General features: G+C 48.3%; 1 long non-coding RNA gene and 1 pseudogene across 1 annotated transcript; both read left to right on the top strand.

Moving 5' to 3' along the window:
• The first annotated feature begins 18,907 nt into the window (after positions 1-18,907).
• On the top strand, positions 18,908-20,539 carry LOC135570196 (uncharacterized). Its single transcript, XR_010463452.1, has 3 exons — positions 18,908-19,190; positions 20,262-20,320; positions 20,433-20,539. It is a non-coding gene; the product is annotated as an uncharacterized LOC135570196 (long non-coding RNA).
• Positions 20,540-38,213: 17,674 nt separating this feature from the next.
• On the top strand, positions 38,214-70,107 carry LOC135570192 (palmitoyltransferase ZDHHC7-like; annotated as a pseudogene).
• The last annotated feature ends 1,982 nt before the right edge of the window (positions 70,108-72,089 follow it).

The following is a 72,089-nucleotide window of genomic DNA, read 5'->3' as shown; positions in this document are numbered from 1 at the left end:
TACTCTGTTAGACTACTGGTCTGGACCATAGAGACAGAACACTACTCTGTTAGACTACTGGTCTGGACCATAGAGACAACACTACTCTGTTAGACTACTGGTCATAGGACAACACTACTCTGTTAGACTACTGGTCTGGACCATAGAGACAACACTACTCTGTTAGACTACTGGTCTGGACCATAGAGACAACACTACTCTGTTAGACTACTGGTCTGGACCATAGAGACAACACTACTCTGTTAGACTACTGGTCTGGACCATAGAGACAGAACACTACTCTGTTAGACTACTGGTCTGGACCATAGAGACAACACTACTCTGTTAGACTACTGGTCTGGACCATAGAGACAACACTACTCTGTTAGACTACTGGTCTGGACCATAGAACACTACTCTGTTAGAACACTAGAGACAACACTCTGTTAGACTACTGGTCTGGACCATAGAGACAGAACACTACTCTGTTAGACTACTGGTCTGGACCATAGAGACAGAACACTACTCTGTTAGACTACTGGTCTGGACCATAGAGACAGAACACTACTCTGTTAGACTACTGGTCTGGACCATAGAGACAACACTACTCTGTTAGACTACTGGTCTGGACCATAGAGACAACACTACTCTGTTAGACTACTGGTCTGGACCATAGAGACAACACTACTCTGTTAGACTACTGGTCTGGACCATAGAGACAGAACACTACTCTGTTAGACTACTGGTCTGGGACCATAGAGACAACACTACTCTGTTAGACTGGTCTGGACCATAGAGACAACACTACTCTGTTAGACTACTGGTCTGGACCATAGAGACAACACTACTCTGTTAGACTACTGGTCTGGACCATAGAGACAACACTACTCTGTTAGACTACTGGTCTGGACCATAGAGACAGAACACTACTCTGTTAGACTACTGGTCTGGACCATAGAGACAACACTACTCTGTTAGACTACTGGTCTGGACCATAGAGACAACACTACTCTGTTAGACTACTGGTCTGGACCATAGAGACAACACTACTCTGTTAGACTACTGGTCTGGACCATAGAGACAACACTACTCTGTTAGACTACTGGTCTGGACCATAGAGACAACACTACTCTGTTAGACTACTGGTCTGGACCATAGAGACAACACTACTCTGTTAGACTACTGGTCTCTGACAGACCATAGAGACAGAACACTACTCTGTTAGACTACTGGTCTGGACCATAGAGACAACACTACTCTGTTAGACTACTGGTCTAGAGACAACACACTCTGTTAGACTGGTCTGGACAACACTACTCTGTTAGACTACTGGTCTGGACCATAGAGACAACACTACTCTGTTAGACTACTGGTCTGGACCATAGAGACAGAACACTACTCTGTTAGACTACTGGTCTGGACCAAAGAGACAACACTACTCTGTTAGACTACTGGTCTGGACCATAGACTCTGACAACACTACTCTGTTAGACTACTGGTCTGGACCATAGAGACAACATACTCTGTTAGACTACTGGTCTGGACCATAGAGACACAACACTACTCTGTTAGACTACTGGTCTGGACCATAGAGACAGACAACACTACTCTGTTAGACTACTGGTCTGGACCATAGAGACAACACTACTCTGTTAGACTACTGGTCTGGACCATAGAGACAACACTACTCTGTTAGACTACTGGTCTGGACCATAGAGACAACACTACTCTGTTAGACTACTGGTCTGGACCATAGAGACAGAACACTACTCTGTTAGACTACTGGTCTGGACCATAGAGACAACACTACTCTGTTAGACTACTGGTCTGGACCATAGAGACAACACTACTCTGTTAGACTACTGGTCTGGACCATAGAGACAACACTACTCTGTTAGACTACTGGTCTGGACCATAGAGACAACACTACTCTGTTAGACTACTGGTCTGGACCATAGAGACAGAACACTACTCTGTTAGACTACTGGTCTGGACCATAGAGACAACACTACTCTGTTAGACTACTGGTCTGGACCATAGAGACAACACTACTCTGTTAGACTACTGGTCTACCATAGAGTCTCTGTTAGACTACTGGTCTGGACCATAGAGACAACACTACTCTGTTAGACTACTGGTCTGGACCATAGAGACAACACTACTCTGTTAGACTACTGGTCTGGACCATAGAGACAACACTACTCTGTTAGACTACTGGTCTGGACCATAGAGACAACACTACTCTGTTAGACTACTGGTCTGGACCATAGAGACAACACTACTCTGTTAGACTACTGGTCTGGACCATAGAGACAACACTACTCTGTTAGACTACTGGTCTTGACCATAGAGACAGAACACTACTCTGTTAGACTACTGGTCTGGACCATAGAGACAACACTACTCTGTTAGACTACTGGTCTGACCATAGAGACAACACTACTCTGTTAGACTACTGGTCTGGACCATAGAGACAACACTACTCTGTTAGACTACTGGTCTGGACCAAAGAGACCATAGAGACATAGAACACTACTCTGTTAGACTACTGGTCTGGACCATAGAGACAACACTACTCTGTTAGACTACTGGTCTGGACCATAGAGACAGAACACTACTCTGTTAGACTACTGGTCTGGACCATAGAGACAACACTACTCTGTTAGACTACTGGTCTGGACCATAGAGACAACACTACTCTGTTAGACTACTGGTCTGGACCATAGAGACAACACTACTCTGTTAGACTACTGGTCTGGACCATAGAGACAACACTACTCTGTTAGACTACTGGTCTGGACCATAGAGACAGAACACTACTCTGTTAGACTACTGGTCTGGACCATAGAGACAGAACACTACTCTGTTAGACTACTGGTCTGGACCATAGAGACAACACTACTCTGTTAGACTACTGGTCTGGACCATAGAGACAACACTACTCTGTTAGACTACTGGTCTGGACCATAGAGACAGAACACTACTCTGTTAGACTACTGGTCTGGACCAAAGAGACAACACTACTCTGTTAGACTACTGGTCTTGACCATAGAGACAGAACACTACTCTGTTAGACTACTGGTCTGGACCATAGAGACAACACTACTCTGTTAGACTACTGGTCTGGACCATAGAGACAACACTACTCTGTTAGACTACTGGTCTCTGAGACCACTAGAGACAACACTACTCTGTTAGACTAACCATAGAGACAACACTACTCTGTTAGACTACTGGTCTGGACCATAGAGACAACACTACTCTGTTAGACTACTGGTCTGGACCATAGAGACAACACTACTCTGTTAGACTACTGGTCTGGAACCACCTGTTAGACTAGACATAGAGACAGAACACTACTCTGTTAGACTACTGGTCTGGACCATAGAGACAACACTACTCTGTTAGACTACTGGTCTGGACCATAGAGACAACACTACTCTGTTAGACTACTGGTCTGGACCATAGAGACAACACTACTCTGTTAGACTACTGGTCTGGACCATAGAGACAGAACACTACTGTTAGACTAACACTACTCTGTTAGACTACTGGTCTTGACCATAGAGACAGAACACTACTCTGTTAGACTACTGGTCTGGACCATAGAGACAACACTACTCTGTTAGACTACTGGTCTGGACCATAGAGACACACACTACTCTGTCTGGACCATAGAGACAGAACTACTGGTCTGGACCATAGAGACAACACTACTCTGTTAGACTACTGGTCTGGACCATAGAGACAACACTACTCTGTTAGACTACTGGTCTGGACCATAGAGACAACACTACTCTGTTAGACTACTGGTCTGGACCATAGAGACAACACTACTCTGTTAGACTACTGGTCTGGACCATAGAGACAACACTACTCTGTTAGACTACTGGTCTGGACCATAGAGACATAGAGACAACACTACTCTGTTAGACTACTGGTCTGGACCATAGAGACAACACACTAGACTCTGTTAGACTACTGGTCTGGACCATAGAGACAACACTACTCTGTTAGACTACTGGTCTGGACCATAGAGACAACACTACTCTGTTAGACTACTGGTCTGGACCATAGAGACAACACTACTCTGTTAGACTACTGGTCTGGACCATAGAGACAGAACACTACTCTGTTAGACTACTGGTCTGGACCATAGAGACAACACTACTCTGTTAGACTACTGGTCTGGACCATAGAGACAACACTACTCTGTTAGACTACTGGTCTGGACCATAGAGACAGAACACTACTCTGTTAGACTACTGGTCTGGACCATAGAGACAACACTACTCTGTTAGACTACTGGTCTGGACCATAGAGACAGAACACTACTGTTAGACTACTGGTCTGGACCATAGAGACAACACTACTGTTAGACTACTGGTCTGACCATAGAGACAACACTACTCTGTTAGACTACTGGTCTGGACCATAGAGACAACACTACTCTGTTAGACTACTGGTCTGGACCATAGAGACAGAACACTACTCTGTTAGACTACTGGTCTCTGACACATAGAGACAGAACACTACTCTGTTAGACTACTGGTCTGGACCATAGAGACAGAACACTACTCTGTTAGACTACTGGTCTGGACCATAGAGACAACACTACTCTGTTAGACTACTGGTCTGGACCATAGAGACAACACTACTCTGTTAGACTACTGGTCTGGACCATAGAGACAGAACACTACTCTGTTAGACTACTGGTCTGGACCAAAGAGACAACACTACTCTGTTAGACTACTGGTCTGGACCATAGAGACAGACACTACTCTGTTAGACTACACTAGAGACAACACTACTCTGTTAGACTACTGGTCTGGACCATAGAGACAACACTACTCTGTTAGACTACTGGTCTGGACCATAGAGACAACACTACTCTGTTAGACTACTGGTCTCATAGAGACAACACTACTCTGTTAGACTACTGGTCTGGACCATAGAGACAACACTACTCTGTTAGACTACTGGTCTGGACCATAGAGACAGAACACTACTCTGTTAGACTACTGGTCTGGACCATAGAGACAGAACACTACTCTGTTAGACTACTGGTCTGGACCATAGAGACAGAACACTACTCTGTTAGACTACTGGTCTGGACCAAAGAGACAACACTACTCTGTTAGACTACTGGTCTGGACCATAGAGACAGAACACTACTCTGTTAGACTACTGGTCTGGACCATAGAGACAACACTACTCTGTTAGACTACTGGTCTGGACCAAAGAGACAACACTACTCTGTTAGACTACTGGTCTGGACCATAGAGACAACACTACTCTGTTAGACTACTGGTCTGGACCATAGAGACAACACTACTGGTCTGACCATAGAGACAACACTACTCTGTTAGACTACTGGTCTGGACCATAGAGACAGAACACTACTCTGTTAGACTACTGGTCTGGACCATAGAGACAACACTACTCTGTTAGACTACTGGTCTGGACCATAGAGACAACACTACTCTGTTAGACTACTGGTCTGGACCATAGAGACAACACTACTCTGTTAGACTACTGGTCTGGACCATAGAGACAACACTACTCTGTTAGACTACTGGTCTGGACCATAGAGACAGAACACTACTCTGTTAGACTACTGGTCTGGACCAAAGAGACAACACTACTCTGTTAGACTACTGGTCTTGACCATAGAGACAACACTACTCTGTTAGACTACTGGTCTGGACCATAGAGACAACACTACTCTGTTAGACTACTGGTCTGGACCATAGAGACAGAACACTACTCTGTTAGACTACTGGTCTGGACCATAGAGACAACACTACTCTGTTAGACTACTGGTCTGGACCATAGAGACAACACTACTCTGTTAGACTACTGGTCTGGACCATAGAGACAACACTACTCTGTTAGACTACTGGTCTGGACCATAGAGACAGAACACTACTCTGTTAGACTACTGGTCTGGACCATAGAGACAGAACACTACTCTGTTAGACTACTGGTCTGGACCATAGAGACAACACTACTCTGTTAGACTACTGGTCTGGACAACACTACTCTGTTAGACTACTGGTCTGGACAGAGACAGAACACTACTCTGTTAGACTACTGGTCTGGACCATAGAGACAGAAACACTACTCTGTTAGACTACTGGTCTGGGACCATAGAGACAGAACACTACTCTGTTAGACTACTGGTCTGGACCATAGAGACAGAACACTACTCTGTTAGACTACTGGTCTGGACCATAGAGACAACACTACTCTGTTAGACTACTGGTCTGGACCATAGAGACAACACTACTCTGTTAGACTACTGGTCTGGACCATAGAGACTCTGTTAGACTACTGGTCTGGACCATAGAGACAACACTACTCTGTTAGACTACTGGTCTGGACCATAGAGACAGAACACTACTCTGTTAGACTACTGGTCTGGACCATAGAGACAGAACACTACTCTGTTAGACTACTGGTCTGGACCATAGAGACAACACTACTCTGTTAGACTACTGGTCTGACCATAGAGACAACACTACTCTGTTAGACTACTGGTCTGGACCATAGAGACAGAACACTACTCTGTTAGACTACTGGTCTGGACCATAGAGACAGAACACTACTCTGTTAGACTACTGGTCTGGACCACTAGAGACAACACTACTCTGTTAGACTACTGGTCTTGACCATAGAGACAACACTACTCTGTTAGACTACTGGTCTGGACCATAGAGACAACACTACTCTGTTAGACTACTGGTCTGGACCATAGAGACAGAACACTACTCTGTTAGACTACTGGTCTCTAGAGACAACACCACTACTGGTCTGGAAAGACAACACTACTCTGTTAGACTACTGGTCTGGACCATAGAGACAACACTACTCTGTTAGACTACTGGTCTGGACCATAGAGACAACACTACTCTGTTAGACTACTGGTCTGGACCATAGAGACAGAACACTACTCTGTTAGACTACTGGTCTGGACCATAGAGACAGAACACTACTCTGTTAGACTACTGGTCTGGACCATAGAGACAACACTACTCTGTTAGACTACTGGTCTGGACCATAGAGACAGAACACTACTCTGTTAGACTACTGGTCTGGACCAAAGAGACAACACTACTCTGTTAGACTACTGGTCTTGACCATAGAGACAGAACACTACTCTGTTAGACTACTGGTCTGGACCATAGAGACAGAACACTACTCTGTTAGACTACTGGTCTGGACCATAGAGACAACTACTCTGTTAGACTACTGGTCTTAGAGACAGAACACTACTGTTAGACTACTGGTCTGGACCATAGAGACAGAACACTACTCTGTTAGACTACTGGTCTGGACCATAGAGACAGAACACTACTCTGTTAGACTACTGGTCTGGACCATAGAGACAGAACACTGGACCATAGACAGAACACTCTGTTAGACTACTGGTCTGGACCATAGAGACAGAACACTACTCTGTTAGACTACTGGTCTGACCATAGAGACAACACTACTCTGAGACTACTGGTCTGGACTAGAGACAGAACACTCTGTTAGACTACTGGTCTGGACCATAGAGACAGAACACTACTCTGTTAGACTACTGGTCTGGACCATAGAGACAACACTACTCTGTTAGACTACTGGTCTGGACCATAGAGACAACACTACTCTGTTAGACTACTGGTCTGGACCATAGAGACAACACTACTCTGTTAGACTGGTCTACTGGAGAACACTGGACCATAGAGACTCTGTTAGACTACTGGTCTGGACCATAGAGACAACACTACTCTGTTAGACTACTGGTCTGGACCATAGAGAGACAGAACACTACTCTGTTAGACTACTGGTCTGGACCATAGAGACAGACACACTCTGTTAGACTACTGTTAAACTACTGGCCTGGACCATAGAGACAACACTACTCTGTTAGACTACTGGTCTGGACCATAGAGACAACACTACTCTGTTAGACTACTGGTCTGGACCATAGAGACAACACTACTCTGTTAGACTACTGGTCTGGACCATAGAGACAGAACACTACTCTGTTAGACTACTGGTCTGGACCATAGAGACAGAACACTACTCTGTTAGACTACTGGTCTGGACCATAGAGACAGAACACTACTCTGTTAGACTACTGGTCTGGACCATAGAGACAGAACACTACTCTGTTAGACTACTGGTCTGGACCATAGAGACAGAACACTACTCTGTTAGACTACTGGTCTGGACCATAGAGACAGAACACTACTCTGTGATCTAGTTGTTGATGCTGTTCCTCTTTGGCCTGTCTACTATCTAGTTGTTGATGCTGTTCCTCTTGGGCCTGTCTACTATCTAGTTGTTGATGCTGTTCCTCTTGGGCCTGTCTACTATCTAGTTGTTGATGCTGTTCCTCTTGGGCCTGTCTACTATCTAGTTGTTGATGCTGTTCCTCTTTGGCCTGTCTACTATCTAGTTGTTGATGTTTGCGGGAGAGGAGAGGAGAGGAGAGGGGAGGAGAGGAGAGGAGAGGAGAGGAGAGGAGAGGAGAGGAGAGGAGAGGGGAGGAGAGGAGAGGAGAGGAGACGAGAGGAGATAGGAGGAGAGGGACTCTGCTCTCACACTCAACACCCTCAGAACCGGAACCCTCAGAACCAGAACCCTCAGAACCGGAACCCTCAGAACCGGAACCCTCAGAACCCGGAACCCTCACACTCCTATTGAAAATCTCCTATAGATTTCTTTCCGCACCTTGTGATTGACATCATGGCCTGTCTAGCAGGTCTCAACCAGGTAGGCCAATGTGGCAGATTGCCTGACAAGGTGTAAATAATGCCCAGGCTGACAGTGAGCACCAGTTCCCCCTTGTGATTTCTTTGAACATGATCACAATTTCTCCACCATGTAGTTAAACCAAAAATATAAACGTGACAATTTCAAAGATTTGTTTGAGTTACAGTTCATATAAGAAAATCAGTCATTTTAAATTAAATAAATAAGGCTCTAATCTATGGATTTCAGATGACTGGGCAGGGGCACAGCCATGAGTGGGCCTAGAAGGGCATAGGCCCACCCACTTGACAGCCAGGCCCACCCACTGGGGAGCCAGGCCCACCCACTGGGGAGCCAGGCCCACCCACTGGGGAGCTAGGCCCACCCACTGGGGAGCTAGGCCCACCCACTGGGGAGCTAGGCCCACCCACTTGACAGCCAGGCCCACCCACTGGGGAACCAGGCCCAGCCAATCAGAACACATTTTTCTTCTCCCTTCCTCGACAATCCCGCAGGTGAAGAAGCCGGATGTGGAGGTCCTGGGCTGCTAAATTCTCTAAACATTCAATTCTCTGGCAACAGCTCTGGTGGACATTCATGCAGTCAGCATGCCAATTGCACGCTCCTCAAAACTTGAGACATCTGTGGCATTGTGTGCACCACACCCCCCAGCACAAGGTGCTCCTGTGTAATGATCACTCTGTTTAATCAGCTTCTTTGTTATGCCACACCTGTAAAGTGGATTATATTGGGAAAGGAGAAATGCTCACTAACAGGGATGTGAACAAATTAGTGCCCTAAATTTGAGAGAAATAAGCATTTTTTTGCGTCTGGAACATTTCTGGGGAAAACAATGTTTGGCCATGAAACATGGAACAAAAATCTTTACATGTCACATTTCTATTTTTGTTCGGTGTTGAAGTATTTTTCACCTCGCTGTTTTTACCCACCGACAAAACAAAACACACCACAGTCAACACAACGAAGCCTAGCCATACAAAACACACCACAGTCAACACAACGAAGCCTAGCCATACAAAACACACCACAGTCAACACAACGAAGCCTAGCCATACAAAACACACCACAGTCAACACAACGAAGCCTAGCCATACAAAACACACCACAGTCAACACAACGAAGCCTAGCCATACAAAACACACCACAGTCAACACAACGAAGCCTAGCCATACAAAACACACCACAGTCAACACAACGAAGCCTAGACATACAAAAACAACTAAATATCCCCCCCCCTCCCTAAATAAAGCCATATTAAATAACTTGACCACTTTATTTTAGCTAGCTAACAATGACTAAGTTCATAATAAAAGTACATTTGAATGACACTAAGTGGCAGTGTTTTTTACAACTAATGTCGGTTTGCCTGAGGCTGATGCCGTGCAGGTGTTTGTACACATACACACACTCTCATTCAAATAAACACATACAAGAACACACACATACATGTAATAGTGCCAGACACACAAAACATATACAGTTGGCCTTGCTGTTATGGTTTCACTTGTCCTTGAGGTCCTTTGTTTTAAATCTATTATTTTGTTTTATTTTTTTCATTGTTGTTTGCTGTTTTCTTCTGTCATTTCCTTTCGTCTCTTTAGTTCAAATCTCCTGGTTGTTGGTGCGTTGGGGGGTTCTGGGGGGTTCATTCTCTTGGTTGTTGGTCGTTGGGGGTTCTGGGGTACATTCTCTTAGTTGTTGGTGCGTTGGGGGTTCTGGGGGTTCATTCTCTTGGTTGTTGGTGCGTTGGGGGTTCTGGGGTTCATTCTCTTGGTTGTTGGTGCGTTGGGGGTTCTGGGGGTTCATTCTCTTGGTTGTTGGTGCGTTGGGGGTTCTGGGGGGGTTCTGGGGGTTCATTCTCTTGGTTGTTGGTGCGTTGGGGGTTCTGGGGTTCATTCTCTTGGTTGTTGGTGCGTTGGGGGTTCTGGGGGTTCATTCTCTTGGTTGTTGGTGCGTTGGGGGTTCTGGGGGTTCTGGGGGTTCATTCTCTTGGTTGTTGGTGCGTTGGGGGTTCTGGGGGTTCTGGGGGTTCATTCTCTTGGTTGTTGGTGTGTTGGGGGTTCTGGGGGTTCATTCTCTTGGTTGTTGGTGCGTTGGGGGTTCTGGGGGTACATTCTCTTGGTTGTTGGTGCATTGGGGGTTCTGGGGGTTCATTCTCTTGGTTGTTGGTGCATTGGGGGTTTGGGGGTTCTGGGGGTTCATTCTCTTGGTTGTTGGTGCGTTGGGGGTTCTGGGGTTCATTCTCTTGGTTGTTGGTGCGTTGGGGGTTCTGGGGGTTCATTCTCTTGGTTGTTGGTGCGTTGGGGGTTCTGGGGTTCATTCTCTTGGTTGTTGGTGCGTTGGGGGTTCTGGGGGTTCATTCTCTTGGTTGTTGGTGCGTTGGGGGTTCTGGGGGGTTCTGGGGTTCATTCTCTTGGTTGTTGGTGCGTTGGGGGTTCTGGGGGTTCATTCTCTTGGTTGTTGGTGCGTTGGGGGTTCTGGGGGTTCATTCTCTTGGTTGTTGGTGCGTTGGGGGTTCTGGGGGGTTCTGGGGTTCATTCTCTTGGTTGTTGGTGCGTTGGGGGTTCTGGGGGTTCTGGGGGTTCATTCTCTTGGTTGTTGGTGTGTTGGGGGGTTCTGGGGGTTCATTCTCTTGGTTGTTGGTGCGTTGGGGGTTCTGGGGTACATTCTCTTGGTTGTTGGTGCATTGGGGGTTCTGGGGGTTCATTCTCTTGGTTGTTGGTGCATTGGGGGTTTGGGGGTTCTGGGGGTTCATTCTCTTGGTTGTTGGTGCGTTGGGGGTTCTGGGGGTTCATTCTCTTGGTTGTTGGTGCGTTGGGGGTTCTGGGGGTTCATTCTCTTGGTTGTTGGTGCGTTGGGGGTTCTGGGGTTCATTCTCTTGGTTGTTGGTGCGTTGGGGGTTCTGGGGGTTCATTCTCTTGGTTGTTGGTGCGTTGGGGGTTCTGGGGGTTCTGGGGGTTCATTCTCTTGGTTGTTGGTGCGTTGGGGGTTCTGGGGGTTCATTCTCTTGGTTGTTGGTGCGTTGGGGGGTTCTGGGGGTTCATTCTCTTGGTTGTTGGTGCGTTGGGGGTTCTGGGGGGTTCTGGGGTTCATTCTCTTGGTTGTTGGTGCGTTGGGGGTTCTGGGGGGTTCTGGGGGGTTCATTCTCTTGGTTGTTGGTGTGTTGGGGGTTCTGGGGTTCATTCTCTTGGTTGTTGGTGCGTTGGGGGTTCTGGGGGTTCATTCTCTTGGTTGTTGGTGCGTTGGGGGTTCTGGGGGGTTCTGGGGGGTTCATTCTCTTGGTTGTTGGTGCATTGGGGGTTCTGGGGGTTCTGGGGGTTCATTCTCTTGGTTGTTGGTGCGTTGGGGGTTCTGGGGGTTCATTCTCTTGGTTGTTGGTGCGTTGGGGGTTCTGGGGTTCATTCTCTTGGTTGTTGGTGCGTTGGGGGTTCTGGGGGTTCATTCTCTTGGTTGTTGGTGCGTTGGGGGTTCTGGGGGTTCATTCTCTTGGTTGTTGGTGCGTTGGGGGTTCTGGGGGTTCATTCTCTTGGTTGTTGGTGCGTTGGGGGTTCTGGGGGTTCTGGGGTTCATTCTCTTGGTTGTTGGTGCGTTGGGGGTTCTGGGGTTCATTCTCTTGGTTGTTGGTGCGTTGGGGGTTCTGGGGTTCAATCTCTTGGTTGTTGGTGCGTTGGGGGGTTCTGGGGTTCATTCTCTTGGTTGTTGCTGCATTGGGGGTTCTGGCGGGTTCATTCTCTTGGTTGTTGGTGCGTTGGGGGTTCTGGGGGTACATTCTCTTGGTTGTTGGTGCATTGGGGGTTCTTGGGGGTGGGGGTACATTCTCTTGGTTGTTGGTGCATTGGGGGTTGTGGGGGTGGGGTTCATTCTCTTGGTTGTTGGTGCATTGGGGGTTCTGGGGTTCATTCTCTTGGTTGTTGGTGCGTTGGGAGGTTCTGGGGGTGGGGGTTCATTCTCTTGGTTGTTGGTGCGTTGGGGGTTCTGGGGGTTCATTCTCTTGGTTGTTGGTGCGTTGGGGGTTCTGGGGGGTTCATTCTCTTGGTTGTTGGTGCGTTGGGGGTTCTGGGGGTTCTGGGGTTCATTCTCTTGGTTGTTGGTGCGTTGGGGGGTTCTGGGGGTTCATTCTCTTGGTTGTTGGTGCGTTGGGGGTTCTGGGGGTTCTGGGGGTTCATTCTCTTGGTTGTTGGTGCGTTGGGGGTTCTGGGGTTCATTCTCTTGGTTGTTGGTGCGTTGGGGGTTCTGGGGGTTCATTCTCTTGGTTGTTGGTGCGTTGGGGGTTCTGGGGGGTTCTGGGGGTTCATTCTCTTGGTTGTTGGTGCGTTGGGGGTTCTGGGGGTTCTGGGGGTTCATTCTCTTGGTTGTTGGTGTGTTGGGGGTTCTGGGGGTTCATTCTCTTGGTTGTTGGTGCGTTGGGGGTTCTGGGGTACATTCTCTTGGTTGTTGGTGCATTGGGGGTTCTGGGGGTTCATTCTCTTGGTTGTTGGTGCATTGGGGGTTTGGGGGTTCTGGGGGTTCATTCTCTTGGTTGTTGGTGCGTTGGGGGTTCTGGGGGTTCATTCTCTTGGTTGTTGGTGCGTTGGGGGTTCTGGGGGTTCATTCTCTTGGTTGTTGGTGCGTTGGGGGTTCTGGGGTTCATTCTCTTGGTTGTTGGTGCGTTGGGGGGTTCTGGGGGTTCATTCTCTTGGTTGTTGGTGCGTTGGGGTTCTGGGGGTTCTGGGGGTTCATTCTCTTGGTTGTTGGTGCGTTGGGGGTTCTGGGGTTCATTCTCTTGGTTGTTGGTGCGTTGGGGGTTCTGGGGGTTCATTCTCTTGGTTGTTGGTGCGTTGGGGGTTCTGGGGGTTCTGGGGTTCATTCTCTTGGTTGTTGGTGCGTTGGGGGTTCTGGGGGTTCTGGGGGTTCATTCTCTTGGTTGTTGGTGTGTTGGGGGGTTCTGGGGGTTCATTCTCTTGGTTGTTGGTGCGTTGGGGGTTCTGGGGGTACATTCTCTTGGTTGTTGGTGCATTGGGGGTTCTGGGGGTTCATTCTCTTGGTTGTTGGTGCATTGGGGGTTTGGGGGTTCTGGGGGTTCATTCTCTTGGTTGTTGGTGCGTTGGGGGTTCTGGGGGTTCATTCTCTTGGTTGTTGGTGCGTTGGGGGTTCTGGGGGTTCATTCTCTTGGTTGTTGGTGCGTTGGGGGTTCTGGGGTTCATTCTCTTGGTTGTTGGTGCGTTGGGGGTTCTGGGGGTTCATTCTCTTGGTTGTTGGTGCGTTGGGGGTTCTGGGGGTTCTGGGGGTTCATTCTCTTGGTTGTTGGTGCGTTGGGGGTTCTGGGGTTCATTCTCTTGGTTGTTGGTGCGTTGGGGGGTTCTGGGGGTTCATTCTCTTGGTTGTTGGTGCGTTGGGGGTTCTGGGGGGTTCTGGGGTTCATTCTCTTGGTTGTTGGTGCGTTGGGGGTTCTGGGGGTTCTGGGGGTTCATTCTCTTGGTTGTTGGTGTGTTGGGGGTTCTGGGGGTTCATTCTCTTGGTTGTTGGTGCGTTGGGGTTCTGGGGGTTCATTCTCTTGGTTGTTGGTGCGTTGGGGGTTCTGGGGGTTCTGGGGGTTCATTCTCTTGGTTGTTGGTGCATTGGGGGTTCTGGGGTTCTGGGGGTTCATTCTCTTGGTTGTTGGTGCGTTGGGGGTTCTGGGGGGTTCATTCTCTTGGTTGTTGGTGCGTTGGGGGTTCTGGGGTTCATTCTCTTGGTTGTTGGTGCGTTGGGGGTTCTGGGGGTTCATTCTCTTGGTTGTTGGTGCGTTGGGGGTTCTGGGGGTTCATTCTCTTGGTTGTTGGTGCGTTGGGGGTTCTGGGGGTTCATTCTCTTGGTTGTTGGTGCGTTGGGGGTTCTGGGGGTTCTGGGGTTCATTCTCTTGGTTGTTGGTGCGTTGGGGGTTCTGGGGTTCATTCTCTTGGTTGTTGGTGCGTTGGGGGTTCTGGGGGTTCAATCTCTTGGTTGTTGGTGCGTTGGGGGTTCTGGGGGTTCATTCTCTTGGTTGTTGCTGCATTGGGGGTTCTGGCGGGTTCATTCTCTTGGTTGTTGGTGCGTTGGGGGTTCTGGGGTACATTCTCTTGGTTGTTGGTGCATTGGGGGTTCTTGGGGGTGGGGTACATTCTCTTGGTTGTTGGTGCATTGGGGGTTGTGGGGGGGGGTTCATTCTCTTGGTTGTTGGTGCATTGGGGGTTCTGGGGTTCATTCTCTTGGTTGTTGGTGCGTTGGGAGGTTCTGGGGGTGGGGGTTCATTCTCTTGGTTGTTGGTGCGTTGGGGGTTCTGGGGTTCATTCTCTTGGTTGTTGGTGCGTTGGGGGTTCTGGGGGTTCATTCTCTTGGTTGTTGGTGCGTTGGGGGTTCTGGGGGTTCTGGGGTTCATTCTCTTGGTTGTTGGTGCGTTGGGGGTTCTGGGGGTTCATTCTCTTGGTTGTTGGTGCGTTGGGGGTTCTGGGGGTTCAATCTCTTGGTTGTTGGTGCGTTGGGGGTTCTGGGGGTTCATTCTCTTGGTTGTTGCTGCATTGGGGGTTCTGGCGGGTTCATTCTCTTGGTTGTTGGTGCGTTGGGGGTTCTGGGGTACATTCTCTTGGTTGTTGGTGCATTGGGGGTTCTTGGGGTGGGGGTACATTCTCTTGGTTGTTGGTGCATTGGGGGTTCTGGGGGTGGGGGTTCATTCTCTTGGTTGTTGGTGCATTGGGGGTTCTGGGGGTTCATTCTCTTGGTTGTTGGTGCGTTGGGAGGTTCTGGGGGTGGGGGTTCATTCTCTTGGTTGTTGGTGCGTTGGGGGTTCTGGGGTTCATTCTCTTGGTTGTTGGTGCGTTGGGGGGTTCTGGGGGGTTGGAATGAATTGTATTTTTTATTTAATTTTTCTTCCTGGGGGAGGGGGGGGACTGTGGTAGGGGCCTCGAATGGTTGAGGGACAGCTATTGGGGAACTGTGTGGGGGATCTTGCAGGGTTCACGTTTTTTGGCCTGGTGGTAGATCGGTCAACATGCCCTAGAGCAGGGCATTGACCCTTGGAAATAAAAAAAAATAAAACAATGACTAAGTTAAACCGAAACACACTTTGGTACCAAAAGAGTTGTCTCTCCTGCCTGGTACTGCATTCTAACCACAGTACCAAGAGTGCCAACTCGCGTGGAAATGACCACGTCTCAACTGCTATGGGACTTCTGTGACGTTACAGACCACCAGGTGCACGTTCAGTCTAGTCCACTGGATGGCGCTGTTTACCAACATACCGGTCACTTACAGTCCCAGACTTGAAACCATGAAACAGGGCCATCTAATAAGCGGAGAAAACAGAGATGATTGGAAAGGTGATACTCCAAGGACCCCAAGTATAGGTACTGGTTTTTATAGACCTCGCCTGCTTAAAACCCTTATATGAGTTACCTCTGGTTCGTTCAGACATTCCTATGGAGAAAATGAGTGGGGAAAGATTATGGTTTTGGGATAAACGCCCGAAAATAAGGTCTGAGGTAAACACAGGCTTAGGAGATCTTATAGGTTTTGTTCTATGAGATAATATCAGTCAATTAACATCACCATTATGAATTATGAAGTCAGTAATAGTGGTATATAGATGGTGGTGTGTAATAGTGGTATATAGATGGTGGTATGTAATAGTGGTATATAGATGGTGGTGTGTAATAGTGGTATATAGATGGTGGTGTGTAATAGTGGTATATAGATGGTGGTATGTAATAGTGGTATATAGATGGTGGTATGTAATAGTGGTATATAGATGGTGGTATGTAATAGTGGTATATAGATGGTGGTATGTAATAGTGGTATATAGATGGTGGTGTGTAATAGTGGTATATAGATGTTAGATGGTGGTATGTAATAGTGGTATATAGATGGTGGTGTGTAATAGTGGTATATAGATGGTGGTGTGTAATAGTGGTATATAGATGGTGGTGTGTAATAGTGGTATATAGATGGTGGTATGTAATAGTGGTATATAGATGGTGGTGTGTAATAGTGGTATATAGATGGTGGTATGTAATAGTGGTATATAGATGGGGGTATGTAATAGTGGTATATAGATGGTGGTATGTAATAGTGGTATATAGATGGTGGTGTGTAATAGTGGTATATAGATGGGGGTATGTAATAGTGGTATATAGATGGTGGTATGTAATAGTGGTATATACATGGTGGTGTGTAATAGTGGTATATAGATGTTAGATGGTGGTATGTAATAGTGGTATATAGATGGTGGTATGTAATAGTGGTATATAGATGGTGGTGTGTAATAGTGGTATATAGATGGTGGTATGTAATAGTGGTATATAGATGGGGGTATGTAATAGTGGTATATAGATGTTAGATGGTGGTATGTAATAGTGGTATATAGATGGTGGTGTGTAATAGTGGTATATAGATGGTGGTGTGTAATAGTGGTATATAGATGGTGGTATATAGATGGTGGTATGTAATAGTGGTATATAGATGGTGGTGTGTAATAGTGGTATATAGATGGTGGTATGTAATAGTGGTATATAGATGGTGGTATGTAATAGTGGTATATAGATGTTAGATGGTGGTGTGTAATAGTGGTATATAGATGGTGGTGTGTAATAGTGGTATATAGATGGTGGTGTGTAATAGTGGTATATAGATGTTAGATGGTGGTGTGTAATAGTGGTATATAGATGGTGGTGTGTAATAGTGGTATATAGATGGTGGTGTGTAATAGTGGTATATAGATGGTGGTGTGTAATAGTGGTATATAGATGGTGGTATGTAATAGTGGTATATAGATGGTGGTATGTAATAGTGGTATATAGATGTTAGATGGTGGTATGTAATAGTGGTATATAGATGTTAGATGGTGGTATATAGATGGTGGTGTGTAATAGTGGTATATAGATGGTGGTGTGTAATAGTGGTATATAGATGGTGGTGTGTAATAGTGGTATATAGATGGTGGTATGTAATAGTGGTATATAGATGGTGGTATGTAATAGTGGTATATAGATGGTGGTGTGTAATAGTGGTATATAGATGTTAGATGGTGGTGTGTAATAGTGGTATATAGATGTTAGATGGTGGACTAGATGGACACAGTACCACACAACACAGCACAGTAGGTGGACACAGTACCACACAGCACAGTAGGTGGCGGCATGCACAAACAACGTGTGAATGCCATGATACCGAAGAAGAAGAAGCAGCAGCTCTGGCAAAGATGTTTATGACTAACCCAAGATAGACCACAGCCTGTTGTTTCCAATGGGGAAAAATTAGTCACAGTGGGCAGGCCATGCAAGGAGGGGCAGAGCCAAGAACGACGCAACGAGATCCTATTTGCTCGTTCTAGGAAATATTTGCATATTTCCGTTAGGGAACGCCTACTCTGTGAAGTGCGTGTGTGCAAAATCTCAATTTGCCCATGCGCTCCTTCGAAACAACGCAAATGTTTTTTTAAATGTTGGCAAAGGATAAGGTCTACAAAACTTAGTCCACTCTGTTCGTAACAGATGTAAGGAATTGCTATTTCGTATGCAGGTGACTAACTTACTGCTAAACATGGCTACAACTCACAGGACAGGATAGCTCCCACATTACACACATAATCTCCTATGTAACCGAACACTGTGTGCCCGAAGAAGATCCTACGATGACGGACAGACAACTGAGCCAATGGCGGAAGACTACAGACTACAACCAGCTGAACCAATCCGGAGATCCGATCTTCCTAGGGTCAACCTACTTTCTGTGACGTATATAAGAGCTGTGCTGACTGTTTACGCTCTCTCTGCCTGCTGTTCCAACACGAACTAACGGAAGAGCCGTATTTACGTGTACCAGATATTCTCCCTCTGAAATAAACTGTCGCTTGTCGTACAATTTTAACACCTGGTCTGAATCGATCCTTAACCGGCTCACCCTTCTAATATCCTTTTATCAACACAGATTGACGTTTTGGGAACAGAAAACTGTATTGATAATCAATTGTTTCATCGATGAGAACATTTGCAGAATTTCGGCCAAAATCCAACTCTTTCCATCTTCTCCCACTACCGGCCACTGGGCTTCCTCTCACTACCCTATTTGGTAGTGAGAGGAAACCCCAAGCGGATGCTTCACATTTATACATCCGGTGAAATATCTGTCTCGTTCTATTTGTGGCTCTGCGAAAGGCAAGAACGACGAATACTCTGCATCTGCAGAGAGGCATCACCGTAAATACTGTACGGACAATGCAGAAACCAGTTTGACTATAAATCAGCTTTGCTAAAACGCCCAATCAGGAAAAAGCTAAACCCGGAAGTAATTTATCCAGCTGTTGGTGTGTGTGTGAGAGAGAAACATAGAGAGAGAAACAGAGAGAGAGGAGATGGTGGTTGTTTGTGGCTTTCTTTGGGATGAAAATAATACACCGTATGAAAATGTAACCGACGACATAAATCCACGTCTGGTCTCGAACAAGGAACATTGTGGTAAGAAGAGACAGATCACGTTAAGTTAGTTTGGCCAGTGAGCTTAGCTATGCTAACAGAATTGGCAGTGTTGTCACAGATACAAACATCGTATAAACATCTTTTGGTATTGTTATGCTAACCGGTTAGCTCGCTTTGATTTAGCTAGAAACAACTGTTGGTCAATTAGGGCAAAAATAACAACCGGTGTAACATGTTGTCAATGTTAACTAAACGTTAATCACGACTCGTGAAGAGTGATGACTTTCTTCTTTGTTTGAATGGTTTGCTGTAGTTCATATTTGTAGCTGGGCTTAGCTACTGTATTTGACCATTTTAATCCGTTTAGACACCCGCTGTTGTGTGTCTGTCGCTCAAACAGATATGGCGAATGTTGTGTGTTCGGGAATAATCACGTTTCACACCATGAGTTACTAGTAACGTTAGCTACTAAAGAAACAATAATAAATATTCCTCAGAAAGTAGTTGATCAAATGAATTGCTAGTAGATCAGATATGACCGGTGTTCTTCTCGTAACACAGTAAATCAAAGAGACGATGTGGACTGGATCAGAACAATGTGGTATGTGTGAGTAGTCAGTGACAGGTTATGACTATCAGAGCATGTAACAGCCTGCTAGTCTAGGCTATTTAAAGAGTGTATGGGTGTGACCGTAGCCAGGCTTTGTAGACAACATACCAGACCGGACTATTAGGAGATGAGTGAGTTTCCTCAACTGCAGAGGAAGGTGGAACTTGACTGAATGATACCCGATACTACAGCCACGGTTGTGCTGTTTCTCTACTCTTTGTTGTGTGGACAGCTGCACCTAGACATGACAGCATCCTAAAAGGCTCCCCATTCCCTTTTATAGTGTCATTTGGGATGCACACTATGTTATTCAGGGCAAGCTCATTGTGACTCTTGGCGTCTAAATGCTCAGCCTAGTTAACATTAAACCTGGCCTGGACCACATTATACACAAATGACACATTTGGCCTTTAGACTCAAGTAGTTTAATGTGTTTGTACATCCAGATAGGGGTGTGGGAGAAAGCTACATAGACACATGTGTGTTTGTGTCCCCATCAGGGAAATATGCTCTTGTGGAAGGCATAGACGCCAGTGTGCAGATCTGGGTTGCATCTGTGGTAATACACACACATACACACACACACACACACACACACTTGGCACTCCACCATCTCACATTGCTGACACACTTCTGTGGCTCGTGGTCTAACATGGTGTGTGTCTGCGCAGGTATTTGGGCCTGGATGAGGTCTTGTAGCCAACCATGTTCCCCTGCTCCACCACAACACAGTAGACCAGAGGAGAGTAGACAGACAGTAGAATTCAATGTCATTGTGAAGAGGACACTGTGAGGTGAGTTACATATGGTTAGTGTGTTGTGGAGATGGCTATTAGACCTAGTTTAAATACTACTAGTTCTACACACCATACAGACAGAGGCCAGGGCTTCCTGTAAGGCCAGGGCTTCCTGTAAGGCCAGGGCTTCCTGTAAGGCCAGGGCTTCCTGTAAGGCCAGGGCTTCCTGTAGGCCAGGGCTTCCTGTAGGCCAGGGCTTCCTGTAGGCTAGGGCTTCCTGTAGGCTAGGGCTTCCTGTAGCCCAGGTCTGGTGTCTGTCTACTACAGTTATGTTGAGGGTAACCTGTAGCCCAGGTCTGGTGTCTACTACAGTTATGTTGAGGGTAACCTGTAGCCCAGGTCTGGTGTCTACTACAGTTATGTAGGGGATAACCTGTAGCCCAGGTCTGGTGTCTACTACAGTTATGTAGGGGGTAACCTGTAGCCCAGGTCTGGTGTCTGTCTACTACAGTTATGTAGGGGGTAACCTGTAGCCCAGGTCTGGTGTCTGTCTACTACAGTTATGTAGGGGGTAACCTGCAGCCCAGGTCTGGTGTCTGTCTACTACAGTTATGTAGGGGGTAACCTGTAGCCCAGGTCTGGTGTCTGTCTACTACAGTTATGTAGGGGGTAACCTGTAGCCCAGGTCTGGTGTCTGTCTACTACAGTTATGTAGGGGGTAACCTGTAGCCCAGGTCTGGTGTCTGTCTACTACAGTTATGTAGGGGGTAACCTGTAGCCCAGGTCTGGTGTCTGTCTACTACAGTTATGTAGGGGGTAACCTGTAGCCCAGGTCTGGTGTCTGTCTACTACAGTTATGTAGGGGGTAACCTGTAGCCCAGGTCTGGTGTCTACTACAGTTATGTAGGGGGTAACCTGTAGCCCAGGTCTGGTGTCTGTCTACTACAGTTATGTAGGGGGTAACCTGTAGCCCAGATTATTTGGTGTTGGTATTTATCAGGATCCCCATTAGCCACTGCAAAAGCATCAGTTACTCTTCAAGGATCCACATGAAACATGACATGATGCATAGTACAGAACATTATTAGTCGAGGACTGAAATACATACATTTAAAACATCACACAGTCTACATGTTAGCACACACACACACAATATCTAGGTCCAATACATAACACAGTGTAAATATGTATGAAATGGGACTGTGAAGAGACACGGCCCTATGTGCAGTAAGGTGTTATTTTATCTGGTACCCTGAGTTACCTGGGTTACCTGGGTTACCAGAGAGTTCCATGTAGTCATGGCTCGATTTAATACGGTGTGTTTCCCCGGCCTCTGTTCTGGACCCGGGGACTGTGAAGAGACCTCTGGTTGAATGTCTTGTACCCGATGAGTGTCTGAACTGTGAAGAGACCTCTGGTTGAATGTCTTGTACCCGATGAGTGTCTGAACTGTGAAGAGACCTCTGGTTGAATGTCTTGTACCCGATGAGTGTCTGAACTGTGAAGAGACCTCTGGTTGAATGTCTTGTACCCGATGAGTGTCTGAACTGTGAAGAGACCTCTGGTTGAATGTCTTGTACCCGATGAGTGTCTGGACTGTGAAGAGACCTCTGGTTGAATGTCTTGTACCTGATGAGTGTCTGGACTGTGAAGAGACCTCTGGTTGAATGTCTTGTACCCGATGAGTGTCTGAACTGTGAAGAGACCTCTGGTTGAATGTCTTGTACCCGATGAGTGCTGTACTAGGGGTGATGCTCTGACGAGGTCAGATACCTAGGCTGTACTAGGGGCGACGCTCTGACGAGGTCAGATACCTAGACTGTACTAGGGGTGATGCTCTGACGAGGTCAGATACCTAGGCTGTACTAGGGCGATGCTCTGAGGTCAGATACCTAGGCTTTACTAGAGGTGATCTCTGACGAGGTCAGATACCTAGGCTGTACTAGGGGCGATGCTCTGACGAGGTCAGATACCTAGGCTGTACTAGGGGTGATGCTCTGACGAGGTCAGATACCTAGGCTGTACTAGGGGCGATGCTCTGACGAGGTCAGATACCTAGGCTGTACTAGGGATGATGCTCTGACGAGGTCAGATACCTAGGCTGTACTAGGGATGATCCTCTGACGAGGTCAGATACCTAGGCTTTACTAGGGGTGATGCTCTGACGAGGTCAGATACCTAGGCTGTACTAGGGGCGATGCTTTGACGAGGTCAGATACCTAGGCTGTACTAGGGATGATGCTCTGACGAGGTCAGATACCTAGGCTGTACTGGCGGCGATGCTCTGACGAGGTCAGATACCTAGGCTGTACTAGGGATGATGCTCTGACGAGGTCAGATACCTAGGCTGTACTAGGGATGATCCTCTGACGAGGTCAGATACCTAGGCTGTATTAGGGGTGATGCTCTGACGAGGTCAGATACCTAGGCTGTACTAGGGGCGATGCTCTGATGAGGTCAGATACCTAGGCTGTACTAGGGGCGATGCTCTGACGAGGTCAGATACCTAGGCTGTACTAGGGATGATGCTCTGACGAGGTCAGATACCTAGGCTGTACTAGGGGTGATGCTCTGACGAGGTCAGATACCTAGGCTGTACTAGGGGTGATGCTCTGACGAGGTCAGATACCTAGGCTGTACTAGGGGCGATGCTCTGACGAGGTCAGATACCTAGGCTGTACTGGCGGCGATGCTCTGACGAGGTCAGATACCTAGGCTGTACTAGGGGTGATGCTCTGACGAGGTCAGATACCTAGGCTGTACTAGGGGCGATGCTCTGACGAGGTCAGATACCTAGGCTGTACTGGCGGCGATGCTCTGACGAGGTCAGATACCTAGGCTGTACTAGAGGTGATGCTCTGATGAGGTCAGATACCTAGGCTGTACTAGGGGCGATGCTCTGATGAGGTCAGATACCTAGGCTGTACTAGGGATGATGCTCTGACGAGGTCAGATACCTAGGCTGTACTTAACCCACATGACCAGCACTGAAACTAGGCTAGTTGTTGCTGTGGTGACCTGCACGGACACTGGGCTAGTTGTTGCTGTGGTGACCTGCACGGACACTAGGCTAGTTGTTGCTGTGGTGACCTGCACTGACACTAGGCTAGTCGTTGCTGTGGTGACCTGCACGGACACTAGGCTAGTTGTTGCTGTGGTGACCTGCACTGACACTAGGCTAGTTGTTGCTGTGGTGACCTGCACTGACACTAGGCTAGTTGTTGCTGTGGTGACCTGCACTGACACTGGGCTAGTTGTTGTTGTGGTGACCTGCACTGACACTAGGCTAGTTGTTGCTGTGGTGACCTGCACTGACACTGGGCTAGTTGTTGTTGTGGTGACCTGCACTGACACTGGGCCTAGTTGTTGTTGTGGTGACCTGCACTGACACTAGGCTAGTTGTTGTTGTGGTGACCTGCACTGACACTAGGCTAGTTGTTGCTGTGGTGACCTGCACTGACACTAGGCTAGTTGTTGTTGTGGTGACCTGTACTGACACTGGGCTAGTTGTTGTTGTGGTGACCTGCACTGACACTAGGCTAGTTGTTGTTGTGGTGACCTGCACTGACACTAGGCTAGTTGTGGTGACCTGTACTGACACTAGGCTAGTTGTTGTTGTGGTGACCTGTACTGACACTAGGCTAGTTGTTGTTGTGGTGACCTGCACTGACACTAGGCTAGTTGTTGCTGTGGTGACCTGCACTGACACTGGGCTAGTTGTTGCTGTGGTGACCTGCACTGACACTAGGCTAGTTGTTGTTGTGGTGACCTGCACTGACACTAGGCTAGTTGTTGCTGTGGTGACCTGTACTGACACTAGGCTAGTTGTTGTTGTGGTGACCTGCACTGACACTAGGCTAGTTGTCGTTGTGGTGACCTGCACTGACACTAGGCTAGTTGTCGTTGTGGTGACCTGCACTGACACTAGGCTAGTTGTTGCTGTGGTGACCTGCACTGACACTAGGCTAGTTGTTGCTGTGGTGACCTGCACTGACACTAGGCTAGTTGTTGCTGTGGTGACCTGCACTGACACTGGGCTAGTTGTTGTTGTGGTGACCTGCACTGACACTAGGCTAGTTGTTGCTGTGGTGACCTGCACTGACACTGGGCTAGTTGTTGTTGTGGTGACCTGCACTGACACTGGGCCTAGTTGTTGTTGTGGTGACCTGCACTGACACTAGGCTAGTTGTTGTTGTGGTGACCTGCACTGACACTAGGCTAGTTGTTGTTGTGGTGACCTGTACTGACACTGGGCTAGTTGTTGTTGTGGTGACCTGCACTGACACTAGGCTAGTTGTTGTTGTGGTGACCTGCACTGACACTAGGCTAGTTGTGGTGACCTGTACTGACACTAGGCTAGTTGTTGTTGTGGTGACCTGTACTGACACTAGGCTAGTTGTTGTTGTGGTGACCTGCACTGACACTAGGCTAGTTGTTGCTGTGGTGACCTGCACTGACACTGGGCTAGTTGTTGCTGTGGTGACCTGCACTGACACTGGGCTAGTTGTTGCTGTGGTGACCTGCACTGACACTGGGCTAGTTGTTGCTGTGGTGACCTGCACTGACACTGGGCTAGTTGTTGCTGTGGTGACCTGCACGGACACTAGGCTAGTTGTTGTTGTGGTGACCTGCACTGACACTAGGCTAGTTGTTGTTGTGGTGACCTGCACTGACACTAGGCTAGTTGTTGCTGTGGTGACCTGTACTGACACTAGGCTAGTTGTTGTTGTGGTGACCTGCACTGACACTAGGCTAGTTGTTGCTGTGGTGACCTGCACTGACACTAGGCTAGTTGTTGCTGTGGTGACCTGCACTGACACTAGGCTAGTTGTTGCTGTGGTGACCTGCACTGACACTAGGCTAGTTGTTGCTTTGGTGACCTGCACTGACACTGGGCTAGTTGTTGCTGTGGTGACCTGCACTGACACTAGGCTAGTTGTTGCTGTGGTGACCTGCACTGACACTAGGCTAGTTGTTGCTGTGGTGACCTGCACTGACACTAGGCTAGTTGTTGCTGTGGTGACCTGCACTGACACTGGGCTAGTTGTTGCTGTGGTGACCTGCACTGACACTAGGCTAGGCCTATATATGCTGTCATTGTTCTGAAACATAACTTACCGTGTACAATTGTCCAGACAGCACTTTCACACCCCCATTAAAAATAGCTTTTCTGGGGTTTAAAATCATTATCTTGACATTCAAAACCCCTGTAATACACAATATGTGATGGAGCGACACACTAGGGGTCAGGTTGATTCCTGGTTCTATTCCTGTGTTGTAGTGATGGTACCAGGTACCAGGTTGATTCCTGGTCTTCTATTCCTGTGTTGTAGTGATGGTACCAGGTTGATTCTTGGTCTATTCCTGTGTTGTAGTGATGGTACCAGGTTGATTCCTGGTTCTATTCCTGTGTTGTAGTGATGGTACCAGGTACCAGGTTGATTCCTGGTTCTATTCCTGTGTGGTAGTGATGGTACCAGGTTGATTCCTGGTCTATTCCTGTGTTGTAGTGATGGTACCAGGCTAATGCTTGTTTCTATTCCTGTGTGGTAGTGATGGTACCAGGTGTCAGGTTGATTCTTGCTTCTATTCCTGTGTTGTAGTGATGGTATCAGGTTGATTCCTGGTTCTATTCCTGTGTGGTAGTGATGGTACCAGGTTGATTCCTGGTTCTATTCCTGTGTTGTAGTGATGGTACCAGGTACCAGGTTGATTCCTGGTTCTATTTCTGTGTTGTAGTGATGGTACCAGGTTGATTCCTGGTCTATTCCTGTGTTGTAGTGATGGTACCAGGTTTCAGGTTGATTCCTGGTTCTATTCCTGTGTTGTAGTGATGGTACCAGGTTGATTCCTGGTCTATTCCTGTGTTGTAGTGATGGTACCAGGTTTCAGGTTGATTCCTGGTTCTATTCCTGTGTGGTAGTGATGGTACCAGGTACCAGGTTGATTCCTGGTTCTATTCCTGTGTGGTAGTGATGGTACCAGGTGTCAGGTTGATGCTTGGTTCTATTCCTGTGTTGTAGTGATGGTACCAGGTTTATTCCTGGGTCTATTCCTGTGTTGTAGTGATTGTACCAGGTGTCAGGTTGATGCTTGGTTCTGTTCCTGTGTGGTAGTGATGGTACCAGGTGGCAGGTTGATTCTTGGTTCTATTCCTGTGTTGTAGTGATGGTACCAGGTACCAGGTTGATTCCTGGTTCTATTCCTGTGTGGTAGTGATGGTACCAGGTGTGATACGTGGTTCTATTCCTGTGTTGTAGTGATGGTACCAGGTGTGATACATGGTTCTATTCCTGTGTGGTAGTGATGGTACCAGGTTGATTCTTGGTTCTATTCATGTGTGGTAGTGATGGGTACCAGGTTGATTCTTGGTTCTATTCCTGTGTTGTAGTGATGGTACCAGGTTGATTCTTGGTTCTATTCATGTGTGGTAGTGATGGTACCAGGTTGATTCCTGGTCTATTCCTGTGTTGTAGTGATGGTACCAGGTACCAGGTTGATTCCTGGTTCTATTCCTGTGTGGTAGTGATGGTACCAGGTGTGATACGTGGTTCTATTCCTGTGTTGTAGTGATGGTACCAGGTGTGATACATGGTTCTATTCCTGTGTGGTAGTGATGGTACCAGGTGTGATACGTGGTTCTATTCCTGTGTGGTAGTGATGGTACCAGGTGTGATACGTGGTTCTATTCCTGTGTTGTAGTGATGGTACCAGGTGTGATACGTGGTTCTATTCCTGTGTGGTAGTGATGGTACCAGGTGTGATACGTGGTTCTATTCCTGTGTTGTAGTGATGGTACCAGGTTGATGCTTGGTTCTATTCCTGTGTGGTAGTGATGGTACCAGGTTGATTCTTGGTTCTATTCCTGTTTTGTAGTGATGGTACCAGGTTGATTCTTGGTTCTATTCCTGTGTGGTAGTAATGGTACCAGGTACCAGGTTGATTCCTGGTTCTATTCCTGTGTGGTAGTGATGGTACCAGGTGTGATACGTGGTTCTATTCCTGTGTTGTAGTGATGGTACCAGGTGTGATACATGGTTCTATTCCTGTGTGGTAGTGATGGTACCAGGTGTGATACGTGGTTCTATTCCTGTGTGGTAGTGATGGTACCAGGTGTGATACGTGGTTCTATTCCTGTGTAGTAGTGATGGTACCAGGTGTGATACGTGGTTCTATTCCTGTGTTGTAGTGATGGTACCAGGTTGATGCTTGGTTCTATTCCTGTGTGGTAGTGATGGTACCAGGTTGATTCTTGGTTCTATTCCTGTTTTGTAGTGATGGTACCAGGTTGATTCTTGGTTCTATTCCTGTGTGGTAGTAATGGGTACCAGGTACCAGGTTGATTCTTGGTTCTATTTTATCTGCTTTACAGATTCATATTATCAACATGGGCATTACAGTAGTGTGTTATTGCCTTTTCAGAATATTTTGTATTGGAGTGGGACTGTCTCTGTTAGGAGAACATCTGGTATTGGAGTGGGACTGTCTCTGTTAGGGAGAACATCTGGTATTGGAGTGGGACTGTCTCTGTTAGGGAGAACATCTGGTATTGGAGTGGGACTGTCTCTGTTAGGGAAAATGTCTGGTATTGGAGTGGGACTGTCTCTGTTAGGGAAAACATCTGGTATTGAGTGGGACTGTCTCTGTTAGGGAGAATGTCTGGTATTGGAGTGGGACTGTCTCTGTTAGGGAGAACATCTGGTATTGGAGTGGGACTGTCTCTGTTAGGGAGAACATCTGGTATTGGAGTGGGACTGTCTCTGTTAGGGAGAACATCTGGTATTGGAGTGGGACTGTCTCTGTTAGGGAGAATGTCTGGTATTGGAGTGGGACTGTCTCTGTTAGGAGAACATCTGGTATTGGAGTGGGACTGTCTCTGTTAGGGAGAAAGTCTGGTATTGGAGTGGGACTGTCTCTGTTAGGGAGAACATCTGGTATTGGAGTGGGACTGTCTCTGTTAGGGAGAACATCTGGTATTGGAGTGGGACTGTCTCTGTTAGGAGAACATCTGGTATTGAGTGGGACTGTCTCTGTTAGGGAGAACGTCTGGTATTGGAGTGGGACTGTCTCTGTTAGGGAGAACGTCTGGTATTGGAGTGGGACTGTCTCTGTTAGGAGAACATCTGGTATTGGAGTGGGACTGTCTCTGTTAGGGAGAATGTCTGGTATTGGAGTGGGACTGTCTCTGTTAGGAGAACATCTGGTATTGGAGTGGGACTGTCTCTGTTAGGGAGAACATCTGGTATTGGAGTGGGACTGTCTCTGTTAGGGAGAACATCTGGTATTGGAGTGGGACTGTCTCTGTTAGGGAGAACATCTGGTATTGGAGTGGGACTGTCTCTGTTAGGGAGAACATCTGGTATTGGAGTGGGACTGTCTCTGTTAGGGAGAACATCTGGTATTGGAGTGGGACTGTCTCTGTTAGGGAGAATGTCTCACTCTGATTGCTAACGTTGCTGTACGGGTGAGAGAGACCCAGTTAGTGGTGACTAAGAAGCTGGGTCTCCTGGCTGGCTGGTTGTTCAGGGACTGTTAGTGGTGACTAAGAAGCTGGTTCTCCTGGCTGGCTGGTTGTTCAGGGACTGTTAGTGGTGACTAAGAAGCTGGGTCTCCTGGCTGGCTGGTTGTTCAGGGACTGTTAGTGGTGACTAAGAAGCTGGGTCTCCTGGCTGGCTGGTTGTTCAGGGACTGTTAGTGGTGACTAAGAAGCTGGGTCTCCTGGCTGGCTGGTTGTTCAGGGACTGTTAGTGGTGACTAAGAAGCTGGGTCTCCTGGCTGGCTGGTTGTTCAGGGACTGTTCCACAGTCTGACCCATTTAGACAGGAGACAGACGCACAGAGCTGTGGTCCACAAGAGACTGGGGTGGAAGGATACAGGGAGAGGAAGGCAGTAGGGCTGGGAACTGATGGACATAATGCTTTATAGCCTCTAGACTGATGGACATAATGCTTTATAGCCTCTACACTGGACATAATGCTTTATAGCCTCTAGACTGATGGACATAATGCTTTATAGCCTCTAGACTGATGGACATAATGCTTTATAGCCTCTAGACTGATGGACATAATGCTTTATAGCCTCAACACTGATGGACATAATGCTTTATAGCCTCTACACTGATGGACATAATGCTTTATAGCCTCTAGACTGATGGACATAATGCTTTATAGCCTCTAGACTGATGGACATAATGCTTTATAGCCTCTAGACTGATGGACATAATGCTTTATAGCCTCTAGACTGATGGACATAATGCCTTATAGCCTCTAGACTGATGCACATAATGCTTTATAGCCTCTAGACTGATGGACATAATGCTTTATAGCCTCTAGACTGATGGACATAATGCTTTATAGCCTCTAGACTGATGGACATAATGCGATGACCCTTACTGTCAGGCAGTAAGCAGGTGCTGGTCAGCAGAACCAGGCAGCAGGTGCTGGTCAGTGGAACCAGGCAGCAGACAGTAAGCAGGTGCTGGTCAGCAGAACCAGGCAGTAAGCAGGCGCTGGTCAGTGGAACCAGGCAGCAGACAGTAAGCAGGCGCTGGTCAGCAGAACCAGGCAGCAGGTGCTGGTCAGTGGAACCAGGCAGCAGACAGTAAGCAGGTGCTGGTCAGCAGAACCAGGCAGTAAGCAGGCGCTGGTCAGTGGAACCAGGCAGCAGACAGTAAGCAGGTGCTGGTCAGTGGAACCAGGCAGCAGGTGCTGGTCAGTGGAACCAGGCAGCAGACAGTAAGCAGGTGCTGGTCAGCGGAACCAGGCAGTAAGCAGGCGCTGGTCAGTGGAACCAAGCAGTAAGCAGGCGCTGGTCAGTGGAACCAGGCAGCAGACAGTAAGCAGGCGCTGGTCAGTGGAACCAGGCAGCAGACAGTAAGCAGGCGCTGGTCAGTGGAACCAGGCAGCAGACAGTAAGCAGGTGCTGGTCAGTGGAACCAGGCAGCAGGTGCTGGTCAGTGGAACCAGGCAGCAGACAGTAAGCAGGTGCTGGTCAGCGGAACCAGGCAGTAAGCAGGCGCTGGTCAGTGGAACCAGGCAGCAGGCGGTGGTGGTCAGTGGAACCAGGCAGCAGACAGTAAGCAGGTGCTGGTCAGTGGAACCAGGCAGCAGGTGCTGGTCAGCAGAACCAGGCAACAGGTGCTGGTCAGCGGAACCAGGCAGCAGACAGTAAGCAGGTTCTGGTCAGCAGAACCAGGCAGCAGACAGTAAGCAGGTGCTGGTCAGTGGAACCAGGCAGCAGGCGCTGGTCAGTGGAACCAGGCAGCAGACAGTAAGCAGGTGCTGGTCAGCAGAACCAGGCAGCAGACAGTAAGCAGGTGCTGGTCAGTGGAACCAGGCAGCAGGCGCTGGTCAGTGGAACCAGGCAGCAGACAGTAAGCAGGTGCTGGTCAGTGGAACCAGGCAGCAGGCGCTGGTCAGTGGAACCAGGCAGCAGGCGCTGGTCAGTGGAACCAGGCAGCAGGCGCTGGTCAGTGGAACCAGGCAGCAGGCGCTGGTCAGTTGAACCAGGCAGCAGGCGCTGGTCAGTTGAACCAGGCAGCAGGCGCTGGTCAGTTGAACCAGGCAGCAGGCGCTGGTCAGTGGAACCAGGCAGCAGGTGCTGGTCAGTGGAACCAGGCAGCAGGTGCTGGTCAGTGGAACCAGGCAGCAGGCGCTGGTCAGTGGAACCAGGCAGCAGGCGCTGGTCAGTGGAACCAGGCAGCAGGCGCTGGTCAGTGGAACCAGGCAGCAGGCGCTGGTCAGTGGAACCAGGCAGCAGGCGCTGGTCAGTGGAACCAGGCAGCAGGCGCTGGTCAGTGGAACCAGGCAGCAGACAGTAAGCAGGCGCTGGTCAGTGGAACCAGGCAGCAGACAGTAAGCAGGCGCTGGTCAGTGGAACCAGGCAGCTGGTCAGTGGAACCAGGCAGCTGGTCAGTGGAACCAGGCAGCTGGTCAGTGGAACCAGGCAGCAGGCGCTGGTCAGTGGAACCAGGCAGCAGGTGCTGGTCAGTGGAACCAGGCAGCAGGCGCTGGTCAGTGGAACCAGACAGTAAGCAGGCAGCAGGTGCTGGTCAGCAGAACCAGGCAGCAGGTGCTGGTCAGTGGAACCAGGCAGCAGGTGCTGGTCAGTGGAACCAGGCAGCAGGTGCTGGTCAGCAGAACCAGGCAGCAGGTGCTGGTCAGCAGAACCAGGCAGCAGACAGTAAGCAGGTGCTGGTCAGCGGAACCAGGCAGCAGGTGCTGGTCAGTGGAACCAGGCAGCAGACAGTAAGCAGGTGCTGGTCAGCAGAACCAGGCAGCAGACAGTAAGCAGGTGCTGGTCAGTGGAACCAGGCAGCAGGTGCTGGTCAGCAGAACCAGGCAGCAGACAGTAAGCAGGTGCTGGTCAGCAGAACCAGGCAGCAGACAGTAAGCAGGTGCTGGTCAGTGGAACCAGGCAGCAGGTGCTGGTCAGTGGAACCAGGCAGCAGGTGCTGGTCAGTGGAACCAGGCAGCAGGCGCTGGTCAGTGGAACCAGGCAGCAGGCGCTGGTCAGTGGAACCAGGCAGCAGGCGCTGGTCAGTGGAACCAGGCAGCAGGCGCTGGTCAGTGGAACCAGGCAGCAGGCGCTGGTCAGTGGAACCAGGCAGCAGGCGCTGGTCAGTGGAACCAGGCAGCAGACAGTAAGCAGGCGCTGGTCAGTGGAACCAGGCAGCAGACAGTAAGCAGGCGCTGGTCAGTGGAACCAGGCAGCTGGTCAGTGGAACCAGGCAGCTGGTCAGTGGAACCAGGCAGCTGGTCAGTGGAACCAGGCAGCAGGCGCTGGTCAGTGGAACCAGGCAGCAGGTGCTGGTCAGTGGAACCAGGCAGCAGGCGCTGGTCAGTGGAACCAGACAGTAAGCAGGCAGCAGGTGCTGGTCAGCAGAACCAGGCAGCAGGTGCTGGTCAGTGGAACCAGGCAGCAGGTGCTGGTCAGTGGAACCAGGCAGCAGGTGCTGGTCAGCAGAACCAGGCAGCAGGTGCTGGTCAGCAGAACCAGGCAGCAGACAGTAAGCAGGTGCTGGTCAGCGGAACCAGGCAGCAGGTGCTGGTCAGTGGAACCAGGCAGCAGACAGTAAGCAGGTGCTGGTCAGCAGAACCAGGCAGCAGACAGTAAGCAGGTGCTGGTCAGTGGAACCAGGCAGCAGGTGCTGGTCAGCAGAACCAGGCAGCAGACAGTAAGCAGGTGCTGGTCAGCAGAACCAGGCAGCAGACAGTAAGCAGGTGCTGGTCAGTGGAACCAGGCAGCAGGTGCTGGTCAGTGGAACCAGGCAGCAGGCAGTAAGCAGGCGCTGGTCAGTGGAACCAGGCAGCAGACAGTAAGCAGGCGCTGGTCAGTGGAACCAGGCAGCAGGCGCTGGTCAGCAGAACCAGGCAGCAGGCAGTAAGCAGGCGCTGGTCAGCAGAACCAGGCAGCAGGTGCTGGTCAGTGGAACCAGGCAGCAGGTGCTGGTCAGCGGAACCAGGCAGCAGGTGCTGGTCAGCAGAACCAGGCAGCAGGTGCTGGTCAGCGGAACCAGACAGCAGGTGCTGGTCAGTGGAACCAGACAGCAGGTGCTGGTCAGTGGAACCAGGCAGCAGGTGCTGGTCAGCAGAACCAGGCAGCAGACAGTAAGCAGGTGCTGGTCAGCGGAACCAGGCAGCAGGTGCTGGTCAGTGGAACCAGGCAGCAGGTGCTGGTCAGCAGAACCAGGCAGCAGACAGTAAGCAGGTGCTGGTCAGCAGAACCAGGCAGCAGACAGTAAGCAGGTGCTGGTCAGTGGAACCAGGCAGCAGGTGCTGGTCAGTGGAACCAGGCAGCAGACAGTAAGCATGCGCTGGTCAGTGGAACCAGGCAGCAGGCGCTGGTCAGCAGAACCAGGCAGCAGGCAGTAAGCAGGCGCTGGTCAGTGGAACCAGGCAGCAGGCGCTGGTCAGCAGAACCAGGCAGCAGGCAGTAAGCAGGCGCTGGTCAGTGGAACCATGCAGCAGACAGTAAGCAGGCGCTGGTCAGTGGAACCAGGCAGCAAGCAGTAAGCAGGCGCTGGTCAGTGGAACCAGGCAGCAGACAGTAAGCAGGCGCTGGTCAGTGGAACCAGGCAGCAGACAGTAAGCAGGCGCTGGTCAGTGGAACCAGGCAGCAGACAGTAAGCAGGTGCTGGTCAGTGGAACCAGGCAGCAGACAGTAAGCAGGCGCTGGTCAGTGGAACCAGGCAGCAGACAGTAAGCAGGCGCTGGTCAGTGGAACCAGGCAGCAGACAGTAAGCAGGTGCTGGTCAGTGGAACCAGGCAGCAGGCGCTGGTCAGTGGAACCAGGCAGCAGACAGTAAGCAGGCGCTGGTCAGCGGAACCAGGCAGCAGGCAGTAAGCAGTCGCTGGTCAGCAGAACCAGGCAGCAGGCAGTAAGCAGTCGCTGGTCAGCAGAACCAGGCAGCAGGCAGTAAGCAGGTGCTGGTCAGTGGAACCAGGCAGCAGGCAGTAAGCAGGCACTGGTCAGTGGAACCAGGCAGCAGACAGTAAGCAGGTGCTGGTCAGTGGAACCAGGCAGCAGGCGCTGGTCAGTGGAACCAGGCAGCAGACAGTAAGCAGGCGCTGGTCAGCGGAACCAGGCAGCAGGCAGTAAGCAGTCGCTGGTCAGCAGAACCAGGCAGCAGGCAGTAAGCAGGTGCTGGTCAGCGGAACCAGGCAGCAGGCGCTGGTCAGCAGAACCAGGCAGCAGGCGCTGGTCAGCAGAACCAGGCAGCAGGCGCTGGTCAGTGGAAGCAGGCAGTAAGCAGGCGCTGGTCAGTGGAACCAGGCAGCAGGCGCTGGTCAGCAGAACCAGGCAGCAGGCGCTGGTCAGTGGATCCAGGCAGCAGGCGCTGGTCAGTGGAACCAGGCAGTAAGCAGTAAGCAGGCGCTGGTCAGTGGAACCAGGCAGCAGACAGTAAGCAGGTGCTGGTCAGTGGAACCAGGCATTAGACAGTAAGCAGGCGCTGGTCAGCAGAACCAGGCAGCAGGCGCTGGTCAGTGGAACTGACATAAGGTGAAAGCACCAATTTGTAAGTCGCTCTGGATAAGAGCGTCTGCTAAATGACTTAAATGTAATGTAAATGTAAACCAGGCAGCAGGCAGTAAGCAGGCGCTGGTCAGTGGAACCAGGCAGCAGGCAGTAAGCAGGCGCTGGTCAGTGGAACCAGGCAGCAGGCGCTGGTCAGTGGAACCAGGCAGCAGACAGTAAGCAGGCGCTGGTCAGCGGAACCAGGCAGCAGGCAGTAAGCAGTCGCTGGTCAGCAGAACCAGGCAGCAGGCAGTAAGCAGGCGCTGGTCAGTGGAACCAGGCAGCAGGTGCTGGTCAGTGGAACCAGGCAGCAGGCAGTAAGCAGGCACTGGTCAGTGGAACCAGGCAGCAGACAGTAAGCAGGTGCTGGTCAGTGGAACCAGGCAGCAGGCAGTAAGCAGGTGCTGGTCAGTGGAACCAGGCAGCAGGCGCTGGTCAGCAGAACCAGGCAGCAGGCGCTGGTCAGCAGAACCAGGCAGCAGGCGCTGGTCAGTGGAAGCAGGCAGCAGGCAGTAAGCAGGCGCTGGTCAGTGGAACCAGGCAGCAGGCGCTGGTCAGCAGAACCAGGCAGCAGGCGCTGGTCAGCAGAACCAGGCAGCAGGCGCTGGTCAGTGGATCCAGGCAGCAGGCGCTGGTCAGTGGAACCAGGCAGTAAGCAGTAAGCAGGCGCTGGTCAGTGGAACCAGGCAGCAGACAGTAAGCAGGTGCTGGTCAGTGGAACCAGGCATTAGACAGTAAGCAGGCGCTGGTCAGCAGAACCAGGCAGCAGGCGCTGGTCAGTGGAACTGACATAAGGTGAAAGCACCAATTTGTAAGTCGCTCTGGATAAGAGCGTCTGCTAAATGACTTAAATGTAATGTAAATGTAAACCAGGCAGCAGGCAGTAAGCAGGCGCTGGTCAGTGGAACCAGGCAGCAGGCAGTAAGCAGGCGCTGGTCAGTGGAACCAGGCAGCAGGCGCTGGTCAGTGGAACCAGGCAGCAGACAGTAAGCAGGCGCTGGTCAGCGGAACCAGGCAGCAGGCAGTAAGCAGTCGCTGGTCAGCAGAACCAGGCAGCAGGCAGTAAGCAGGCGCTGGTCAGTGGAACCAGGCAGCAGGCGCTGGTCAGCAGAACCAGGCAGCAGGCGCTGGTCAGTGGAACCAGGCAGCAGGCAGTAAGCAGGCGCTGGTCAGTGGAACCAGGCAGCAGGCGCTGGTCAGTGGAACCAGGCAGCAGACAGTAAGCAGGTGCTGGTCAGTGGAACCAGGCATTAGACAGTAAGCAGGCGCTGGTCAGCAGAACCAGGCAGCAGGCGCTGGTCAGTGGAACCAGGCAGCAGACAGTAAGCAGGCGCTGGTCAGTGGAACCAGGCAGCAGACAGTAAGCAGGCGCTGGTCAGTGGAACCAGGCAGCAGACAGTAAGCAGGTGCTGGTCAGTGGAACCAGGCAGCAGACAGTAAGCAGGTGCTGGTCAGTGGAACCAGGCAGCAGACAGTAAGCAGGCGCTGGTCAGTGGAACCAGGCAGCAGACAGTAAGCAGGTGCTGGTCAGTGGAACCAGGCAGCAGGCGCTGGTCAGTGGAACCAGGCAGCAGACAGTAAGCAGGCGCTGGTCAGTGGAACCAGGCAGCAGACAGTAAGCAGGTGCTGGTCAGTGGAACCAGGCAGCAGGCGCTGGTCAGTGGAACCAGGCAGCAGACAGTAAGCAGGCGCTGGTCAGCAGAACCAGGCAGCAGGCGCTGGTCAGCAGAACCAGGCAGCAGGCGGTGGTCAGCAGAACCAGGCAGCAGGTGCTGGTCAGCAGAACCAGGCAGTAAGCAGGCGCTGGTCAGTGGAACCAGGCAGTAAGCAGGCGCTGGTCAGTGGAACCAGGCAGCAGGCGCTGGTCAGCAGAACCAGGCAGCAGACAGTAAGCAGGCGCTGGTCAGCGGAACCAGGCAGCAGACAGTAAGCAGGCGCTGGTCAGTGGAACCAGGCAGCAGACAGTAAGCAGGCGCTGGTCAGTGGAACCAGGCAGCAGGTGCTGGTCAGTGGAACCAGGCAGCAGACAGTAAGCAGGCGCTGGTCAGTGGAACCAGGCAGTAAGCAGGCGCTGGTCAGTGGAACCAGGCAGCAGGCAGTAAGCAGGTGCTGGTCAGTGGAACCAGGCAGCAGACAGTAAGCAGGCGCTGGTCAGTGGAACCAGGCAGCAGGTGCTGGTCAGTGGAACCAGGCAGCAGACAGTAAGCAGGCGCTGGTCAGTCGAACCAGGCAGTAAGCAGGCGCTGGTCAGTGGAACCAGGCAGCAGGCAGTAAGCAGGTGCTGGTCAGTGGAACCAGGCAGCAGACAGTAAGCAGGCGCTGGTCAGTGGAACCAGGCAGCAGACAGTAAGCAGGCGCTGGTCAGTGGAACCAGGCAGCAGACAGTAAGCAGGTGCTGGTCAGTGGAACCAGGCAGCAGACAGTAAGCAGGTGCTGGTCAGTGGAACCAGGCAGCAGGCAGTAAGCAGGCGCTGGTCAGTGGAACCAGGCAGCAGACAGTAAGCAGGCGCTGGTCAGTGGAACCAGGCAGCAGACAGTAAGCAGGCGCTGGTCAGTGGAACCAGGCAGCAGACAGTAAGCAGGTTCTGGTCAGTGGAACCAGGCAGCAGACAGTAAGCAGGTTCTGGTCAGTGGAACCAGGCAGCAGACAGTAAGCAGGCGCTGGTCAGTGGAACCAGGCAGTAAGCAGGTGCTGGTCAGTGGAACCAGGCAGCAGACAGTAAGCAGGCGCTGGTCAGTGGAACCAGGCAGCAGGTGCTGGTCAGTGGAACCAGGCAGCAGGTGCTGGTCAGTGGAACCAGGCAGCAGACAGTAAGCAGGCGCTGGTCAGCAGAACCAGGCAGCAGGCAGTAAGCAGGTGCTGGTCAGTGGAACCAGGCAGCAGACAGTAAGCAGGTGCTGGTCAGTGGAACCAGGCAGCAGACAGTAAGCAGGCGCTGGTCAGTGGAACCAGGCAGCAGACAGTAAGCAGGTGCTGGTCAGTGGAACCAGGCAGCAGACAGTAAGCAGGTGCTGGTCAGCAGAACCAGGCAGCAGGCAGTAAGCAGGTGCTGGTCATTGGAACCAGGCAGCAGACAGTAAGCAGGTGCTGGTCAGTGGAACCAGGCAGCAGGCGCTGGTCAGTGGAACCAGGCAGTAAGCAGGCGCTGGTCAGTGGAACCAGGCAGCAGGCAGTAAGCAGGTGCTGGTCAGTGGAACCAGGCAGCAGACAGTAAGCAGGCGCTGGTCAGTGGAACCAGGCAGCAGGTGCTGGTCAGTGGAACCAGGCAGCAGACAGTAAGCAGGCGCTGGTCAGTCGAACCAGGCAGTAAGCAGGCGCTGGTCAGCAGAACCAGGCAGTAAGCAGGCGCTGGTCAGCAGAACCAGGCAGTAAGCAGGCGCTGGTCAGCAGAACCAGGCAGCAGGGCTCTAACTGGGCCTTGTGCTTTGGGAGTTGAGAGTTCAAGGTTGACTCACCTCTGGGTGTATGACTGATGTTTTAGGGAGACCGAGAGAAGCTTCAGAAGGATTTATTCAAAGATTCTACCACATTCAGTCCAAATAAAGTCCAATAGTTTGCCTGTGGTCCTGTCGTTAATGGACTTGACAGCACAGCAAGGGTGGAACACTATTTTGTGGAGCTGTGAAATAGACTTTTGGTAAATGACTATTTCTGATGCCTTTTCTCCATCTCTGTCCTCTCCTTCCTTCCAGTGCAGGATGCAGTCTTCAGGCCACCGGGGCAGCGTGACACAGAGCAGCACCAACCCCTGCTGTCAGCTGACGATGACCCTGAGGCTGGGGCAGGTCCTCTGTGTCCTCCGGCTGACCAGGACGGCCTGTGGTTTATCCAGGACAGCTGTGGTATAGTCTGTGGTGTGGTGACCTGGTTGTTGGTCCTCTACGCTGACTTTGTGGTCAATCTGGTGATGCTGCTGCCAAACAAGAGCTTGTGGTACTCCGTGATCAACGGAGCGCTGTTTAACTTCCTGGTCGTCATGGCGCTGGCTCGCATCTACGGGCCATGCTGTCAGACCCGGTGAGAAGTTGGAGGGGGTGGGAGGGAGCAGACGGAAGGAGAGACAAGACAGGGGAGGAAGGAAGGAGAGACAAGATAGGGGGAGGAAGGGGAGACGAGACAGGGGGAGGAAGGGGAGACAAGACAGGGGGAGGAAGGAGAGACAGGACGGGGAGGAAGGAGAGACGGGACAGGGGGAGGAAGGAGAGACGGGACAGGGGGAGGAAGGAGAGACGGGACAGGGGGAGGAAGGAGAGACAGGACGGGGAGGAAGGAGAGACAGGACGGGGAGGAAGGAGAGACGGGACGGGGGAGGAAGGAGAGACGGGACGGGGGAGGAAGGAGGGACGGGGGGAGGAAGGAGAGACAGGATGGGGGGAGGAAGGAGAGACGGGACAGGGGGAGGAAGGAGAGACGGGACAAGGGGAGGAAGGAGAGACGGGACAGGGGGAGGAAGGAGAGACGGGACGGGGGAGGAAGGAGAGACGGGACGGGGGAGGAAGGAGAGACGGGACGGGGGAGGAAGGAGAGACAAGACGGGGAGGAAGGAGAGACAGGACGGGGGGAGGAAGGAGAGACAGGATGGGGGAGGAAGGAGAGACGGGACAGGGGGAGGAAGGAGAGACGGGACAGGGGGAGGAAGGAGAGACGGGACAAGGGGGAGGAAGGAGAGACGGGACAGGGGGAGGAAGGAGAGACGGGACAGGGGGAGGAAGGGAGAGACGGGACAGGGGGAGGAAGGAGAGACTAGATGGGGGAGGAAGGAGAGACGGGACAGGGGGAGGAAGGAGAGACGGGACAGGGGGAGGAAGGAGAGACGGGACAGGGGGGAGGAAGGAGAGACGGGACAGGGAGGAGGAAGGAGAGACGGGACAGGGGGGAGGAAGGAGAGACAAGACGGGGAGGAAGGAGAGACCAGACGGGGGAGGAAGGAGAGACCGGACAGGGGGAGGAAGTAGAGACGGGACAGGGGGAGGAAGGAGAGACAAGACAGGGGGAGGAAGGAGAGACAAGATGGGGAGGAAGGAGAGACCAGACGGGGGGAGGAAGGAGAGACAAGACCATGGGGAGGAAGGAGAGACAAGACCATGGGGAGGAAGGAGAGACAAGACCATGGGGAGGAAGGAGAGACAAGACCATGGGGAGGAAGGAGAGACAAGACCATGGGGAGGAAGGAGAGACAAGACCATGGGGAGGAAGGAGAGACAAGACCATGGGGAGGAAGGAGAGACAAGACCATGGGGAGGAAGGAGAGACAAGACCATGGGGAGGAAGGAGAGACAAGACCATGGGGAGGGAGGAGAGACAAGACAGGGGGAGGGAGGAGAGACAAGACCATGGGGAGGAAGGAGAGACAAGACGGGCGGGAGGGATGAGAGACAAGACGGGGGGAGGAAGGAGAGACAAGACGGGGGAGGAAGGAGAGACCAGACGGGGGGAGGAAGGAGAGACCAGACGGGGGGGAGGAAGGAGAGACCAGACAGGGGGGGAGGAAGGAGAGACCAGACAGGGGGAGGAAGGAGAGACCAGACAGGGGGAGGAAGGAGAGACAAGACAGGGGGAGGAAGGAGAGACAAGACAGGGGGGAGGAAGGAGAGACAAGACAGGGGGAGGAAGGAGAGACCAGACAGGGGGAGGAAGGAGAGACAAGACCATGGGGGGAGGAAGGACAGACAAGACCGGGGGGAGGAAGGAGAGACAAGACCGGGGGGAGGAAGGAGAGACAAGACCGGGGAGGAAGGAGAGAAGACCGGGGGAGGAAGGAGAGACGAGACAGGGGGAGGAAGGAGAGACGAGACAGGGGGAGGAAGGAGAGACAAGACAGGGGGGAGGAAGGAGAGACCAGACAGGGGGAGGAAGGAGAGACCAGACGGTGGGAGAGAGAGAGAGACCAGGCGGTGGGAGGAGAGAGAGAGAGACCAGGCGGTGGGAGGAGAGAGAGAGAGGCAACGCGTCGGGAGGAAGGAGAGAGAGAGACCAGGCGGTGAGAGGAGAGAGAAACCAGGCGGTGGGAGGAAGGAGAGAGAGACCAGGCGGTGGGAGGAAGGAGAGAGAGACCAGGCGGTGGGAGGAGAGAGAGAGAGAGACCAGGCGGTGGGAGGAAGGAGAAAGAGAGACCAGAGAGACCAGGCGGTGGGAGGAAGGAGAGAGAGACCAGGCGGTGGGAGGAAGGAGAGAGAGAGAGACCATGAAGTGGGAGGAAGGAGAGAGAGACCAGGCGGTGGGAGGAAGGAGAGAGAGAGACCAGGCGGTGGGAGGAGAGAGAGACCACGCGGTGGGAGGAGAGAGAGACCAGGCGGTGGGAGGAAGGAGAGAGAGAGAGACCAGGCGGTGGGAGGAAGAGAGAGAACAGGCGGTGGGAGGAAGGAGAGAGAGACCAGGCGGTGGGAGGAAGGAGAGAGAGACCAGGCGGTGGGAGGAGAGAGAGAGAGACCAGGCGGTGGGAGGAGAGAGAGAGAGACCAGGCGGTGGGAGGAGAGAGAGAGAGACCAGGCGGTGGGAGGAGAGAGAGAGAGACCAGGCGGTGGGAGGAGAGAGAGAGACCAGGCGGTGGGAGGAAGGAGAGAGAGAGACCAGGCGGTGGGAGGAGAGAGAGAGACCAGGCGGTGGGAGGCTCTGGTCATTGGAGCGGTTGTCAACTTCCTGGCTGTCATGGCCCTGGCATCGCACCTCAGAACGATGAGACGTCTGTCTCTGTGAGGACGGGGGGGTGACTCTCCCTGCTCTCTGGGAGAAGGAGACTGTCTCCTGGCAGGTTGAGGAGGGACGACAGGGACTGACTCTCTCTGGGAGAAGGAGACTGTCTCCTGGCAGGGTGAGGAGGGACGACAGGGACTGACTCTCTGGGAGAAGGAGACCTCCTGGCAGGGTGAGGAGGGACGACAGGGACTGACTCTCTGGGAGAAGGAGACTGTCTCCTGGCAGGGTGAGGAGGGAAGACATGGACTGACTCTCTCTGGGAGAAGGAGACTGTCTCCTGGCAGGGTGAGGAGGCTAACTGACTGGCTGGCTGGCTGACTGACTGACTGACTGACTAGTGCTGTAGGGACTGACTGACTGACTAGTGCTGTAGGGACTGACTGACTGACTAGTGCTGTAGGGACTGACTGACTGACTAGTGCTGTAGGGACTGACTGACTGACTGGCTGACTAGTGCTGTAGGGACTGACTGACTGACTGACTAGTGCTGTAGGGACTGACTGACTGACTAGTGCTGTAGGGACTGACTGACTGACTGACTGACTGACTGACTGACAGACTAGTGCTGTAGGGACTGACTGACTGACTAGTGCTGTAGGGACTGACTGACTGACTAGTGCTGTAGGGACTGACTGACTGGCTGACTAGTGCTGTAGGGACTGACTGACTGAATCTATAGATTGATGTTTCCTCAGGGTAAAGACTATATAGATTGATGTTTCCTCAGGGTAAAGACTATATAGATTGATGTTTCCTCAGGGTAAAGACTATATAGATTGATGTTTCCTCTCCTCAGGGTAAAGACTATATAGATTGATGTTTCCTCAGGGTAAAGACTATATAGATTGATGTTTCCTCAGGGTAAAGACTATATAGATTGATGTTTCCTCAGGGTAAAGACTATATAGATTGATGTTTCCTCTATATAGATTGATGTTTCCTCAGGGTAAAGACTATGTAGATTGATGTTTCCTCTCCTCAGGGTAAAGACTATATAGATTGATGTTTCCTCAGGGTAAAGACTATATAGATTGATGTTTCCTCTCCTCAGGGTAAAGACTATATAGATTGATTGATGTTTCCTCAGGGTAAAGACTATATAGATTGATGTTTCCTCAGGGTAAAGACTATATAGATTGATGTTTCCTCTCCTCAGGGTAAAGACTATATAGATTGATGTTTCCTCAGGGTAAAGACTATATAGATTGATGTTTCCTCAGGGTAAAGACTATATAGATTGATGTTTTCTCAGGGTAAAGACTATATAGATTGATGTTTCCTCAGGGTAAAGACTATATAGATTGATGTTTCCCTTTTCCTCAGGGTAAAGACTATATAGATTGATGTTTCCTCTCCTCAGGGTAAAGACTATATAGATTGATGTTTCCTCAGGGTAAAGACTATATAGATTGATGTTTCCTCAGGGTAAAGACTCAGATTGGTCAGGCAAAGACTATATAGATTGATGTTTCCTCTCCCTCAGGGTAAAGACTATATAGATTGATGTTTCCTCAGGTAAAGACTATATAGATTGATGTTTCCTCAGGGTAAAGACTATATAGATTGATGTTTTTCCTCAGGGTAAAGACTATATAGATTGATGTTTCCTCAGGGTAAAGACTATATAGATTGATGTTTCCTATATAGATTGATGTTTTCCTCAGGGTAAAGACTATATAGATTGATGTTTCCTTCCTCAGGGTAAAGACTATATAGATTGATGTTTCCTCAGGGTAAAGACTATATAGATTGATGTTTCCTCTCCTCAGGTAAAGACTATAAGATTGATGTTTCCTCAGGGTAAAGACTATATAGATTGATGTTTCCTTCCCTCAGGGTAAAGACTATATAGATTGATGTTTCCTCAGGGTAAAGACTATATAGATTGATGTTTCCTCTCCTCAGGGTAAAGACTATATAGATTGATGTTTCCTCAGGGTAAAGACTATATAGATTGATGTTTCCTTCCCTCAGGGTAAAGACTATATAGATTGATGTTTCCTTCCCTCAGGGTAAAGACTATATAGATTGATGTTTCCTCAGGGTAAAGACTATATAGATTGATGTTTCCTCTCCTCAGGGTAAAGACTATATAGATTGATGTTTCCTCAGGGTAAAGACTATATAGATTGATGTTTCCTCCCCTCAGGGTAAAGACTATATAGATTGATGTTTCCTCTCCTCAGGGTAAAGACTATATAGATTGATGTTTCCTCAGGGTAAAGACTATGTAGATTGATGTTTCCTCAGGGTAAAGACTATATAGATTGATGTTTCCTTCCCTCAGGGTAAAGACTATATAGATTGATGTTTCCTCAGGGTAAAGACTATATAGATTGATGTTTCCTCTCCTCAGGGTAAAGACTATGTAGATTGATGTTTCCTCAGGGTAAAGACTATATAGATTGATGTTTCCTTCCCTCAGGGTAAAGACTATATAGATTGATGTTTCCTCTCCTCAGGGTAAAGACTATATAGATTGATGTTTCCTCTCCTCAGGGTAAAGACTATGTAGATTGATGTTTCCTCTCCTCAGGGTAAAGACTATATAGATTCATGTTTCCTCTCCTCAGGGTAAAGACTATATAGATTGATGTTTCCTCAGGGTAAAGACTATATAGATTGATGTTTCCTCAGGGTAAAGACTATATAGATTGATGTTTCCTCAGGGTAAAGACTATATAGATTGATGTTTCCTTCCCTCAGGGTAAAGACTATATAGATTGATGTTTCCTCTCCTCAGGGTAAAGACTATATAGATTGATGTTTCCTCTCCTCAGGGTAAAGACTATATAGATTGATGTTTCCTCAGGGTAAAGACTATATAGATTGATGTCTCCTCAGGGTAAAGACTATATAGATTGATGTTTCCTCTCCTCAGGGTAAAGACTATATAGATTGATGTTTCCTCTCCTCAGGGTAAAGACTATATAGATTGATGTTTCCTCAGGGTAAAGACTATGTAGATTGATGTTTCCTCAGGGTAAAGACTATATAGATTGATGTTTCCTTCCCTCAGGATAAAGACTATATAGATTGATGTTTCCTCAGGGTAAAGACTATATAGATTGATGTTTCCTCTCCTCAGGGTAAAGACTATATAGAATTGATGTTTCCTCTCCTCAGGGTAAAGACTATATAGATTGATGTTTCCTCTCCTCAGGGTAAAGACTATATAGATTGATGTTTCCTTTCCTCAGGGTAAAGACTATATAGATTGATGTTCCCTCAGGGTAAAGACTATATAGATTGATGTTTCCTCTCCTCAGGGTAAAGACTATATAGATTGATGTTTCCTCTCCTCAGGGTAAAGACTATATAGATTGATGTTTCCTCAGGGTAAAGACTATGTAGATTGATGTTTCCTCAGGGTAAAGACTATATAGATTGATGTTTCCTTCCCTCAGGATAAAGACTATATAGATTGATGTTTCCTCAGGGTAAAGACTATATAGATTGATGTTTCCTCTCCTCAGGGTAAAGACTATATAGATTGATGTTTCCTCTCCTCAGGGTAAAGACTATAGATTGATGTTTCCTCTCCTCAGGGTAAAGACTATATAGATTGATGTTTCCTTTCCTCAGGGTAAAGACTATATAGATTGATGTTCCCTCAGGGTAAAGACTATATAGATTGATGTTTCCTCTCCTCAGGGTAAAGACTATATAGATTGATGTTTCCTCTCCTCAGGGTAAAGACTATATAGATTGATGTTTCCTCAGGGTAAAGACTATGTAGATTGATGTTTCCTCAGGGTAAAGACTATATAGATTGATGTTTCCTTCCCTCAGGATAAAGACTATATAGATTGATGTTTCCTCAGGGTAAAGACTATATAGATTGATGTTTCCTCTCCTCAGGGTAAAGACTATATAGATTGATGTTTCCTCTCCTCAGGGTAAAGACTATATAGATTGATGTTTCCTCTCCTCAGGGTAAAGACTATATAGATTGATGTTTCCTTTCCTCAGGGTAAAGACTATATAGATTGATGTTCCCTCAGGGTAAAGACTATATAGATTGATGTTCCCTCAGGGTAAAGACTATATAGATTGATGTTTCCTCAGGGTAAAGACTATATAGATTGATGTTTCCTCAGGGTAAAGACTATATACATTGATGTTTCCTCAGGGTAAAGACTATATAGATTGATGTTTCCTCAGGGTAAAGACTATATAGATTGATGTTTCCTCAGGGTAAAGACTATATAGATTGATGTTTCCTCAGGGTAAAGACTATATAGATTGATGTTTCCTCAGGGTAAAGACTATATAGATTGATGTTTCCTCAGGGTAAAGACTATATAGATTGATGTTTCCTCTCCTCAGGGTAAAGACTATATAGATTGATGTTTCCTCAGGGTAAAGACTATATAGATTGATGTTTCCTCTCCTCAGGGTAAAGACTATATAGATTGATGTTTCCTCTCCTCAGGGTAAAGACTATATAGATTGATGTTTCCTCAGGGTATAGACTATGTAGATTGATGTTTCCTCTCCTCAGGGTAAAGACTATATAGATTGATGTTTCCTCAGGGTAAAGACTATATAGATTGATGTTTCCTCAGGGTAAAGACTATATAGATTGATGTTTCCTTCCCTCAGGGTAAAGACTATATAGATTGATGTTTCCTCAGGGTAAAGACTATATAGATTGATGTTTCCTCTCCTCAGGGTAAAGACTATATAGATTGATGTTTCCTCAGGGTAAAGACTATATAGATTGATGTTTCCTCTCCTCAGGGTAAAGACTATATAGATTGATGTTTCCTCTCCTCAGGGTAAAGACTATATAGATTGATGTTTCCTCTCCTCAGGGTAAAGACTATATAGATTGATGTTTCCTCTCCTCAGGGTAAAGACTATATAGATTGATGTTTCCTCTCCTCAGGGTAAAGACTATATAGATTGATGTTTCCTCTCCTCAGGGTAAAGACTATATAGATTGATGTTTCCTCTCCTCAGGGTAAAGACTATATAGATTGATGTTTCCTCTCCTCAGGGTAAAGACTATATAGATTGATGTTTCCTCTCCTCAGGGTAAAGACTATATAGATTGATGTTTCCTCTCCTCAGGGTAAAGACTATATAGATTGATGTTTCCTCAGGGTAAAGACTATATAGATTGATGTTTCCTCTCCTCAGGGTAAAGACTATATAGATTGATGTTTCCTCAGGGTAAAGACTATATAGATTGATGTTTCCTCAGGGTAAAGACTATATAGATTCATGTTTCCTCTCCTCAGGGTAAAGACTATATAGATTGATGTTTCCTTCCCTCAGGGTAAAGACTATATAGATTGATGTTTCCTCTCCTCAGGGTAAAGACTATATAGATTGATGTTTCCTCAGGGTAAAGACTATATAGATTGATGTTTCCTCAGGGTAAAGACTATATAGATTGATGTTTCCTCAGGGTAAAGACTATATAGATTGATGTTTCCTTCCCTCAGGGTAAAGACTATATAGATTGATGTTTCCTCAGGGTAAAGACTATATAGATTGATGTTTCCTCTCCTCAGGGTAAAGACTATATAGATTGATGTTTCCTTCCCTCAGGGTAAAGACTATATAGATTGATGTTTCCTCAGGGTAAAGACTATATAGATTGATGTTTCCTCTCCTCAGGGTAAAGACTATATAGATTGATGTTTCCTCTCCTCAGGGTAAAGACTATATAGATTGATGTTTCCTCTCCTCAGGGTAAAGACTATATAGATTGATGTTTCCTCAGGGTAAAGACTATATAGATTGATGTTTCCTCAGGGTAAAGACTATATAGATTGATGTCTCCTCAGGGTAAAGACTATATAGATTGATGTTTCCTCAGGGTAAAGACTATATAGATTGATGTTTCCTCAGGGTAAAGCCTATATAGATTGATGTTTCCTCTCCTCAGGGTAAAGACTATATAGATTGATGTTTCCTCAGGGTAAAGACTATATAGATTGATGTTTCCTCTCCTCAGGGTAAAGACTATATAGATTGATGTTTCCTTTCCTCAGGGTAAAGACTATATAGATTGATGTTCCCTCAGGGTAAAGACTATATAGATTGATGTTTCCTCAGGGTAAAGACTATATAGATTGATGTTTCCTCAGGGTAAAGACTATATAGATTGATGTTTCCTCAGAGTAAAGACTATATAGATTGATGTTTCCTCAGGGTAAAGACTATATAGATTGATGTTTCCTCTCCTCAGGGTAAAGACTATATAGATTGATGTTTCCTTCCCTCAGGGTAAAGACTATATAGATTGATGTTTCCTCTCCTCAGGGTAAAGACTATATAGATTGATGTTTCCTCTCCTCAGGGTAAAGACTATATAGATTGATGTTTCCTCTCCTCAGGGTAAAGACTATATAGATTGATGTTTCCTTTCCTCAGGGTAAAGACTATATAGATTGATGTTTCCTCAGGGTAAAGACTATATAGATTGATGTTTCCTCTCCTCAGGGTAAAGACTATATAGATTGATGTTTCCTCTCCTCAGGGTAAAGACTATATAGATTGATGTTTCCTCAGGGTAAAGACTATATAGATTGATGTTTCCTCAGGGTAAAGACTATATAGATTGATGTTTCCTCAGGGTAAAGACTATGTAGATTGATGTTTCCTCTCCTCAGGGTAAAGACTATATAGATTGATGTTTCCTCAGGGTAAAGACTATATAGATTGATGTTTCCTCAGGGTAAAGACTATATAGATTGATGTTTCCTTCCCTCAGGGTAAAGACTATATAGATTGATGTTTCCTCAGGGTAAAGACTATATAGATTGATGTTTCCTCTCCTCAGGGTAAAGACTATATAGATTGATGTTTCCTCAGGGTAAAGACTATATAGATTGATGTTTCCTCAGGGTAAAGACTATATAGATTGATGTTTCCTCAGGGTAAAGACTATATAGATTGATGTTTCCTCAGGGTAAAGACTATATAGATTGATGTTTCCTCTCCTCAGGGTAAAGACTATATAGATTGATGTTTCCTCTCCTCAGGGTAAAGACTATATAGATTGATGTTTCCTCTCCTCAGGGTAAAGACTATATAGATTGATGTTTCCTCAGGGTAAAGACTATATAGATTGATGTTTCCTCAGGGTAAAGACTATATAGATTGATGTTTCCTCAGGGTAAAGACTATATAGATTGATGTTTCCTCAGGGTAAAGACTATATAGATTGATGTTTCCTCCCCTCAGGGTAAAGACTATATAGATTGATGTTTCCTTCCCTCAGGGTAAAGACTATATAGATTGATGTTTCCTCAGGGTAAAGACTATATAGATTGATGTTTCCTCAGGGTAAAGACTATATAGATTGATGTTTCCTCAGGGTAAAGACTATATAGATTGATGTTTCCTCTCCTCAGGGTAAAGACTATATAGATTGATGTTTCCTCTCCTCAGGATAAAGACTACATAGATTGATGTTCCCTCAGGGTAAAGACTATATAGATTGATGTTCCCTCAGGGTAAAGACTATATAGATTGATGTTTCCTCTCCTCAGGGTAAAGACTATATAGATTGATGTTTCCTCAGGGTAAAGACTATATAGATTCATGTTTCCTCTCCTCAGGGTAAAGACTATATAGATTGATGTTTCCTCTCCTCAGGGTATAGACTATATAGATTGATGTTTCCTTCCCTCAGGGTAAAGACTATATAGATTGATGTTTCCTCAGGGTAAAGACTATATAGATTGATGTTTCCTCTCCTCAGGGTAAAGACTATATAGATTGATGTTTCCTCAGGGTAAAGACTATATAGATTGATCAGGGTAAAGACTATATAGATTGATGTTTCCTTCCTCAGGGTAAAGACTATATAGATTGATGTTTCCTCAGGGTAAAGACTATATAGATTGATGTTTCCTCAGGGTAAAGACTATATAGATTGATGATTGATGTTTCCTCTCCTCAGGGTAAAGACTATATAGATTGATGTTTCCTCTCCTCAGGGTAAAGACTATATAGATTGATGTTTCCTCTCCTCAGGGTAAAGACTATATAGATTGATGTTTCCTCAGGGTAAAGACTATATAGATTGATGTTTCCTCAGGGTAAAGACTATATAGATTGATGTTTCCTCAGGGTAAAGACTATATAGATTGATGTTTCCTCTCCTCAGGGTAAAGACTATATAGATTGATGTTTCCTCTCCTCAGGGTAAAGACTATATAGATTGATGTTTCCTCAGGGTAAAGACTATATAGATTGATGTTTCCTTCCCTCAGGGTAAAGACTATATAGATTGATGTTTCCTCAGGGTAAAGACTATATAGATTGATGTTTCCTCAGGGTAAAGACTATATAGATTGATGTCTCCTCAGGGTAAAGACTATATAGATTGATGTTTCCTCAGGGTAAAGACTATATAGATTGATGTTTCCTCAGGGTAAAGACTATATAGATTGATGTTTCCTCAGGGTAAAGACTATATAGATTGATGTTTCCTCAGGGTAAAGACTATATAGATTGATGTTTCCTCTCCTCAGGGTAAAGACTATATAGATTGATGTTTCCTCAGGGTAAAGACTATATAGATTGATGTTTCCTCTCCTCAGGGTAAAGACTATATAGATTGATGTTTCCTCAGGGTAAAGACTATATAGATTGATGTTTCCTCTCCTCAGGTAAAGACTATATAGATTGATGTTTCCTCAGGGTAAAGACTATATAGATTGATGTTTCCTCTCCTCAGGGTAAAGACTATATAGATTGATGTTTCCTCAGGGTAAAGACTATATAGATTGATGTTTCCTCTCCTCAGGGTAAAGACTATATAGATTGATGTTTCCTCAGGGTAAAGACTATATAGATTGATGTTTCCTCAGGGTAAAGACTATATAGATTGATGTTTCCTTCCCTCAGGGTAAAGACTATATAGATTGATGTTTCCTCAGGGTAAAGACTATATAGATTGATGTTTCCTCTCCTCAGGGTAAAGACTATATAGATTGATGTTTCCTCAGGGTAAAGACTATATAGATTGATGCTTCCTCAGGGTAAAGACTATATAGATTGATGTTTCCTCAGGGTAAAGACTATATAGATTGATGTTTCCTCTCCTCAGGGTAAAGACTATATAGATTGATGTTTCCTCTCCTCAGGGTAAAGACTATATAGATTGATGTTTCCTCTCCTCAGGGTAAAGACTATATAGATTGATGTTTCCTCTCCTCAGGGTAAAGACTATATAGATTGATGTTTCCTCTCCTCAGGGTAAAGACTATATAGATTGATGTTCCCTCAGGGTAAAGACTATATAGATTGATGTTTCCTCTCCTCAGGGTAAAGACTATATAGATTGATGTTTCCTCAGGGTAAAGACTATATAGATTGATGTTTCCTCAGGGTAAAGACTATATAGATTGATGTTTCCTCTCCTCAGGGTAAAGACTATATAGATTGATGTTTCCTCAGGGTAAAGACTATATAGATTGATGTTTCCTCTCCTCAGGGTAAAGACTATATAGATTGATGTTTCCTTAGGGTAAAGACTATATAGATTGATGTTCCCTCTCCTCAGGGTAAAGACTATATAGATTGATGTTCCCTCTCCTCAGGGTAAAGACTATATAGATTGATGTTTCCTCAGGGTAAAGACTATATAGATTGATGTTTCCTCAGGGTAAAGACTATATAGATTGATGTTCCCTCTCCTCAGGGTAAAGACTATATAGATTGATGTTCCCTCTCCTCAGGGTAAAGACTATATAGATTGATGTTCCCTCTCCTCAGGGTAAAGACTATATAGATTGATGTTTCCTTCCCTCAGGGTAAAGACTATATAGATTGATGTTTCCTCAGGGTAAAGACTATATAGATTGATGTTTCCTCTCCTCAGGGTAAAGACTATATAGATTGATGTTTCCTCAGGGTAAAGACTATATAGATTGATGTTTCCTCAGGGTAAAGACTAGGTTGTTTCATGTATAGAATAGACAGGACATTGAAGAGTCTCTGAAGCCTGTTTGTGTCCGTCGTGTTCTGATGTTGGTCTGACCCCTCCCGACAGGGGGCGGTTCCTAAGGGCAACGCCACCAAAGAGTACATGGACAGTCTGCAGCTGAAACCTGGAGAGGTCATCTATAAATGTCCCAAGTGTTGCAGCATCAAGCCACAGAGGGCCCATCACTGCAGGTAGACACCATGACAGAGATGATATAGATCTCTATAGATACGTATCACATCAAGACACAGAGGGCTCATCACTGCAGGTAGACACCATGACAGAGATGATATAGATCTCTATAGATACGTATCACATCAAGCCACAGAGGGCTCATCACTGCAGGTAGACACCATGACAGAGATAGTATATTTATCTATAGATACGTACTGCAGGTGAGGGATACTCAGTGGCTTAAGGTGTCCGCATGCTTCCCAGACTAAACAGTTTGTGCCTACAGTACCAAAAGTTTTAGAACACCTACTCATTCAAGGGTTTTTCTTTATTTTTACTATTTTCTACATTGTAGAATAATAGTAAAGACATCAAAACTATGAAATAACACACATGGAATCATGTAGTAACCAAAAAATGTGTTAAACAAATCAAAATAGATTTTAGATTCTTCAAAGAAGCCACCCTTTGCCTTTGCCTGATGACAGCTTTGCACACTCTTGGCATTCTCTCAACCAGCTTCATTAGGTAGTCACCTGGAATGCATTTCAATGAACAGGTGTGCCTTGTTAAAAGTTAATTTGTGGAATTTCTTTCCTTCTTAATGCGTTTGAGCCAATCAGTTGTGTTGTGACAAGGTAGGGTTGGCATACAGAAGATAGCCCTATTTGGTAAAAGACCAAGTCCATATTATGGCCAGAACAGCTTAAATAAGCAAAGAGTAACGACAGTCCATCCTTACTTTAAGACATGAAGGTCAGTCAATACGGAACATTTCAAGAACTTTTAAAGTTTCTTCAAGTGCAGTTGCAAAAATCATCAAGCGCTATGATGAAACTGGCTCTCATGAGGACCGCCATAGGAAAGGAAGACCCAGAGTTCCCTCTGCTGCAGAGGATAAGTTCATTAGAGTTAACTGGCTCTCATGAGGACCGCCACAGGAAAGGAAGACCCAGAGTTACCTGTCTCTCATGAGGACCGCCACAGGAAAGGAAGACCCAGAGTTACCTCTGCTGCAGAGGATCAGTTCATTAGAGTTACCAGCCCACATAAATGCTTCAGTTCAAATAACAGACACATCTCAACATCAACTGTTCAGAGGAGACTGTGTGAATCAGGCCTTCATGGTCGAATTGCTGCAGAGAAACCACTACTAAAGGACACCAATAAGAAGAAGAGATTTGCTTGGGCCAAGAAACACGAGCAATGGACATTTAGACTGGTGGAAATCTGTCCTTTGGTCTGATGTGAGATTTTTGGTTCCAACCAATGTGACTTTGTGAGACGCAGAGTAGGTGAACGGATGATCTCCGGATGTGTGGTTCCCACCGTGAAGCATGGAGGAGGAGGTGTGATGGTGTGGGGGTGCTTTGCTGGAGACACTGTCAGTGATTTATTTAGAATTCAAGGCACACTTAACCAGCATGGCTACCACAGCATTCTACAGCGATACACCATCCCATCTGGTTTTGATAGTGGGATTATAATTTGTTTTTCAACAGCACAATGACCCAACACACCTCCAGGCTGTGTAAGGGCTATTTGACCAAGAAGGAGAGTAATGGAGTGCTGCATCAGATGACCTGGCCTCCACAATCACCCGACCTCAACCCAATTGAGATGGTTTGGGATGAGTTGGACTGCAGAGTGAAGAAAAGCAGCCAATAAGTGCTCAGCATATGTGGGATCTCATTCAAGACTGTTGGAAAAGCATTCCAGGTGAGGCTGGTTGAGATAATACAAAAAGTGTGCAAAGGGTGGCTATTTTGAAGAATCTCAAATATAAAATATACTTAGACTTGTTTTACACTTTTTTTGGGTTACCACATGATTCCATACATGTTATTCCATAGTTTTGATGTCTTCACTATTATTCTACACTGTAGAAAATAGTAAAACACTCATTCAGGGTTCACCTACACACACACACACACAACAAACACACACACACACACACCACACACAGAGAGCACAGCGGGTAAGGGAAGAGCCTGACAAACCAACTGGCTCACACCGTCTTAACACTGGTTAGGCCAATAGCTTCTCTAGTTAATGTCCATTACTCCTTCTAGTTGGGGTTCAACTTGTCTTTACCATCTAATACATTGTGTATGTGTGTCACTGCATGTATTGGCTACTGTCTGTCACCTTGCAGTTTGTACAGTTGTACAGTCATATAATCACACATTTCTTCCAGGGTCTTTGTCAAAGGAATTAATGTAGGTTTTCCATCTCTCCTCGCCTGCAGTATCTGTAAGCGCTGTATCCGTAAGATGGACCACCACTGTCCCTGGGTCAACAACTGTGTCGGGGAGAAGAACCAGCGCTTCTTTGTGCTCTTCACTGTACGTACCTTCTGTCAGGTCCTACCGTACCTCAGTGTAGGGGGAGTCCTACAATACCTCATTATGTCAGGTCGTACCATACGACTATCCTACTCTGCCTTGTTGGCCTCTGGAGTTAGCGACTGCAAGAGCAGAAAGAGTCTCTTAACAACAAGGAACTTTGGTCCCAATGAGATCAACATCCGATGAGCTTCTCCTTCACGTCTCTATGGATTAAAATGACAATTTTTTGATCCTACCTCAGTGTAGGGGGAGTCCTTCCTGACTGTACCTCATTATGTCAGGTCCTACCGTACCTCAGTGTAGGGGGGAGCCTTCCTGACTGTACCTCATTATGTCAGGTCCTCAGTGTAGGGGGAGTCCTTCCTGACTGTACCTCATTATGTCAGGTCCTACCGTACCTCAGTGTAGGGGGAATCCTTCCTGACTGCACCTCATTATGTCAGGTCCTACCGTACCTCAGGGTAGGGGGAGTCCTTCCTGACTGCACCTCATTATGTCAGGTCCTCAGTGTAGGGGGGATCCTTCCTGACTGTACCTCATTATGTCAGGTCCTCAGTGTAGGGGGGATCCTTCCTGACTGTACCTCATTATGTCAGGTCCTCAGTGTAGGGGGGATCCTTCCTGACTGTACCTCAGTGTAGGGGGGGATCCTTCCTGACTGTACCTCATTATGTCAGGTCCTCAGTGTAGGGGGCATCCTTCCTGACTGTACCTCATTATGTCAGGTCCTCAGTGTAGGGGGGGGAATCCTTCCTGACTGTACCTCATTATGTCAGGTCCTCAGTGTAGGGGGAGTCCTTCCTGACTGTACCTCATTATGTCAGGTCCTCAGTGTAGGGGGATCCTTCCTGACTGTACCTCATTATGTCAGGTCCTCAGTGTAGGGGGATCCTTCCTGACTGTACCTCATTATGTCAGGTCCTCAGTGTAGGGGGATCCTTCCTGACTGTACCTCATTATGTCAGGTTCTACCATACCTCAGTGTAGGGGGGATCCTTCCTGACTGTACCTCATTATGTCAGGTCCTACCATACCTCAGTGTAGGGGGAGTCCTTCCTGACTGTACCTCATTATGTCAGGTTCTACCATACCTCAGTGTAGGGGGGATCCTTTCTGACTGCACCTAATTATGTCAGGTCCTACCGTACCTCATTATGTCAGGTCCTACAATACCTCATTATGTCAGGTCCTACCATACCTCATTATGTCAGGTCCTACCATACCTCATTATGTCAGGTCCTACAATACCTCATTATGTCAGGTCACCGTACCTCAGTGTAGGGGGGATCCTTCCTGACTGTACCTCATTATGTCAGGTCCTCAGTGTAGGGGGGATCCTTCCTGACTGCACCTCATTATGTCAGGTCCTCAGTGTAGGGGGGATCCTTCCTGACTGTACCTCATTATGTCAGGTCCTCAGTGTAGGGGGGGAATCCTTCCTGACTGTACCTCATTATGTCAGGTCCTCAGTGTAGGGGGAATCCTTCCTGACTGTACCTCATTATGTCAGGTTCTACCATACCTCAGTGTAGGGGGATCCCTCCTGACTGTACCTCAGTGTAGGGGGAATCCTTCCTGACTGTACCTCATTATGTCAGGTCCTACCGTACCTCAGTGTAGGGGGTATCCTTCCTGACTGTACCTCATTATTTCAGGTCCTCAGTGTAGGGGGAATCCTTCCTGACTGTACCTCATTATGTCACGTCCTACCGTACCTCAGTGTAGGGGGAGCCTTCCTGACTGTACCTCATTATGTCAGGTCCTACCGTACCTCAGTGTAGGGGGGATCCTTCCTGACTGTACCTCATTATGTCAGGTCCTACCATATCTCAGTGTAGGGGGGATCCTTCCTGACTGTACCTCATTATGTCAGGTCCTACCATATCTCAGTGTAGGGGGAGCCTTCCTGACTGTACCTCATTATGTCAGGTCCTACCATACCTCAGTGTAGGGGGGATCCTTCCTGACTGTACCTCATTATGTCAGGTCCTACCATACCTCAGTGTAGGGGGGATCCTTCCTGACTGTACCTCATTATGTCAGGTCCTACCATACCTCAGTGTAGGGGGGATCCTTCCTGACTGTACCTCATTATGTCAGGTCCTCAGTGTAGGGGGGGATCCTTCCTGACTGTACCTCATTATGTCAGGTTCTACCATACCTCAGTGTAGGGGGATCCTTCCTGACTGTACCTCAGTGTAGGGGGATCCTTCCTGACTGTACCTCATTATGTCAGGTCCTCAGTGTAGGGGGGGAGCCTTCCTGACTGTACCTCATTATTTCAGGTCCTCAGTGTAGGGGGGATCCTTCCTGACTGTACCTCATTATTTCAGGTCCTCAGTGTAGGGGGGATCCTTCCTGACTGTACCTCATTATGTCACGTCCTACCGTACCTCAGTGTAGGGGGGATCCTTCCTGACTGTACCTCATTATGTCAGGTCCTACCATATCTCAGTGTAGGGGGGAGCCTTCCTGACTGTACCTCATTATGTCAGGTCCTACCATACCTCAGTGTAGGGGGAATCCTTCCTGACTGTACCTCATTATGTCAGGTCCTACCGTACCTCAGTGTAGGGGGAATCCTTCCTGACTGTACCTCATTATGTCAGGTCCTACCATACCTCAGTGTAGGGGGGAGCCTTCCTGACTGTACCTCATTATGTCAGGTCCTACCATACCTCAGTGTAGGGGGGGATCCTTCCTGACTGTACCTCATTATGTCAGGTCCTTAGTGTAGGGGGGATCCTTCCTGACTGTACCTCATTATGTCAGGTCCTCAGTGTAGGGGGGAATCCTTCCTGACTGTATCTCATTATTTCAGGTCCTCAGTGTAGGGGGGATCCTTCCTGACTGTACCTCTCAGCCTCCAGTATTTATGCTGCATTAGTTTATGTGTCGGGGGGCTAGGGTCAGTTTGTTATATCTGGAGTACTTCTCCTGTCCTATTCGGTGTCCTGTGTGAATCTAAGTGTGCGTTCTCTAATCAGGTCTCTCCTTCTCTCTTTCTTTCTCTCTCGGAGGACCTGAGCCCTAGGACCATGCCCCAGGACTACCTGACATGATGACTCCTTGCTGTCCCCAGTCCACCTGGCCATGCTGCTGCTCCAGTTTCAACTGGCCTGGGCCCTAGGACCATGTCCCAGGACTACCTGACATGATGACTCCTTGCTGTCCCCAGTCCACCTGGCCATGCTGCTGCTCCAGTTTCAACTGTTCTGCCTTACTATTATTCAACCATGCTGGTCATTTATGAACATTTGAACATCTTGGCCACGTTCTGTTATAATCTCCACCCGGCACAGCCAGAAGAGGACTGGCCACCCCACATATGCTCTCTCTAATTCTCTCTTTCTCTCTCGGAGGACCTGAGCCCTAGACCGTGCCCCAGGACTACCTGACATGATGACTCCTTGCTGTCCCCAGTCCACCTGACTGTGCTGCTGCTCCAGTTTCAACTGTTCTGCCTTATTATTATTCGACCATGCTGGTCATTTATGAACATTTGAACATCTTTGTCATGTTCTGTTATAATCTCTACCCGGCACAGCCAGAAGAGGACTGGCCAGCCCACATAGCCTGGTTCCTCTCTAGGTTTCTTCCTAGGTTTTGGCCTTTCTAGGGAGTTTTTCCTAGCCACCGTGCTTTTACACCTGCATTGTTTGCTGTTTGGGGTTTTAGGCTGGGTTTCTGTACAGCACTTTGAGATATCAGCTGATGTACGAAGGGCTATATAAATAAATTTGATTTGATTTGATTTGTACCTCATTATGTCAGATCCTCAGTGTAGGGGGGATCCTTCCTGACTGTACCTCATTATGTCAGGTCCTCAGTGTAGAGGGGATCCTTCCTCACTGTACCTCATTATGTCAGGTCACCGTACCTCAGTGTAGGGGGGATCCTTCCTGACTGTACCTCATTATGTCAGGTCCTCAGTGTAGAGGGGATCCTTCCTCACTGTACCTCATTATGTCAGGTCACCGTACCTCAGTGTAGGGGGGATCCTTCCTGACTGTACCTCATTATGTCAGGTCCTACCATACCTCAGTGTAGGGGGGATCCTTCCTGACTGTACCTCATTATGTCAGGTCCTACCGCATGTCAGGTCCTCAGTGTAGGGGGAGCCTTCCTGACTGTACCTCAGTGTAGGGGGGATCCTTCCTGACTGTACCTCATTATGTCAGGTCCTCAGTGTAGGGGGGATCCTTCCTGACTGTACCTCATTATGTCAGGTCCTACCGTACCTCTGTAGGGGGGAGCTTTCCTGACTGTACCTCAGTGTAGGGGGATCCTTCCTGGCTGTACCTCATTATGTCAGGTCCTACCGTACCTCAGTGTAGGGGGGGATCCTTCCTGACTGTACCTCATTATGTCAGGTCCTCAGTGTTAGGGGGGGTCCTTCCTGACTGTACCTCAGTGTAGGGGGGATCCTTCCTGACTGTACCTCAGTGTAGGGGGGTCCTTCCTGACTGTACCTCATTATGTCAGGTCCTCAGTGTAGGGGGATCCTTCCTGACTGTACCTCATTATGTCAGGTCCTACCATACCTCAGTGTAGGGGGAATCCTTCCTGACTGTACCTCATTATGTCAGGTCCTCAGTGTAGGGGGGATCCTTCCTGACTGTACCTCATTATGTCAGGTCCTACCATACCTCAGTGTAGGGGGGGATCCTTCCTGACTGTACCTCATTATGTCAGGTCCTCAGTGTAGGGGGAATCCTTCTTGACTGTACCTCATTATGTCAGGTCCTACCATACCTCAGTGTAGGGGGATCCTTCCTGACTGTACCTCATTATGTCAGGTCCTCAGTGTAGGGGGAGTCCTTCCTGACTGTACCTCATTATGTCAGGTCCTCAGTGTAGGGGGGATCCTTCCTGACTGTACCTCATTATGTCAGGTCCTCAGTGTAGGGGGAGTCCTTCCTGACTGTACCTCATTATTTCAGGTCCTCAGTGTAGGGGGATCCTTCCTGACTGTACCTCATTATGTCAGGTCCTCAGTGTAGGGGGGATCCTTCCTGACTGTACCTCATTATATCAGGTCCCATACTCGTACCTCAGTGTAGGGGAATCCTGTAGGGGGAATCCTGAGAGCTGTGGTGACTGACTATTGCTTACATTAATATCCAGCAAGTGATGTTTATCTATCCCAGCGTCTGTGTGGGTAATAACTGTTTTCTCTCTCGCCCTCTTCCTCTCCACCTCTCTGTCTCTCTCTCTCTTTCTCTCCACCTCTCTTTCTGTCTCTCTCTCTCCACCCTCTTTCTGTCTCTCTCTCTCTTTCTCTCCACCCTCTTTCTGTCTCTCTCTCTCCACCTCTCTTTCTGTCTCTCTCTCTCCACCTCTCTTTCTGTCTCTCTCTCCACCTCTCTTTCGCCTCTCTCTCCACCCTCTTTCGCTCTCTCTCTCCACTCTTTCTGTCTCTCTCTTTCTCTCTCTTTCTCTCTCTCTCTCTCTCTCTCTCCACCTCTTTCTGTCTCTCTCTCTCTCTCCCACCCGCTCACTTTCCCCTTTCTACTCTCTCCTGTTCCCTCTCTCTCTCCCACCTCTCCATTCATCTCTTTACCTCCTTCCTCTATCCCTCTCCTTTCTCTGACTCTATAATTACCTACCCTCTCTCCTCCCGTCACTCCTCCTCTCCTTCCCCACTCCTCCCGCCTCTCTTCCTCCTCTCTTCCTCCCTCTCTCCTTCCCCTCTCCTCCCGTCTCTCCTCCTCCCCTCTCTCCTTCCTCTCTCCTCCCGTCTCTCCTCCTCCCCTCTCCTTTCTCTGACTCTATAATTACCCTCTCTCCCTTCCCGTCTCTCCTCCTCTCCTTCCCCACTCCTCCCGTCTCTCTTCCTCCCCTCTCCTTCCCCTCTCCTCCCTCTTCTTCTCCTCCCACTCTCCTTCCCTCTCTCCTCCTGTCTCTCCTCCTCTCCTTCCCACTCCTCCCCTCTCTCCTCCTCCCTCTTTCTGTCCTCCTTCCTCTCTCCTCCTCCCTCCTCCTCCCTCTCCTTTCTCTGACTCTATAATTACCCTCTCTCCCTCCCACCTCCTCCTTCTCCTCCCCTCTCCTTTCTCTGACTCTATAATTACCCTCTCTCCTCCCGTCTCTCCTCCTCCTCCTCTCTCCTTCTCCCCCACTCCTCCTGTCTCTCCTCCTCCCCTCCCCTCCTTTCTCTGACTCTATAATTACCCTCTCTCCTCCCGTCTCTCCTCCTCCCGTCTCTCCTCTCCCTTCCTCTCCTCCTCCCGTCTCTCTCTCCGTCTCTCCTCCCACTCTCTCCTTCCTCCCTCCTCCCTTTCTCTGACTCCTCCCCTCTCCTTTCTCTGACTCTATAATTCCCTCCTCTCTCCTCCTGTCCTCTCCTCCTCCCTCTCTCCTTCCCCTCTCCTCCTGTCTCTCCTCCTCCCTCTCCTCCTTCCCCTCCTCCTCCTCCCTCTCTCCTCCCTCCCTCTCTCCTTCCTCTCTCCTCCCGTCTCCTCCTCCTCCCCTCTCCTTTCTCTGACTCTATAATTCCCCTCTCCTCCTCCCGTCTCTCCTCCTCCCCTCTCCTTCCCCTCTCCTCCCGTCTCTCCTCCTCCCCTCTCCTCCCTCCTCCCTTCCTCTCTCCTCCTCCCTCTCTCCTCCCCTCTCCTCCTCCCTCTCTCCTCCTCCCCCTCCTCCTCTCTCCTTCCTCTCTCCTCCCCTCTCCTCCTCTCCTCCTCCCTCCTCCTCTCCTCCCCTCCTCCCTCCTCCTGTCTCCTCCTCCCTCCCCTCCCCTCCTCTCTCTTCCTCCCTCTCTTCCTCCTTCTCTCCTCCTCCTCCCGTCTCCTTCCCCTCCTCCCTCTCTCCTCCTCCTCATCCTGTCCTCCTCCCCCCCTCCTCCCTTCAGATGTCTCTCCTCCTCCCTCTCCTCCTTCCTACAGTTCTCCTCAATGACCAGTGGAATGGTAGGCTCTGTTTCCTCCTCTGTTGACTGTTACCTCTAGACTACTGTTTCTGTTACATTCACTAGCCTACTGTTACATTCACCCTGTTTACTGTTACTCACTCCTGTATACTGCTACCTCACTGTAGGCTACTGTTTACTCCATCCCTGTGGTAGGCTACTGCCATTCCTGTGGTAGGCTACTGTTTACTGTTACATTTCTGTGGTAGGCTACCTCCTCCCTCTCTCATTCCCCACTCCTCCTGTTCTCTCCTCCTCCCTCTGTTCATTCCTCTGTTACTTCACAGATGTATTCATAGCTCTGTTTATCTCACTGTGGTAGCCTACGCCTCTAGGCTCAGTTTCCATTCACTGTGGTAGGCTTGTTACATTCACTGTGTCACTGACATTCAGTAGGCTACTGTTTACTTCTACATTCACTGTGGTAGGCTACTGTTTACTGCTACATTTACATTCACTGTGGTAGGCTACTGTTTACTAGGTTACATTCACTGTGGTAGGCTACTGTTTACTGTTACATTCACTGTGGTAGGCTACTGTTACATTCACTGTGGTAGGCTACTGTTTACTGTTACATTCACTGTGGTAGGCTACTGTTACATTCACTGTGGTAGGCTGTTTACTGTTACATTCACTGTGGTAGCTACTACTGCTACATTCACTGTGGTAGGCTACTGTTTACTGTTACATTCACTGTGGTAGGCTACTGTATACTGTTACATTCACTGTGTAGGCTACTGTTTACTTACATTCCACTGTGGTAGCTACTGTTACATTCACTGTGGTAGGCTACTGTTTACTGTTACATTCACTGTGGTAGGCTACTGTTACATTCACTGTGGTAGGCTACTGTACATTCACTAGGCTACTGTTACATTCACTGTGGTAGGCTACTGTTACATTCACTGTGGTAGGCTACTGTTTACTGTTACATTCATTACTGTTACATTGTGGTAGGCTACTGTTTACTGTTACATTCACTGTGGTAGCCTACTGTGGTAGGCTACTTACATTCACTGTGGTAGGCTACTGTTTACTGTTACATTCACTGTGGTAGGCTACTGTTTACTGCTACATTCACTGTGGTAGGCTACTGTACATTACTGGTAGGCTACTGTTTATCATTCACTGTGGTAGGCTGTTTACTTCTACATTCACTGTGGTAGGCTACTGTTTACTGTTACATTCACTGTGGTAGGCTACTGTTACATTCACTGTGGTAGGCTACTGTTACATTCACTGTGGTAGGCTACTGTTTACTAGACTACTGTTACATTCACTGTGGTAGGCTACTGTTTACTGTTACATTCACTGTAGGTACTGCTACATTCACTGTTACACTGTTACATTCACTGTGGTAGGCTACTGTTTACTGTTACATTCACTGTGGTAGGCTACTGTTACATTCACTGTGGTAGGCTACTGTTTACTGCTACATTCACTGTGGTAGGCTACTGTTACATTCACTGTGGTAGGCTACTGTTTACTGTTACATTCACTGTGGTAGGCTACTGTTACATTCACTGTGGTAGGCTACTGTTTACTGTTACATTCACTGTGGTAGCCTACTGTTTACATTCACTGTGGTAGGCTACTGTTTACTGTTACATTCACTGTGGTAGACTACTGTTACATTCACTGTGTAGGCTACTGTTACATTACTGTGGTAGACTACTGTTTCACTGTGGTAGGCTACTGTTACATTCACTGTGGTAGGCTACTGTTTACTTCTACATTCACTGTGGTAGGCTACTGTTTACTGTTACATTCACTGTGGTAGGCTACTGTTTACTGTTACATTCACTGTGGTAGGCTACTGTTACATTCACTGTGGTAGGCTACTGTTTACTGACTACTGTTACATTCACTGTGGTAGGCTACTGTTTACTGTTACATTCACTGTGGTAGGTTTACTTCTACATTCACTGTTTACTGTTACATTCACTGTGGTAGGCTACTGTTACATTCACTGTGGTAGGCTACTGTTACATTACTGTTACATTCACTGTGGCTAGGCATTACTGTTACATTCACTGTGGTAGGCTACTGCTACATTCACTGTGGTAGGCTACTGTTTTACTAGGCTCTACATTCACTGTGGTAGACTAGACTACTAGGCTACTGTTACATTCACTGTGGTAGGCTACTGTTACATTCACTGTGGTAGGCTACTGTTTACTGCTACATTCACTAGGTACATTCACTGTTACTGTAGGCTACTGTTTACTGTTACATTCACTGTGGCTAGGCATTCACTGTTTACTGTTACATTCACTGTGGTAGGCTACTGTTACATTCACTGTGGTAGGCTACTGTATACATACATTCACTGTTAGGCTACTGTTTACTGTTACATTTCTTTAGTGTAATGGCAGATAGAGATAAAGCAAAGCAGTTCGACACAAACAACAACACAGAGTTACACATGGAGTAAAACAAACATACAGTCAATAATACAGTAGGTAAATATATATACAGCATGTGCAAATGAGGTAGGATAAGAGAGGTAAGGCAATAAATAGGCCATGGTGGCGAAGTAGTGGTGGGTAGTATATGGGGCTTTGGTGGCGAAGTAGTGGTGGGTAGTATATGGGGCTTTGGTGACAAAACGGATGGCACTGTGATAGACTGCATCCAATTTATTGAGTAGGGTATTGGAGGCTATTTTGTGAATGACATCGCCAAAGTCGAGGATTGGTAGTATGGTCAGTTTTACGAGGGTATGTTTGGCAGCATGATTGAAGGATGCTTTGTTGCGAAATAGGAAGCTGATTCTAGATTTCATTTTGGATTGGAGATGTTTAGTATGAGTCTGGAAGGAGAGTTTACAGTCTAACCAGACACCTAGGTATTTGTAGTTGTCCACGTATTCTAAGTCGGAACCGTCCGGAGTAGTGATGTTGGACAGGCGGGTAGGTGCAGGTAGTGATCGGTTGAAGAGCATGCATTTAGTTTTACTTGCGTTTAAGAGCAGTTGGAGGCCACTGAAGGAGAGTTGTATGGCATTGAAGCTCGTCTGGAGGTTAGTTAATTAACACAGTGTCCAAAGAAGGGCCAGAGTTATACAGGATGGTGTCGTCTGCTTAGAGGTGGATCAGAGAATCACCAGCAGCAAGAGCGGCATCATTGATGTATACAGAGAAGAGAGTCGACCCGAGAATTGAACCCTGTGCCACCCCCATAGAGACTGCCAGAGGTCTGGACAACAGGCCCTCCGATTTGACACACTGAACTCTATCTGAGAAGTAGTTGGTGAACCAGGCGAGGCAGTCATTTGAGAAGCCAAGGCTGTTGTCTGCCGATAAGAATGTTGTGATTGACAGAGTCGAAAGCTGCAGTATTGTCTCTTATCGACGGTTATGATATCGTTTATGATATCGTTTAGGGTGTGGCTGAGGTGCACCCATGACCAGCTCTGAAACCAGATTGCATAACGGAGAAGATACGGTGGGATTTGAAATGGTCGGTAATCTGTTTGTTGACTTGGCTTTCGAAGACCTTAGAAAGGCAGGGTAGGATAGAGTCGGTCTGTAGCAGTTTGGGTCCCCCTTTGAACAGGGGGATGACCGCATTTCTATCTTGTCGAAAAATGTTATAGTTAGGGATGGGAATGTCAGGGTTTTTGGTGGCCTTCCTAAGCCAAGATTCAGACACAGCTAGGACATCCGCGTTGGCAGAGTGTGGTAAAGCAGTGAATAAAACAAACTTGAGGAGGCTTCTTATGTTAAAATGCATGAAACCAAGGCTTTTACGATTACAGAAGTCATCAAAAGAGAGAGCCCTGGGGAATAGGAGTGGAGCTAGGCACTGCAGGACCTGGATTTACCTCTACATCACCAGAGGAACAGAGGAGGAGTAGGATGAGGGTGGGGCTAAAGGTTATAAAAACTGGTCGTCTAGTACGTTCGGAACAGAGAGTAAAAGGAGCAGGTTTCTGGGCACGGAAGAATAGACTCAAGGCATAATGTACAGACAAGGGTATGGTAGGATGTGAATACAGTGGAGGTAAACCTAGGCATTGAGTAACGATGAGAGGGGTATTGTCTCTAGAGACCCTTTTAAACCAGTTGAGGTCACCGCATGTGTGGGAGGTGGAACAAAATGGTTAGCTGAGGCATATTGAGCAGGGCTGGAGGCTCCACAGTGAAATAAGACCGTTATCACTAACCAAAACAGCGATGGACAAGGCATGTTAAAAGGGAGAGGCGTGCGTAGCCGAGTGATCATGGGGTCTAGTGAGTAGCTGGGCGAGCTGGAGACACGGTGATTCAGACAGCTTGTGGGCCGGGGCTAGCAGACTCGCAGAAGAGCCTTATGCATGGAAGAGTCAGTTGTAGCCCCCTCGTGTGGTTACATCGACAGACCAGTCGTGACGGATCGGCAGGGCTCCGTGTAATAAAAGGGTCCAGGCCAATTGGCAAAATAGGTATTGTATCCCAAGTGGCTGATGGACCTCTTCAGCTTACTGGGGATGGGCCTAGCACAGGCTAGCTCCAGGCTAATTGTTGCTTTCTTCGGAACAGAGACGTTAGCCAGGGGGTAGCCCTTGGATAGCCGCTAGCTAGCTGTGATGATCCAGATGAGAAGGTTCAGAGCTTGCTGTAGGTATCAGTATATGTGGGGGAAAAAGAGTCCAGTATGCTCTGGGTTGAATCGCGCTGTGCAGACTGGCAGGAGTTGTCCGGGCTAAAGGTTAGCTTATGACCGCGAGCAGTGGCTAGCTGACTACTAGCTAGTTAGCTGGCTAGCTTCTGTTGGGGATTCCGGTTCTAAAGTAAAGAAAATAGCAGATCTATACCACATTGGGTGAGGCGCGTTGCAGGAGAGTATGTTGAAGTTGAGGTTTAAAAAATATTTTTTAAATAAATGCGAAGAAAAAATATATATACACTGGACGCGACAAGACGAAGACAAAGATGCATGACTGCTACGCCATCTTGGATATGATGATGAAATAATGAGGATGATGATGATGAAATAATGAGGATGATGATGATGATGAAGATTGATGATAATGATGTTTATAATAATGATGATGATGATGATGATGATACATTTGATTTGAAATGCTTTTAAATGTTAATAGAACCTTTATGATCAGAGGACAAAATAATGACACCCCTCTCCTCCTCTGTCAAAATAATGACTGTCAAAATAATGACCCTCTCCTCCTCTGTCAAAATAATGACACCCCTCTCCTCCTCTGTCAAAATAATGACACCCCTCTCCTCCTCTGTCAAAATAATGACACCCCTCTCCTCCTCTGTCAAAACCCCTCTCCTCCTCTGACAAAATGACACCCCTCTCCTCCTCTGTCAAAATAATGACACCCCTCTCCTCCTCTGACTGACACCCTCTCCTCCTCTGACAAAATAATGACACCCCTCTCCTCCTCTGTCAAAATAATGACACCCCTCTCCTCCTCTGTCAAAATAATGACACCCTCTCCTCCTCTGACAAAATAATGACCCTCCCCTCACAAAAATAATCCTCCTCTGTCAAAATAATGACACCCTCTCCTCCTCTGACAAAATAATGACACCCCTCTCCTCCTCTGACAAAATAATGACACCCCTCTCCTCCTCTGACAAAATAATGACACCCCTCTCCTCCTCTGTCAAAATAATGACACCTCTCTCCTCTCCCACAAATCCATCTCCCAGAATGCACCGACTTCTCTCCGCCAGTGGCGGTGATGCTGATGATCTTCCTCTGTCTGGAGGCCTTCCTCTTCCTCACCTTCACCGTGGTGATGTTCGGAACGCAGATACACTCCATCTGCAACGACGAGACGGTGAGGCACCAAGCTCTGTGGTCGTCACCACTTAAAGGAAGTGTCAAGGTTAACACATTATTACTGACACCGTCCAGCCTGCAGTGGTGGAAAAAGCTCTCAATTGTCATACTTGTCATACTTGAGTAAAAGTAAAGATACTTTAATAGATAATGAATCAAGTAAAAGTGAAAGTCACCCAGTGAAATACTACTTGAGTAAAAGTCACCCAGTGAAATACTACTTGAGTAAAAGTCACCCAGTAAAATACTACTTGAGTAAAAGTCACCCAGCAAAATACTACTTGAGTGAAAGTCACCCAGTAAAATACTACTTGAGTAAAAGTCACCTGGTAAAATATTACTTGAGTAAAAGTGAAAGTCACCCAGGTAAACTACTACTTGAGTAAAAGTGAAAGTCACCCAGGTAAAATACTACTTGAGTAAAAGTCACCTGGTAAAATACTAGAGTGAAAGTCACCCAGTAAAATACTACTTGAGTAAAGGTATTTGGTTTTAAATGTACGTACGTATCGAAAGTAAATGGACAAGTACAGTTGAAGTCGGAAGTTTACATACACTTAGGTTGGACTCATTAAAACTCGTTTTTCAACCACTCCACACATTTCTTGTTAACAAACTATAGTTTTGGCAAGTCGGTTAGGACATCTACTTTGTGCATGACACAAGTCATTGTTCCACCAATTATTTACAGGAAGATTATTTCACTTATAACTCACTGTATCACAATTCCAGTGGGTCAGAAGTTTACATACACGAAGTTGACTGTGCCTTTAAACAGCTTGGAAAATTCCAGAAATTATGTCATGGCTTCAGAAGCTTCTGATAGGCTAATTGACATCCATTTGAATCAATTGGAGGTGTACCTGTGGATCTATTTCAAGGCCTAGCTTCAAACTCAGTGCCTCTTTGCTTGACATCATTGGAAAATCAAAAGAAATCAGCCAAGACCTCTGGTTCATCTTTGGGAGCATTTTCCAAACACCTGAAGATACCACGTTCATCTGTACAAACAATAGTACGCAAGTATAAAAACCATGGGACCACGCAGCCGTCATACCGCTCAGGAAGGAGACACGTTCTGTCTCCTAGAGATGAACGTACTTTGGTGCATAAAGTGCAAATCAAACCCAGAACAGCAGCAAAGGACCTTGTGAAGATGCTGGAGGAAACAGGTACAAAAGTATCTATATCCACAGTAAAACGAGTCCTATATCAACATAACCTGAAAGGCCACTCAGCAAGGAAGAAGCCACTGCTCCAAAACCGCCATAAAAAAGCCTGACTACGGTTTGCAACTGCACATGGGGACAAAGATAGTACTTCTTGGAGAAATGTCCTCTGATCTGATGAAACAAACATAGAACTGTTTGGCCATAATGACCATCATCATGTTTGGAGGAAATAGGGGGAAGCTTGCGAGCCGAAGAACACCATCCCAACCATGAAGCACGGGGGTGGCAGCATCATGTTGTGGGGGTGCTTTGCTGCAGGAGGGACTGGTGCACTTCACAAAATAGATGACCTCATGAGAAGGAAAATGATGTGGATATATTGAATCAACATCTCAAGACATCAGTCAGGAAGTTAAAGCTTGGTCGCAAAATGGGTCTTCCAAATGGACAATGACCCCAAGCATACTTCCAAAGTTGTGGAAAAATGGCTTAAGGACAACAAAGTCAAGGTATTGGAGTGGCCATCACAAAGCCCTGACCTCAATCCTATTGAAAATGTGTGGGCAGAACTGAAAAAGCGTGTGCGAACAAGGAGGCCTACAAACCTGACTCAGTTACACCAGCTCTGTCAGGAGGAATGGGCCAAAATTCACCCAACTTATTGTGTGAAGCTTGTGGAAGGCTACCTGAAACATTTGACCCAAGTTAAACAATTTAAAGGCAACGCTACCAAATACTAATTGAGTGTATGTAAACTTCTGACCCACTGGGAATGTGATGAAAGAAATAAAAGCTGAAATAAATCATTCTCTCTACTATTATTCTGACATTTCACATTCTTAAAATAAAGTGGGGATTCTAACTGACCTAAGACAGGGAATTTCTACTAAGATCAAATGTCAGGAATTGTGAAGAACTGAGTTTGATAACCTCTTACAGCTCCCCCCTACTTTGTGCAATTTCCGCCTTAAGACATACCCAAATCTAACTGCCTGTAGCTCAGGCACAGAAGCAAGTGTTCAAATGTTCATAAATGACCAGCATGATCCAATAATAATAAGGCAGAACAGTTGAAACTGGAGCAGCAGCACGGCCAGGTGGACTGGGGACAGCAAGGAGTCATCATGTCAGGTAGTCCTGAGGCATGGTCCTAGGGCTCAGGTCCTCCGAGAGAGAGAGAGAAAGAGAGAATTAGAGAGAGCATACTTAAATTCACACAGGACACCGGATAGGACAGGAGAAGTACTCCAGATATACTCCAGATATAACAAACTGACCCTAGCCCCCCGACACAAACTACTGCAGCATAAATACTGGAGGCTGAGACAGGAGGGGTCAGGAGACACTGTGGCCCCATCCGATGACACCCCCGTACAGGGCCAAACAGGAAGGATATAACCCCACTCACTTTGCCAAAGCACAGCCCCCACACCACTAGAGGGATATCTTCAACCACCAACTTACCATCCTGAGACAAGGCCGAGTATAGCCCACAAAGATCTCCGCCATGGGCACAACCCAAGGGGGGGGCACCAACCCAGACAGGAAGATCACATCAGTGACTCAACTCACTCAAGTGACGCACCCCTCCTAGGGACGGTATGGAAGAGCCCTAGTAAGCCAGTGACTCAGCCCCTGTAATAGGAGATGACTCAGACCCTGAGTCATCTCCTAGTCTGACTGGACTACAGATCATTCTGGTCCCTGAGTCATCTCCTAGTCTGACTGGACTACAGATCATTCTGGTCCCTGAGTCATCTCCTAGTCTGACTGGACTACAGATCATTCTGGTCCCTGAGTCATCTCCTAGTCTGACTGGACTACAGATCATTCTGGTCCAACTCCTTCAGTTTTCCCCTGATATCCATGAACAAATAGAACAAAATGTCTGTCCTGAATCGACCTAGTTGAGGCAGCAGTAGCACGGTTTCATTAAAATAGTGTGTTGACTAAAGTGTCTGTCTGTTGTCTGTGTCTGTCTGTCGGTGTCTGTTTCATCTCCCAGGAGATCGAGCGTCTGAAGAATGAGAAGCCGACGTGGGAGCGGCGTGTGCGCTGGGAGGGGATGAAGGCCGTGTTCGGAGGCCCGCCCTCCTTCCTCTGGTTCAACCCATTCACCGGCCTGCGTCTGCGGCGCCTACTGATGACACGTACACGCCGTAGTGGTGTGGAGTTCTCTGTCTGAGGGCTGAGCAGCCAAACACAGCTCTTCACCGTCTGATACCCCCGGACCTCTCTGGACCGTCTGGTACCCCCGGACCTCTCTGGACCGTCTGATACCCCCGAACCTCTCTGGACCGTCTGATACCTCTGGACTGTCTGGTACCCCGGACCTCTCTGGACCGTCTGATACCCCCGGACCTCTCTGGACCGTCTGGTACCCCCGGACCTCTCTGGACCGTCTGATACTCCCGGACCGTCTGGTACCCCGGACCTCTCTGGACCGTCTGATACCCCCGGACCTCTCTGGACCGTTGAACACATCATGGGGGTTCTGGTGGTACCTCTGGACTGATAGGATGGGGTGTGATCTGTGACCTCGTGAATGTAGAACAGCTGTACCCCCATACACACTACAGGGGCTCCCCTGAAGTCCCTGACTCTCTGCCCTTAGAAAAAGTGCTTCCAGCATGGCTGTCTCCACCCCACTGACAGGGAGACCTGTATCTGGGTCTGTCCTCCACACAGAGAGACTAGGGCTTTATCTGGGTCTGTCCTCCACACAGAGAGACTAGGGCTTTATCTGGGTCTGTCTGTCCACATAGAGAGACTAGGGCTTTATCTGGGTCAGAGTGTCCACACAGAGAGAGTAGGGCTTTATCTGGGTCTGTCCTCCACACAGAGAGACTAGGGCTTTATCTGGGTCTGTCCTACACACAGAGAGACTAGGGCTGAATATGGGTCAGTCTGTCCACACAGCGAGACTAGGGCTTTATCTGGGTCAGTCTGTCCACACAGCGAGACTAGGGCTGAATATGTTTCTGGGCCTGTCCTCTACACAGAGAGACTAGGGCTGAATATGGGTCTGTATCTGGGTCAGTCTGTCCACACAGAGAGACTAGGGCTGAATATGGTTTTGTATCTGGGTCAGTCTGTCCACACAGTGAGACTAGGGCTGAATATGCTTCTGGGTCTGTATCTGGGTCAGTCCTCTACACAGAGAGACTAGGGCTAAATATGGGTCTGGGTCTGTCCTCCACACAGACTAGGGCTTTATCTGGGTCTGTATCTGGGTCAGTCCTCCACACAGAGAGACTAGGGCTTTATCTGGGTCTGTATCTGGGTCAGTCCTCTACACACAGAGACTAGGGCTGAATATGAGTCTGTATCTGGGTCAGTCTGTCCACACAGCGAGACTAGGGCTTTATCTGGGTCTGTATCTGGGTCAGTCCTCCACACAGAGAGACTGGGGCTGAATCTCAAGCTGAACCCTTGGCCGCTAATCCTTTTGTGTTTGATAGTGATCACTCAACTGCCACTGTTCTGGGACAGGGAGAGACCAACCTGCCCTCCTCTGCTGTGAGTCCCATTCAGTCAGTCAGCCAGCCAGTCAGCCAGTCAGCCAGCCAGTCAGCCAGTCAGCCAGCCAGCCAGTCAGCCAGTCAGTCAATCAGTCAGTCAGTCAATCAGTCAGTCAGTCAGCCAGCCAGCCAGTCAGTCAGTCAATCAGCCAGTCAGCCAGCCAGCCAGCCAGTCAGCCAGTCAATCAGTCAGCCAGTCAGTCAATCAGTCAATCAGCCAGCCAGCCAGCCAGCCAGTCAGTCAGTCAATCAGTCAGCCAGCCAGCCAGCCAGTCAATCAGCCAGTCAATCAGTCAGCCAGCCAGCCAGTCAGCCAGTCAGCCAGTTTGCTTTTTTAAGGAGCTCCTCTTCTGTCTTTTTGATGAAGAACCTGCAGTATGGAACTGTCGAGGTGTCAGTCACAATCATTGTTCTGCTCTGAAGACACTGAGTTGTGATTGGACGTTAAACAGGATTTGTCTAGGACACCCAATGGACAGACAGGACAGGGGTGAAATGACGTTCTGAGTTAACTACACTCCAGGATTTGTCTAGGACACCCAATGGACAGACAGGACAGGGGTGAAATGACGTTCGGGGGAGGTTCTACCAGAATTGAGCAAATCCGAAACGCTGAAAAATGTATTTTTGTTGATTCTTTGTATTTTGTCTCATTGGTTGTTTTTCCTCCTTGGTTAGGAGCTGCTACAGTGTTTCCCAAGTCCCCCCCTTTACCAGTGTTTCCCAAGTCCCCCCCTTTACCAGTGTTTCCCAAGTCCCCCCCTTTACCAGTGTTTCCCAAGTCCCCCCCCTTTACCAGTGTTTCCCAAGTCCCCCCCCTTTACCAGTGTTTCCCAAGTCCCCCTTTACCAGTGTTTCCCAAGTCCCCCTTTACCAGTGTTTCCCAAGTCCCCCTTTACCAGTGTTTCCCAAGTCCCCCCCTTTACCAGTGTTTCCCAAGTCCCCCCTTTACCAGTGTTTCCCATGTCCCCCCCCCTTTAACAGTGTTTCCATGTCCCCCCTTTA

This window comes from Oncorhynchus nerka, unplaced genomic scaffold (genome assembly GCF_034236695.1).
Source record: "Oncorhynchus nerka isolate Pitt River unplaced genomic scaffold, Oner_Uvic_2.0 unplaced_scaffold_1045, whole genome shotgun sequence".
NCBI lineage: Eukaryota > Metazoa > Chordata > Actinopteri > Salmoniformes > Salmonidae > Oncorhynchus > Oncorhynchus nerka.
Note: the sequence above shows the minus strand (reverse complement) of the source record. Positions and strands in the feature narration are given on the sequence as shown.